General features: G+C 43.5%; 2 protein-coding genes across 5 annotated transcripts; both read left to right on the top strand.

Moving 5' to 3' along the window:
- The first annotated feature begins 19,680 nt into the window (after positions 1 to 19,680).
- Positions 19,681 to 38,854, top strand: FRG1 (FSHD region gene 1). 3 transcript variants are annotated; one of them, XM_069977700.1, is made up of 10 exons: positions 19,681 to 19,768; positions 21,587 to 21,681; positions 23,972 to 24,039; positions 25,772 to 25,894; positions 29,838 to 29,895; positions 29,976 to 30,090; positions 33,499 to 33,603; positions 34,490 to 34,581; positions 38,111 to 38,221; positions 38,693 to 38,854. In XM_069977700.1, the coding sequence occupies exons 2-10, from the start codon at positions 21,620 to 21,622 to the stop codon at positions 38,727 to 38,729; spliced, it is 771 nt and encodes a 256-aa protein (XP_069833801.1). In that variant the 5' UTR covers positions 19,681 to 19,768; positions 21,587 to 21,619; the 3' UTR covers positions 38,730 to 38,854. The 3 variants fall into 3 exon arrangements, with proteins under 3 accessions (XP_069833801.1, XP_069833802.1, XP_069833803.1); XM_069977701.1 differs by having other exon boundaries at positions 19,710 to 19,768; positions 21,590 to 21,681; XM_069977702.1 differs by having other exon boundaries at positions 19,741 to 19,761.
- Positions 38,855 to 45,767: 6,913 nt separating this feature from the next.
- ASAH1 (N-acylsphingosine amidohydrolase 1) lies at positions 45,768 to 71,825 on the top strand. Of its 2 annotated transcripts, none has more exons than XM_069977698.1 (14): positions 45,768 to 45,927; positions 47,767 to 47,813; positions 48,429 to 48,519; positions 49,200 to 49,286; positions 54,314 to 54,392; positions 54,706 to 54,780; positions 54,867 to 54,912; positions 55,826 to 55,970; positions 58,660 to 58,714; positions 59,104 to 59,185; positions 63,945 to 64,076; positions 64,151 to 64,274; positions 65,696 to 65,752; positions 71,008 to 71,825. In XM_069977698.1, the coding sequence occupies exons 1-14, from the start codon at positions 45,838 to 45,840 to the stop codon at positions 71,095 to 71,097; spliced, it is 1,200 nt and encodes a 399-aa protein (XP_069833799.1). In that variant the 5' UTR covers positions 45,768 to 45,837; the 3' UTR covers positions 71,098 to 71,825. The 2 variants fall into 2 exon arrangements, with proteins under 2 accessions (XP_069833799.1, XP_069833798.1); XM_069977697.1 differs by lacking the exon at positions 71,008 to 71,825 and adding an exon at positions 66,352 to 67,790 and having other exon boundaries at positions 45,771 to 45,927.
- Positions 71,826 to 72,089: the final 264 nt, after the last annotated feature.

Here is a 72,089-nt window from a genome sequence, read left to right as displayed (position 1 = left end):
TAACTGGTTTAAGTACTAACAAACAAGCATGAGCACAGCTAGATAGATTTCTTTCTCATACTGTGCAAACTTACAATATGTATCTATCCCAACAAATAAAACTGAAGGGTAACCATCATTTCCAAATTTCTGACATGTCACCAAACTTGTTAGGGTCCAAGTGCTGACCCTAACCCTACTTGCTTAAAGGAAGGGGCAGAGGGCCCTCAGCAGGGTGCGGCATCTGTTCCTTCCTGACCATCCCTTTCCGGATAGACAAACAGAAACAAAAAGGTGACAACCTGACCACCTCTGCCCTATTTTGGCAACTGTTGGTGGTAAGGAGGCTGACATGTCAATATGAAAGTTATAGTCACGTCAATCGTTCTATGAAGTGATAGTTACCCTCACCTTTAAGGCACAAACAGCATTAACAAACTATTAACTGTGGCGGTGTGTATCCTAAACGTCATTTTTGTCAACTCCATTTCCTCACTCTCCTCCTCACTTTGAGTTACATCCATGACAACAACCTCACTGTCTGACAACCGGGTCTCATCATCAGACACCTCTTCCAACCCCGCTTGCAAGTCCCCACTCTCATCCCCCACTGACAGCGTGAGCTATATAGTTTGGGCATCAGGACAGATCGACTGCTCCGGTTGCTCTGACTCAGGGAAGGGTCCAGAAAAGAGTTCCTGGGAGCATGGTGGTGGATCTGAATCCCTTCTTTCCCTGGAGGGGCCAGGCTGTGGGGAAGGAGGCTGAGCTTATGGAGCAAGGGTTCCACTCCCTTGGGTAGCGTGGGTGGACTGCGTGGAGGACTGGGTGGTGGATAAGTTACTGGCCACATTATCCACGTGATCACCTGTTTCAATATCGGTCTACCTTGAGACCCCGTAAGTTGGGCAAAGAAGCTAGGGAGTGGACGACTGCGGTGTGCCACTGCTACCTCCTCAACAGGTGCTGCTGTGTCACCCTGCCCTGAACCACAGCCTCCAGCAACCACATGACTTTGAAACCCACACCCTCGACCCTTACCCCTGGGGTTCACCATTTTATGGACACTGCACAGTATGGAACTTAGCTAGGCCTTGCGTATGAAATACAGAAATCAGGAAAAATACTTGTGCTCCCACAAGTTTTGGGGGGGCTGTACAGTACAATCTGGTAGTGGCTGGACCTAGATATACGCTGTGATACCCCCGTCCAATGAGCAGTGAAGTTTTATAAAGGTGTACTACAAATCCCAGCAACACAGTGTAGTACCCACTAGTTTAGGGGGGCTGTACGGTACAATCTGGTAGTGGCTGGACCTAGATACACGCTGTGATACCCCCTTACAATGAGCAGTGAATTTTTATAAAGGTGTACTACAAATCCCAGCAATCCAATGTAGTACAGCTGGACCACCAGCCCCAAAATAAAAAAAGAGTACACTGAGCACTTCTTAGGGGTCTGTATGCAACACCTAATGTCCCCTTTCTGCCAGCAGCCGATCATCAGATCATCACAGTGTGCTGGTTAAATCGAGGTATCAGCACTGCAACTCCCAGCCAGCAGTCTGTAGTAATCGTTAAAAAACTATTTAAAGCCCTGAAAAGGGCTGTTTGTTTCTATTGCTAGTATATACCCTTCCTACTGGAACGCTAAATCCTACACTGACACTCTCCCTAACAGCAGCAGCTCTGTCCCTAATCTCTCACAGCATGCGTCTGAAGCGAGTACTGCCGGCTGCGCGTTTTATATGGCAGGGTCATCTGATCTGGCCAACCAATCGCTGCTATTGACATGTATGGGTCCCACGTGATCGCAGGATGTACCAAAGAGTCTCCTGCATGTTTATTGGCTGAGAAATAGCGCCCAAATTTACAGGAAACGGATGATAAGATTTTCTTGAGTATTGCGAGATGCTCGTCCGAGTAACAAGTACCATCAAGTACCCTAATACACGATCGAGTACCAAGCTCGGACGAGCATGCTCGCTCATCACTACACAGCACGTGATGTCTGCCGCATCCAGGTGATTGGTCCACCCAATTGTTGTACACACGTTTCGGATAAAGGAAAGAGGCTTTCCGAAACGCGTCTAGCACAATTGGGTGGACAACTACTCCCATCATATACCTTTTCTGGCCAATTTTAACTGCTATCCCACTACGGCTCTGCTGGGAATTCTCTTACGTCTGAGAGCAACCAATCACCTGGACGTGGCGGACATCACGTGCTGTGGCCACGGCACGGGGTTTGGAAGATCACACGCTGAGTATTATCCAGCTTCGGCTGATCAGTCTGCTTGCTCCGCTCTCAGGAACTTTACTTGTGAATAGTAATCATCTATCCGGCCGGATAGTACAACGAACTGTGAGTAATACCATCTTTCATAGCACAACAGATGACCAGCAAGCGATCACAGTAATTCATCTTAGGACACTTATGCTGATTTTAGGATAATTTTGCAAATTGAGTTTTAAAAGTCTTTGCTATTTTATATGTATCCTATTGTTTGTTATTTTATATAAATTGTTTAAATAGTACCTACTATCATTGCAGTCTTCCATAGAGTTTTGGTCTCAACATACAAGTTTTCCATAGAGTTTTCCATAGAGTTTTGGTCTCAACATACAATTGTTTAAACATACAATGGTGATCCTGGAACCAATTAATATCATACAGTATGTTGAGGGACCACTGTACTTTCTCCAGATTTAGGCTATGTTCACACTACGTGAACACCCGGCCGTTCCATGACCCCAGCCGGGTCACGGAACGGATGGTCTCAGCCCGGATCATCCCGGCCGGGTGATCTCTCCGGCCGCAGAGCTCTGATGCGAGCGCATCAGCACACGCCCGCATCAGAGCTTCCCATAGCCCACAGTGAAGCAAGCAGCCGGAGCCGCTTGCTTCACTGTGTGAACTGACAGGTCTTTCTGCAGCCGGAGTTCACTCAATTCCGTCAGTTTTTTCCGGCGCCGCATTGGGATCCCAGCCGGAGCGTATACGATGTGTGTACGCTCCAGCTGGGATCCCATTGAAAATAAAGCTATGTTCCACCCCTCAAAACTACGGCCGTAGTTCTGCGGTGAGAACTACGGCCATAGTTTTACATAGTGTGAACATAGCCTTATGCTTTATGTCCTGAAGGAAGTGGTGTTTAAAGAGGTATTCCAGGAGAAATTCTCTTTTTCCCTCTCCGCAGAATATGAAGAAAAGTAGAAGATTGCAGGGGGTCTGACCTCTATACCCTCCGCAGATCTCATTATCGGGCCCCGTCAGCTCTGTTATGAATAGAGCCATGGGTACGGTGCGTGGATAGGGGAAAGCTGAATTTTTCCTGAAATACCCCTTTAATTTCCAATCTGACACAGTGCTCTCTGCTGCCACCTCTGTCCATGGGGATTTGCTACTGCTTTGAAGAGTTCCTGTCACAGACAGAGGTGGCAACAGAGAGCACTGTGTAAAACGGGAAAGAAAACACCACTTCTTGCAGGACATACAGCAGCTGATAAGTAAATTAATTAAAAAATTAAAAATCTAACTTTTTGAAACCACTTGATTTCAAAGAAAAAAAAAACTTTTCACCAGCGTACCGCTTCAATTAGTCTGCAGATGTTGCTGATATTTCAACATATGTTGCACAAGTCCATAGTAGGCTTCGCTTACCCATATTTTTGCTTACAAATATGAATTGTAGATAAAGAAGTCAAAGCAGACCACATCACTCATAAATCTTATGTGTAATGTACCTTTCTTGCTCATTTTATATGATAAATGTGCCCTGTTGACTTTACTAAATAACTTGAAGTCACACTTCTGAGGCTTTCCAGGCTGTGATTAATACTGTATTCGGAAATGAACACTGACTCTGCTCTCTTGATTTTTTATTTTTTTCCAAGAGACTCGTTTCTCCATAAGAATGAATGAGTCCCAATCATGTGTCACATTCTCAGACTGCTCCCTAGCAAACCAACCACTAACACATTCCCAGATTCAACATGTAAATGATGCTTTTAAAAGCAAACATATAACTTTAACTATACCACTTTTAATTGAATCAACAATTGTTAATTGTTTGTTTGCTCAATCTTAGGCCAATGGTCATTATTTTTCATACTTAAACTGGCAAGAAAAGAAACCAACATGCAAATGAATGCGCAACAAAGAACGGAACCCGATTTAGTTCCATGTGATTATTTTTATCACTGTTTTTTCCAGCGTTCATCCAGGCCTGGACTTGGAGAATCTGAATCTGCCTCCAGAGAACCCAGCACTTCAAACACAGTGAGCCAGCTCATTTTTAATCCGTGCATGTCTCCCTGCCTATAGCGTGCAGCTGGAAATACAATATAAAAGCCTCAGGAACAATAAGGTCAAAGAAATGGATCTTCATATTCTAGCACTTATTAGTGGTGAGGACTGGCTGGTATCAATACATGTCAATCTGTTAATACCATTAAGCTTTTTGCTCGTCCTCTGGGGACGATATATCTTGCAGATAAGAGAATCTCACTAATAATGTGCAGAATTTCCTGGTGTATAATATAACCTGCTACAACCATTGATCTTATATATATATGACTTTCAATGTATTGATTATCTATTTTCATCCAAAAGTGCAACTTTGCTCCCAATCTATAAAATAGGGTTAATCAAGAGGGCAGAAAGAACATTTGTAAAGCTGTTCCTAAAAAATCCCGGCAAAGGACATTTTCTGTCATACAAATTGGGTACTAGGTGATAAATGATTCCTTACCAGGGAGAATGTCTGCGCACTGCACCAGGGACTGGGCAGACGCTGTCAGTCTGCTGCCTGTCTCTGCTAATAAGAAGGAAGGTCAAATGACTTATGATATTTGTTGCATGTCTGTGGCCATGTTTTATAGATGCCACTGCTTTGCACGTATATAACGCATTTCTACAGTTAAGATCCGAATGACATTTCCGTCCGGATATTTTTGACAAGTGATGAATATAGTAAAGGGCTAGTCTGTCTATAGAGGTACATGAAATTTAATAGAAGAGTCTAAAGTCAATGCATTCTAGACAACAAGACAAAGCTCTACACACTCTATGTTTGTTTTCTAAATTGCTTTGTCAAGCTAACACCATAGCGAAGTGAGGAATATGAGTCTTTCTCCTGCTAGTCAAGAATTAAAAATGATCACACATCCCAGATAAAAAATGGACAATAAATGATCCCCCGATAACTGCAGTGTGAAGGAAAGGGAAAAGTCATTGAAAGTTTTTACTTTAGAGATAACACTTTAGATACCGATGTGCTGTTGATTTTTTTTTCTAGTATGAAATCACTCTCAGACAACATAGAGCTGGGTTTTATCATTGCTTTTGATGATTTACTACTAATATTTTCATTTTGTATTTGGATATGTAGCTAAGAAAAAACTGATGAAAAAATATAGGGCACATTGTTCATTGTTCTTTACAAATCTGTCATATACTCATTCAGCCATACTTCAGAACTGAATCCAGCCTCTTTGCTATTACAGTGCCAATGGTATTGCTGCATTGCCAGGTCTACCAGTTCCAGCCCCCACAACCCTGTGTCCCATGTTCCCTAATGCACGGTCTATTGAAATAGGCATCTGCTGGCCACATACACCTGTGACTGGTATTCCATGCCCCATGATTTTGTGACTTTCTGGATTTGCCGTGCTATCGAACTTCTCTGGCTTGGTTTCCTAACTTTGCCTCTGCCTACTGACATTATCTCTTATTACTGAATTTTCAATAAACGTCTCGCTAGACTTCATTTCTGGTTTCTGATTTTGCTTCTGACATGCCTGGCTGGTTCTCTCCTATTAGGTTAGGTCTTATGCACTTAGTGAGGTTGGGGACTTTCACCCTATTTAGGGGCTATCACCTAGGGCAGATACTCCAAGTTTGTAGAGATTGTGGTGCTTGTGGAGCCGAGGGCTACACTGTCCTGTCCCTCCCTCTAACAACATTACCTGATACTGGTAGACTAGTAGGTCTAGAGACAAGTGGCTATACACCTTCAATAACTGCTTATTGTGTCATGTTTTATATTTTCTTTCCTTTTTTGTTCTTTATAACATTTTTTTAGTTTTTCCTTTTATAAAAAGTTGTATTACTCTTCATATTTTATAAGAGAAACAGATTGCTGATCTCAGGGAGACCATCCAAAGATACCACTGCCGGCTGTCCAATGCAGTGAAAGCCTAGGTGCATTGCTCCCTGGGAAACATGAATATGCCCGTGGTGCCTCATTTAAGAGTCTCGAAACACAGGACTAGCCAGATATCCCTCCGGGAAGCACCCAGCCAAGGGGTGGCTCCTGTAGGAAAACCACCAAAACCACCACATTAAGTGGCTGTCAGGGCCCCAGGAAATAAAGACACAAGACAAGTGGGCCCTATGGCTAACAGCCCCCCACACTGTCCCTACCTACTTGCAGTGCAGGTCCTAAATGACCGTCCGCAACTGGGCGGCATTCCCTACGCAGCAGTAAGTGCGAAACACAAAATAAGACGAGACAAACAAACACAAAGAATAGTCGGCGGGCAAGGTTGGCAACAAACGGGCAGCAGAAGTACAGAGTCAGAATCCACAAGCAAAGTCGTGGTCACGAAAAAGGTACAAGGAACTATACGCAATAACAGACAGTAAACAAGGTGCACGGTGAAACAGAAATCAGAGACAATAACCAGGTAACTAGAGGACAAGGCAAGAAACATTGAGGACAAGCAAGGCACACTGAGGACTAAAGGAGAACACAAAACCAAAAGACAAAGAAGGTAATAAATAAGCAAGGGATCAGGAAACCAGGAATACAGACAATCTGAGGAAAGGTAGGATCTAGCAGACAGACAGAGCCCTGAGTGAAGGGAGAGGCACAGGTATAAAGGATCAGAAGTCCCGGACTCCAAGCTGATAGGTGGAGCAGGAGAAACACACAAGAAATCACAGAAAGCCAAAGGTGAGGAGACCTGTCCATCACAACACAGCAGATAACAATCAGTCAACAGACCACAACAAGGAAAGTGCAGGGAGAACTAAGAAAGCATGGACCGGAACACAGATAACATAAGCAGAGAACACAGTAAAACCAGGAACGGATTAATGCCAAAAGCACAGTCTTTGGCGCAGAGGTCGGATCTTCACCGCAGAGGGTGGCACTGATGCCTTTTCAGGCACGATCATGACATTGGCCCTATAAGTCAATGTAATCACAAGAAAACCAGGTATCTGTCCACATACAGCTGTTTTAGGGTGTTGCCCCTCATCAATGTGGAGTAGGATTCCTGCTAGGTGGGAGCAATGCCTAGACGAGCCATAAGAGAAACAGATCACTGATCTCAACAAGACCAGCCAAAAATAATCCTGCCGGCTGCTGGCTAAAGCGCCCAATGCAGTGAAATCCTAGGTGCATTGCCTGGAAAACAATGCACCATTTTCTTTCCTTTCTTGTTTCTTTTTCCTTTTATTAAAAAAAAGGTTATACTCTTCATATTTTATGTTATATTTATTGATATATACCTGCAACCAGTTAATGTTATGGTACAAACAATTCTATAGACAATTATAATAACTGTATTTTAACCTAGTCATTTGACATGACAGCAGTACAGAAATTAGCAATGCAGGAAAATAACGCTTTTATTTTGATTGTGCTCAGTGGTAATACATTTTCTTACAATTCTACTGTATAATATGCCTCTCATGGATACAGCAATGCCGCCATTAGCGGTAATACAGTCAATATTCCAAGATTGACTGTTTTAGGAGTCCCACATAGATTGCAGTTATAGATGCAGGACTCCTAGGGCAATTTGTAGATACAAGGGACCAGCATAAGAAAGGTAGATATATATATTACATGCATAGGCTAAGAAAAGCAAGGTGGTAAGCAAAATGGGCATTATAATGGCTTAAAACAGTGCTTGTCACCCAGTCTCTATAGCAGTGATTAGCAATGAATAGAATGTTAAGAGTCCACATTAGAGGGACTTTTACTACTTCCAGATATTCCTTAGAGGGAGAAAACCTTTCAAGTATACTTTCAATAAAATATATAGTTGCTGATAAATAATCAGAATTGCTGATGTAAATAGTTTTCCTTATTTAGGGTACAAACCCACACATCGTATATGCAGCGTATTTACTACTGCGATACGCAGCAAATACGCAGCAGATTAGATCTAAATAACTGAACACAGCATCAAATCTTCACCATCACATCTGCTGCGTATTTGCTGCATATTTGCTGCGTTTTTGCTGCGTATACGGTGTGTGGGTTTATACCCTTAAACATAAATTCCTCTGACATAAAAATGATGCTTCTCCCCGGGCGCAAATCACTGGGGTACAATAAATGTCAGATGTACACCGCACTTTAGGTTCACGAGTAGCTTAGTATAGATTTGGCGGCTTCCTCTAAATTTCATAGATTTTTTTTAATGGGAACTTTGGCAGTCGGTATAGCTATCAAGTAGTGATCTGCAATTATACATGCAAGCACAAGAGGCTCTGGCAACATTCCCAAGGAGTGTACAGAAACTTGGCTGTCAGGATGGGATAAACAGATCCTGTTCGAGTGCTTTGTTATTTGGTGGCAGCTCAATTATTGCTCTAATTGTTAGAAGCAAGCAAGCAGAGATCTATTAATATCTATTAAAATAACAGGAGTATGGGAAGAAATGGGGACTTTGAATTGTTAATCTCATAATTACTCTGGTTAAGGTTTTTTTTAGGGTGAAAACACACAATCCGGCTGTGTTGCGGTTGCGGTGCGGCTGCGTTGCTGTTGGCTATACACAGTAAATAATTCTGAAATGCTGCTGTTAACCTGCATTATTTTAATACTTGTCAGTTTTTGCTATTTGGCAATTGGGGTGTGATTGCTACAGCTGGCAAGTATTAAAAAAACAAAGGTTAACAACATTTCAAAAGTATTTACTGCATATTATAAGGTCTATGCAAACAGATCATGTCTTGTCTATCATCAGTCCATACTGGAAGCTGGAAGTGCTCCATAACATGAAGGTTGTCTCAGAGCGAATATATTGTCTAGATTTTTTTTTACTGATTACAGCCAGATATTGATACATGTTCTTAAGGGGGCAGCCATCTTGTCTGAGCTGTCTTTAACAACATTCACACGTTCCATGCACATGCCATGTATACAGATGATGTGCTACGGAACAGAACGGACTTCGGAATTCCCTGCATCATCATTCATGTAGCACATGGTCCGTGCATGAACTGTAATTGCGGAACGCGTGAATGCCCCCTTAGAGCTATGCCTTACAGCAAGCCCCGTGAACATAGGTAAGAATAGACTGGACCAAACCCTATTCATTAGAATGGGGACTTTACCTTTCACTGTACTCCTGTCTCTAATGATAAGGAAAAAACTGCTGGAAAATTATCTGTACTCAGGAAGTTCCTGCCTAGTTTTAGAATTAGTGATCAGAATGAAAATTGCAAGATTTAAGGATTATTTTAAAATATAGATAGTAAAATGGTGACAGGCAACCATGGCGTATTGGTATGTCCTGGGTCGTCTAGGGGTTAAAAAAAAACTGATTTACACAAAAGGCATTTTTTTATTACACATGGTTTAATTCTTCGCATATGAAAAAGTGAATTTTACATTTTACATTTTAACATTTTACATACTTACAGCATATACTCTAAGGGGCAGACGTATCAAGTTCTGCGCCAAGCACAAACCAGCAAAACATCCAGCGGCCCAAATCGGGAAAATTTTAAATAAGAGTGGCACAAAAAAGCCAACTATTGATACATGAGCCCCTAAATCTTAAAGTGACTGTACCACCAGGCCCAGGCTAAAGCCCTGGAGGCGGGCCGACCCACCTTTAGTGGGAGGAAACCCTAGCCCCTCCATGATAGGGTTCCATTGACTCTAATTGAGTCACGTCATGGAGGGGCTGGGGTTTCTTCCCACTAAGGGTGGGTCGGCCGCCTCCAGTACTTCAGCCTGGGCTTGTTGGTACAGTCATTTTAATCCTCAAGTTAAGTCCTGATTGGTCATCGTTGTATCACCCCTAAATTTACAGATTTCAACTTTTTGTCCTGCAAGAATAGGGATTGTATTGCACTACAGTATATATTGTGTTTAGTGCTTAACTTGGCAATTTCGATTTGGTAATAGAAGGGGATAGGAGGAGATGGTAGGGAAGTAACCATGTATTTGTATGCAGGTGGGTGGCACAAGTCTTTTTCTAATTATGGCAAAATAATGATAAAATTGACAGTGAGCGCAATATTAGGCAATCCTAGGTAAATACTAGTATGTTGTATCGTGCATTGAATATATAATAAAGAAATGAATTGGGTTGGTTACCTGATTATCCTTCTCACACTATTGCTCGTGGTTTTCACTGTATGCCGTAGAACCAGTATCTGTGTTGGTTGTACGTCCTTCTGAAATGCTTAATGCCGTATGCTTTGCAGCAGGGTGATGAATGTAACCTCCGCTAGAGGTGCCCCGGCCGGCGGCACTACTCCGCAGTTGGTTACGTAGGTGATGACAGTTCAAAAATATTTTTCCCGGGAGTCGAGTGACGTCACTACTAGTACGGGTGCGGAGTAGTGCCGCCGGCCGGGGCACCTCTAGCGGAGGTTACATTCATCACCTTGCTGCAAAGCATACGGCATTAAGCATTTCAGAAGGACGTACAACCAACACAGATACTGGTTCTACGGCATACAGTGAAAACCACGAGCAATAGTGTGAGAAGGATAATCAGGTAACCAACCCAATTCATTTCTTTATTATATATTCAATGCACGATACAACATACTAGTATATACCTAGGATTGCCTAATATTGCGCTCACTGTCAATTTTATCATTATTTTGCCACATTCAACCCTTAATGAACTGACGGGTGTTCATTTCTTTGACGAAAAGCAGCATAATTGAGTGTCGCGCTAGTGTGAGGTTACACCTCAACATTTTACTACTCTTTTTCTAATTACAAAATGACTGACTATAGTTGCAGGATTCACCTTAACAAAAATGTAATGGAAATGAATCATATCTGTCAATGCTAACATAAATTCATTATGTACATACAGTAGTACATTAGAAACATTAATATCTGCTTCAATATTTAGAAAAAAAATCTTCTCACTGCTCTTCACAAACCTTCTGGAACACATAAAAAGTAGGCAGTATTGATGGACAGGAGTACTGACAAAAATCATTGTATCATATATAAACAAATAGTTACAGGGTTGAATATGAAATCAGTGACGGAAATGTAGAGATTTATGTTGGTTTTGATTGAAATGGCTATACCAGGTAGAATCAATTAGGTATCATAGCTTCCACCTGGATTTCATTTGTCAGTCTTGTTTTCAACACAACCAGGTGTCCTTATTCTGCCTCAACAATATCATGCGTCATGCACACTGCAGGGCTATGGGTATAGAGTGTGTATGGCAGTACACTACGGCTTCATACTACAGAGACATAAGCACTCTTCATATTGTACCCAGAAGAACATCGCATTATGAAAATAAACTAGCCTAGACCAAAAAGATAAAAACTCTTTGTGTCTCTGTAAAACATGCAGAATTGAAGTACTTTATTGCTTATAAACTTCTCAGAGTATGTAGAGGAACATAACACAGGTGCAGTATCCCGAAACCCTGTTTTACATGCTACTGAAGCCATTTATAGGTAGGGTGGCAATATCTTAAGCTTTATTTATATTCTCATGGGGTTTTGTGTAGAGTGTACTAAGTTAACTGCATAAGCTGAAGGGACCTCAAAGGGTTAACTGTATAGTTTGTAGTCTGCTGAAAGTCTGCCACCTTGTTTGAGTCGGTCTTTCTGGGTTTCCTCCCATCTTCCTAGATCACCACATTCCTCTATGACAAGTTTCCTCAGACCTCTCTGTAGCATAAACACGTAGTTAGAGCAGGCCAGAGGTTTCAGTCAGTTCTAGCTAGTCTCCTGTATCCAGTATTCCTGTGTATGTGAACCAACTGTATCCGGAGCCAGAGAGGCTTCTTCCAGGGGCCTGGCCACTGGCCAGAGCCCATACTGTTCCCGATCTTGATCCTGGGCTGCTGTGTTGCTGTTGTCCATCTTGCCTAAGAAACAGAAGCATTCAGTGCTAAACCTCCTGAGGTGTGACTAAGGGAACCAGCCTGTCCACGTTGCGAGTACTGAAATCCCCAAAGGTACTAGTTCAGTCAGGGGTTGGAAAAGTTAAGTATCTTGTTGACCGGCTACCCTGCTCCACTAAGTCCTGTTTCCAGCTAATGTCAAGGACAGCTCCTATCAGCTTCCATTCCTGCATATCTCCATTCATTCTCTATAGAGGCAATGGGGATATCCGAATACAGCACTTGACTCTTTCCGACAGCTCCCTAGAGAATTAACAGAGCGTCTGTATTAAAAACAGAGGAACTAGGCAGCTGATTGAGAGATCCCTGGGGAAGGGGGGGGGGCAGTGGTCGAGCAAAGGGGATCTCTGATGTGCCAGGGGGGAGAAAAAGGGGATCTCTGATGTGCCAGGAAGGAGGAAAGGGGGATCTCTGATTGGCATAGGGAGGGTTCCTAGGGGGTTCCTATTGAGCAAGAGGGGAGGAAAGGAGGATCTGTGATATGGCAGGGAGGTTTCTGATGTGCCAGGGAGGAGGGAAGGGGGATCTCTGATGTGCCAGGGAGCAGACAAGGGGGATCTCTGATTGGTATAGGGAGGGTTCCTATGGGGTTCCTATTGAGCCAGAGGGGAGGAAAGGAGGATCTGTGATATGGCAGGGGGGTTTCTGATGTGCCAGGGAGGAGGGAAGGGGGATCTCTGATGTGCCGGGGAAGAAATTTCTGATGTGCCAGTGCCAGGGAGGAGGGAAACTATCTCACCATGTGATTAAGGACTGAGAACTGTATAGATTTATTTCTGTATTGCACTTTGAAGAACTTCCAGTAAAAGTTACAGTTTTCCTTCTGACTCCATGAGACTGATGTCTTCTGCAAATACACCATGGGAAACGGTTAACTGATTTTTCAGATGTTTGTTAAGACTGTGGGAGAGCTATCATGCCACTCAGGCCGCATGACAAGTGCCACACCATCTGCTAGCCTGCACTACAACACCTGCTGCAGACCCCTCGGTCACTACACATCTGTGTGTACTCACACGTACAAATGGTATGATGGTCTTTCCATTAGTATTGCACAAACCCCATTGGGGTACCCAGGGAGGGGGGTGCATGGCAGCAATAACAATATGCTGCTGTATTGGCAATCAGGCGAGCAGGAGGTTCACTGGATCTTTTGTGCAGCTTCTTATCGTACAGTATCCACAGTTTGGGAGGTTGTGCAGCAGAGATATATTATAGATGTGGTACTTATTTGGTATTTTATCATTTTAATTTTGACTTGTACATTTGCTCATCATTTTTATATTTCAACCGTGCAATTAAAATGTTACAGAGAGAGAGAGAGAAACGGAAATGTTTTATTTTGTGTTTTTCCTCCACATAGTAAACAGATCTGTTTAAGGAACAGCAATTGCTTGGTGTTATAGGTTTAGCCTCAGGCGGAGATTACAGGAAACAGACTTGCAGGAATGGGTGAACAATATGTTTTGTTGTACAATAGTCTTTTCTGAACATCTATGAATCAGCATTCTTATAATGCTTTTTATGGGATATGTGAAATATATGAACCATAGAACAACAATTGGATGCGATTAGCTCTCAAGTGTTTGCATTTTATCCTTTTAGACAAACAATAATTTTTCACATTGAAAGCAGCAATTTTGTTACAGCCACCAAAGTGCTTTCGTAAATCAAAATAAATATAAAGTTAACAACAATTGAAATTGTCGGCACAATAGAGGTTACTTTCCCAAAAGTAGAATATGTAAAAATGAGCCATCATCTGAGAATTATGTGCCGCAAAACTCCCAGTGACTGGCTAATTATTCTTCAGGGCTGAATGCTGGGAAAAGAGAATTTTGTTTTCATAGAAAATATTCAGGCGGCACAAGAGTCATTCCCAGGGATGTCATCCCCCAAAAAATGTGGCAGGGGAATAATGTCTGAAGGGGCACTGGGGTGCAGAGCTGTCCTCTTTGTACAATGTTTGGAGATGGGATTATGCAAAGGAGGACGTGGTTATGCAAACAAGAACTGTGTGAGGTATCACATCAATACATGGAAAATGAGTTGCTGGTTACAAACAGGATTAAGCAGGTTATGAGCAAAAACCTGTTACTATACAACAGTATGTTTTATCTCCTTTATTTACCACAGGACTGGGCAAGTACTTTGATTCTATATGACTGATATACTTACTGTTAGAAGATATTAAAGGGATTTTCCAGGTAAAATAGACTGCATAGACTGCAAAATAGACAAAGTAGCACCTGCATTACACAGTGAATGAAGTTTTTCTCTGCACGCAGTCAATTGCATGTGCGTCTTAAAGGTACACACTCAACTAAATGGTGCGCTCACCCAAGAATCTGGAACAGGTGGCCCTGCAGCAGTCAGAGCCCACCTGAGGATCCGCTGGCCCTCCCTGTGTGGTTGCACACCCTTAAGGCCGGTCCTGCCAACCTGTACCCCACCCTCTAGACAAATTTATGCCCTTTAACAGTACCCTCTTCCTGTTTCCTCATTACCGTAATTAGCATCATAAACTCTATCAACTGCAAAGGCCAGTATAACCAATATTCCCCACTTTACATTGGTATATACTGTTATTACACAGGCTCTGCAGCTTGATGAGTGTTTACAGTGCAACTCGTCTTTGCAGAATATAGTACCTCCATTAGTGTACAATACAGTAATAATGTCACTAATAATGCCCCCACTCTAATCCCATCCACAAATAATACACTTACCCACCTCTTTAATAAAGCCCCGTGCCCCTGAGTAATGCCCCACTGTGTCCCCTCCCAATACAGTAAAAGTGTCCTCATGCAGTACAAATGTTCCCTATGTGTTACAATTGGAGACAATTACTGCTGTGCCACCATTCGTGATGGCATAAGCTGAACCAGGGAGCGGAGTCTAAGGGGCTGTGGTCTTCACCAGCGCCCACCGCAAAGGGGGATGGACTTGCTGCGGCAAGCAACCCCCAGATCGCTACCCCTGTCTTGGCTAGCTAGCAGTGGTGGGCGCGGTGCAGCTGGAGACATGTAGGCAGGCAGAAACACAGCAGGACTCACGGCCAGAACTAGGGCAGCAGTCATGGGCTGGAACCACAGGCAGGAATCACGGGCGAGCTGGGACCACATACTAAGAAGCATGCAGAGGTTTTAACAAGGAATGACAGGGAAGGTGCACATTTAGGCTGGGTTCACACTATGTATATTTGAGGCTGTATTTGTGAGGCTGTATAGCAACCAAAACCAGGAGTGGATTGAAAACACAGAAAGGCTCTGTTCACATAATGTTGTAATTGAGTGGATGGCCGCCATTTAATGGCAAATATTTGCTGTTATTTTAAAACAACGGCTGTGGTATTGAAATAATGGCCGTTATTTACTGTTATATGGCGGCCATCCACTCAATTTCAACATTGTGTGAACAGATCCTTTCTGTGTTTTCAATCCACTCCTGGTTTTGGTTGCTATGAGGACCTGACATGAGGACCAAATACAGCCTCAAATATACATAGTGTGAACCCAGCCTAAAAGGGGAGATGATTAGGTATAACACTGATTAGGGATGTACTGTCCCTTTAAATTCCAGAGTAGCTGGCACGTGCGCACCCTAGGAGGCGGGGGGGGAAGGTGCACGCTGGGCAGAGGAGCGTCGAACAGGAGCATGGCCAGGTGAAGCACTCGCAGGGGCTGAAAAAATGGTGCCGCCAGGCCATTACCCTATGTGCCTTCTTAAAATAATTCTCCCATACAGTAATGAAGTTCCTGCAGCATATGAGAGTAAAAGGTGAAGCAGGAAGTGGACAGCTCAGACTCCGACTACTACTACTACTACTAGTGCCACGATTAAGATGTTCTGTACTGTGAAACATGTTGGTGTTGCGATTTATGCAACCGTTTTACGAGATGATGCAATAAAAGTGTGACATGAAAACACATTGAAGAAGGAACTTCTAGTTAAATTTTCTCCTTTGGATGTCCACCGGGAGTCAGCCCAAGCCTTGGTTAGTTTCTGTTCTCCTCTGGGAGTCAGTATATTAGACTTCTTGGATATACAGTGAGCTAACATACTCCTGTTTTTTTGCATGCAATAAAGATTACTGTACCTGCTAAAAAGTAAAATAGTACACCAGATGACAGTGCCCCATACAGTAAGGTTTCTGTTGTTGTCACCCACTGAATACTCCCCACCTCGGCGGCATAACACAGTAATAGAGCCCATGAAAAATAATAATAACACTAATAACACGGTAATAGTGCCAAAATGCTGTATTGCAAACATATAACAATGCCAACATAATACCTCTATACAAATTCTAAGTAATAAGTGATACTCCTATACAGTGCCGCTGCAAGCATAGATGTTAAAAATTGAGTTAAACCTGGTGAGGATAAATGGTTCTCTTCATGCTATAATTTAATTCTGATGACAAAATGTTATTTCTGGTGACTTTACAGGGAGTAGAGAGTGAATTTATTGTCTTCATTTGGAAAATATTGGACCTTTACTCTCATGATGGGTGGAGGTCCCGGCGGTGAGACCCCCACAGATCAGCTAGTCATTCCCCATGCTGTAATTAGGGCATTACTGTTAGAATTAGCAGTTACGGCCCCAGTTGTACTATGATTAATGGGACTGTCATTTGTATTAGTAACAGTTCAAACAAACCCCATTTCTATGTGGCCTGACTAGGATGCACAGTAGTGTGTAATATATACCACTGACTGCATCTGGGACGAGTACTGCTGTAATTATTTCCATGATGTGACAATTTCGGAGCCATCATCTGGCTATGAGACGCGGCTACAGACAGTCGCAGCATGTGGCAGCTTTTAGAAATGTCTGGTTATTTTTATAGCAAAACACATGACAAGTATGGGATCTATTATCTGAAATGCTTGCCACACCGGGATTTGTGGTGTGAAGCACCATACCTAACATTTACTTAATCGCATTAAGATGACTGCCGTCACCTCGCATTACAAACAATAGAGCAGATGTAGTAAGAGAAGTCTGAATTGTTGTAGAATATAAAGGTACGGAGGTTTCTGCATTTCAGTATAATTGTGGATTCATCCGTCCAACATCTGGAGTGCTGCTGGTCTTTTGTGTTGTGACAAAGGAGCATATTACTGTGTTTTGTCTGGATTTTTCTTCTTCCCTTACATCTGATGAAATTTTACCTGTACAGTGGGATAAATGAGGGAGAGAAGTGCTCTGAAAGGCAGCTATGATTGCCTCTGTGTGGATCTCATTTGCTCTGGTTCTCCGCTAATCCAAAGATCTGTGGGGTTCTTTTTGTTGGCTGCTCCTGCGGCCTGGGATTGCATTCATGTCTCAGCAGCCCTTGGCCTGACCTGGCTACTAACCTTTACAAGAAATATCTTCCTACAGAGGACGTCTGTAAATTCAATGGCATCTCCATCAGTGTGGATGGGGCATGCTGCTGTCACTGACCCTGGGCAGCTACAATTACTGCACTGATGGCTGTAGCACAATGCTAACTATACAAATATGCAGCCATAAGGGTTGGATGATAATGGTGTCATGGTATCAGTTTTACACAGTGTTCTCTTCATTAGCTTCCACAGAGCCGTAAATGGGTTTGGAGCAAGTGTTGCGTGCAGCGACAGGGACAGGCACATCCCAAGCACAGTGGGATCAATGAAAACTCCACACTTCTACATAATTGTTTAAATTGTAGTGCAGGCTCTTAAAGGGAACCCAGCTGCACAGTATAAATCTACTGTGCAGCTCTCTGAGGCTACCAGCCGTGTCTGCAGCCGTAGCTTTACATCGGGGAAAAAGGAGTTTTACTCTGGCCAGAAGAGGGGTGGCAACTAGTCATCTGGGCAAAGAACTGCCTGTGACTAGTCATGTCTCTCTGCCTGTCAGCACACTCATCAGGGATGACTGACGGGCAGAGAGACACTTTAGTGGCCTCTCTGCCTGGCAGTCATCCTCACAGAAGGCACTGATAGGCAGAGAGCTGCGACTAGTCATAGGCAGATCCCCACCCAGATGACTAGTTGCCACCCCTCTCCTAGCCTTGCGTGCCAGAATACAACACCTTACTGCTGCAGCCGTGGCTAGTAGCCTCAGGTAGCTGCATAGTAGATCTACACTGTGCAGCTGGGAACCATATCAGTGCTGACTGGTTCCCTTCACGGGGGTTTGCCATCTTGTAAAAATATGTTTGTGGGGTGTTTGACCTCTAGGGTCCCCTATAATCTCAGGGATGGGGTCCAAGTCTCCCATTAGAATGAAGTAGCAGATTGCACATGCACTTTGCCACTCCAATTATTCTCTATCTATGGGAACTGCAAAAGAACACAAACACAGTGTTCACTGCTCCCAGAGAGAATGAGTAGAAAGGGAGGCACATATGCTTTATTCACTGCTTTATCTTAGGCTCCGTTCACACGGAGCAAAACTGGCAGCATGGAGAGACGTGCAGAGAGGAGGCGCGCGAGCCTCCCATAGACTGTCATTATGACACGGAGGATGGAGGGATTCCGTGGCGGAGAATTCTACCGCAGAATTCCGCCAGTTCTGCTCCTTGTGAACGGAGCCTAAATGTGAGACTTGGGTCTTTGCACCCCTATGGTCAGAACCCCAGTGATCAGATAGCTGGCAAAAATCAACTAGTGTTAGAAAGTTATATAGATTTAAAAATGACCTAGTCTTCCAGTACTTATCAGCTGCTGTATGCCCTGCAGGAAGTGGTATATTTTTCCCAGTGCTGTCTGCTACCACCTCTGACAAGAACTGTCCAAAGCAGTAGAGGTTTTCTATACATACATAACATATAGCAGCTGATAAGTACTGGAAGGCTTGGGATTTTTAAATAGAAGTAATTTTCAAATCTGTTTAAATTTCTGACACCAGTTAATTTAAAAACGTCGCCAAGGAGAGGGGTCCTATTGGCATATAGAAAAAATGGTGCAGACAATGGGAAGCAGGCAGCGGTTTGGGATCACTCAGCCAGGGGCCCGCAGACACAGGGGGGTGTGGAAAGGTAAGAGTACACTGTTTGTTATGTTACCCCCATGGGCAACAACATATGTAAACTCATTGTTGAGCGGAATACCCCTTTAACCCTACATAGTAATGATCCCCATCCTTTTGCTTTACAGCTATTGTAGAACTACAACTCCCAGCATGTTCAGACTGACAAAGGCTACAGCATCTCTGGGATGAGGCTGTTTCCAGAATGCCAGTAATTCCATGGAACTGTAAGAAACTGTAATGCAGTCCACATGGGCCAATACTCCTGCAGAACAATTCAACTGCTTTGTCTCTAATAAGGTGACCAGAGTGCATGTGTCAATTTAATAAATAAAATATCTACAAATTACATGCACATATTAAATGAAACTATTGATAGTATTCACTGACCCTGTATAAATACATCACTGCTCCGGGATCAGCGCTCCAGCCTCCAGTATCTGCAACCGATCAACCAAATTGTCCTTATAATCCGCAGTTTACTAGAAGCGCCACTAGAGGGCGCTGCTTCACAGAAGTCTATTACACAGCGTCCTGTTTGGTTCCAGGGTAATATCATTGTTGTCCTTTTAGTGAGTTTCCGGGGGAAACTTTCGCCGTGCGTGTTATGAAGGAGCAGCTGCAGTTCCGGAAACCAGTGAGTGGTGAGTGTAGCCTGTGTACGGCTCTATATACCGTGTCTGCTGTGTACCATGCTGTATATACTGTGCTATATACCGTGTGTGCTGTATATACTGTGCTATATACCGTGCGTGCTGTATATACTGTGCTATGTACCGTGCTGTATATACTGTGCTATATACCGTGCGTGCTGTATATACTGTGCTATGTACCGTGCTGTATATACTGTGCTATATACCTACTGTGCTATATACCGTGCGTGCTGTATATACTGTGCTATGTACCGTGCTGTATATACTGTGCTATATACCTACTGTGCTATATACCGTGCGTGCTGTATATACTGTGCTATGTACCGTGCTGTATATACTGTGCTATATACCGTGCGTGCTGTATATACTGTGCTATGTACCGTGCGTGCTGTATATACTGTGCTATATACCGTGTGTGCTGTATATACTGTGCTATGTACCATGCTGTATACCGTGCTGTGGTGGTGTTATCATGGGCGCTATATACTTATGCTGCTGTACCTTATACTGTGTGTATATACTGTGCTGGAGAGCTGCTCCTCAGCTGCAGGAAGGGGACTCTCCATGTATCATTTTATAGAGCCTGCACAGCATTATCTTTACCTTGGTTGTAGATCCCCAGAGGACCCAGGGAATCTCCCATCATACATCATACATCCTAATGGGGACCCCTTGTATTGGGTGCAGGTGATGCCTCCTTGTAGTAAACCCTTCTGCAGCAGTCGCCTTCCTTTTACATGTAATACTCACTCTGGAGTATTTTCTACCAGATTCTATGTTCCGCATTTCAGTCCACTGTGTACTTTATCCAAAAAAAAAAAAAAACATGTGGGGTTAATTCACACACGGCAGAAAATCTGCTGCAGATATTTCTGCATCTGACCATCTGAAATTGTTAAAGTGACTGTATCACCAGGCTGAAGCACTGGAGGCGGGCCGACCCACCCTTAGTGGGAAGAAACCCCAGCCCCTACATGACGTGACTCCATTAGAATAAATGGAACCCTATCAGCCTGGTGGTACAGTCACTTTAAAGTGACTGTACCACCAGGCCCAGGCTGAAGCACTGAAGGTGGGCCGACCCACCCTTAGTGGGAGGAAACCCCTGCCCCTCTATGATAGGGTTCCATTGATTCTATCAGAGTCATGTCATGGAGGGACTGGGGTTTCCTCCGACTAATGGTGGGTCGCCCGCCTCCAGTGCTTCAGCCTGGGCCTGGTACAGTCACTTTAAGCATGGAAGCTGTTGTTCTTTCCACATCTTCAGATGCCTCAGAGAGGTCAGGGGAGTGAAGCTCAGGCCTTTAGCTGTTGCAAAACTACAATTCCCATCATGCCTGGTTGTCCAGTGGTAGTTATAGTTTTGTAACAGCTGGAGGGCCTGAGTCTGACACCTGGGTCCTAGAATGATGTCACTCCAGACCTTCTCCTGGAATCATGTGGGAGCAGAAAAACTTTCCCATGACTACTGATTCATTGGATGCAGACTGGTAAATCATACTGTAGCTTTGCTCATGTCTAGTGCAGAAGACCCTGCCGATATGACGTCCTCTCTGTCCTACTCTGTGTCACATGGTTGCCTTGGCCTCCCACCTGGCTAATACCATTGATATGTATCAATTGATGCTTTTCTGCTAAGACAACAATCATGTAAAATTATTAGCCATGTGATGATATATATCTGTGCAGATAGAAAGCTCCTGTGTTTTGGAGCTAATCTAGTGCTTGTTTATATGTGAACCTCTAACCCTTCCAATACTTGTAGTCTATATAACTAAAGTGACTTGTCATTGTTTCTGTTTCTTGCAGCAGTTGTGATATTGTTTCCTGAACATCATCATCATGGCTGAATATTCTCATGTGAAATCCACCAAGCTGGTACTGAAAGGGATGAAGAATAAAAGGTTTGTATGTGTTCTTTGTAGCATTATTAATAAAGCTATAATATATCACACATAATAGGTATTTACAACTATCTAAAGAGGAATGAGCTATCCTATAGCACCCAAGCTGATATGCAAATACTGCAGAGGCTCAGCAGATTTTGTCCCACAGGAGCTGACAGTCACAGGGTACTGGTAGAAATGGTGCAGAAAGTGCACTGTATGCAGGGCCATATTTAATATTCATACTGCACTGGGCACTTTTAGTTTCTTAGATTAGCTGCAGCAACTAAACCCATCATAAGTAAAAAGAAGAACAGTGGCTGGACTTGATGAGGACTACTGCCCCCACACCCAGATCTGACACCTGGCCTTTGCCCTAGCCCCCTCCCCTTAAAGGAGAAGTCTTGCGAAAATATTGTTTAAGTATTGTATTACCTCCCAAAAGTTATACAAATCCCCAATATACACTTATTACGGGAAATGCTTAAAAAGTGCTTTTTTTTCCCTGCACTTACTACTGCATTAAGGCTTCACTTCCTAGATAAAATGGTGATGTCACAACCCGACTCCCAGAGCTGTGCGGACTGTGGCTGCTGGAGAGGATGATGGCAGGGGGACACTGAGGGACACAGGGCACTGGAGGGACACTGAGCATCCCTCTGCCATCATCCTCTCCAGCAGCCACAGCCCGCACAGCTCTGGGAGTCGGGTCGTGACATCACCATTTTATCCAGGCAGTGAAGCCTTGATGCAGTAGTAAGTGCAGGAAAAAAAAAAACACTTTATGTGCATTTCCCATAATAAGTGTATATTGGTGATTTTTATAACTTTTGGGGGGCAATACAATACTTTAATAAAAATTTTCGCCAGACTTCTCCTTTAATAAGAAGAACAAGCATATCTGGCAAAAGCAAACCCACTTTGCAGGACAAAGGGGACCAGGAAGGAGGCTTGTGCTTCCCCTCTGGTGTGGCTTTCTTTTCTTCCAGAAATAGCAATGCTTTTATCCCCCCATACCTGTGTGACATTGCAGCTCAGTTTTATTGAATTTATTGGATAACCCCTTTATTGTGCATGCTGCCCCCCACAAGATTGGCATGCTGGGCACTGGACATACGTATCTAATGGGAAATACATTTGACTGTGTGCTTCTCTAAAAAGTAGAAATGCCCCATTGTGCAAACAGATTCTCTAACCTGTTAGAAACATATATCCAAAAACCAGGACAAAATTTCAATCAGCAATGCATAATTTTTATTCAAAAATTCTTATTAAAAATTCATATAACAACAATGATTAAAAGTAGCCAAACACACAAGTAGTAACCACCCCACAGGAGATGTAAACATATTGGTATAAAGTGCAATAAAACAAAGTGGCTTAATTTCTAACAGTCTATGTCCATAATTAATGCACTAATCCCCCAATACTGACATCCTCATAGCAGATTGCACAAAGCCTTAGGGTACGTTCACACTTACCGGCAGCAGATCCGCAGCAGATTTCATTTAAATAACTGAACACAGCATCAAATCTGCACCATCAAATCTGCTGCGGATCCTGTAGGTGTGAACGCACCCTTAGGCTGGGTTCACACACACCTCTCCTACATAGACCAAACTATATAAATAGGGCTATCTCAACAACAAAAAATTCCTACAAAACTGATAGCTCACAGCAAAATGTAATGAACAATATATACTTTATTGATGATTCATATGAAGTTCATAAAAACACATATAAAAATTACAAGATAACAATACAAACAGATTTAGGCTGGGTTCACACTACGTATATTTGAGGCTGTATGTTTGAGGCTGTATAGCAACCAAAACAAGGAGTGGATTGAAAACACAGAAAGGCTCTGTTCACATAATGTTGTAATTAAGTGGATGGCCGTCATTTAATGGCAAATATTTGCTGTTATTTTAAAACAACGGCTGTTATATTGAAATAATGGAAGTTATTTACCGTTATATGGCGGCCATCCACTCAATTTCAACATTGTGTGAACAGATCCTTTCTGTGTTTTTAATCTACTCCTGGTTTTGGTTGCAATATGAGGACCACAATACTGACCTAAATATACTGTGTGTGAACCCAGCCTCAAGGTGCTTTCTGTGCTGATTACAGCCAGATTACTGAATGTTAGCTGAACTGCAGTAACAAGGCATGGCAACTAGGCAGTGAATGGAGCTTACTGTTTTCAGTCCTGTGTACCGCACAGATTTGGCTGAGGCAGTCCTGATGAACAGTTGATCGGGTGCCAGGTGTTAGGCTCAAAGCTAAACTTATTATTTCTTTCCAGCAAGAAAAAATATAAAGGCGGTAAGAGGAAGAGAGAGGACGCTAAAGAGGATGCCTTAGATATTGTTGGTGAGTGGCCTTTACTGATATTTATTATATACCCCATATCATCTCTGTATGAGAAATACAGTGGTGCCTTGGATTACGAGCATAATTTGTTCCGGGACCGTGCTTGTAATCCGAATCCACTCTTAAACCAAAGCAAATTTTCCCATAAGAAATAATAGAAATGCAGACAATTGGTTCCACATCCCAAAAATAATGATTTATTATTCTGAATAACATGTAAAACAAATGAAACAAACATTCAGAAACAGCAGAATGTGTGATATTATAAGTTACTGTAGAGTAATGGAGAGGATGGGAAACACAAGGACGGACAGAGACTGCAGGGAGTATGAAGGAATGAGCAGGGCAGATGTGGGCACATACATGCAGCGCTCTGTCTGGGGAGAGAGGGGTTACAGCTATGGAGAGATTACCTCCACAGTCCTGTCCCCTGATGTAAGTCCCAGCCTGAAGTGGATCTGCTATGATTTGCAAGGTTAGGGAGACTTCCTGGGTCATAGTACAGTCCTGTAGACCCCACTATGCAGACCATGCCCCTCCCCCACTCAAGCTCCCACCCAGTACAGGGAGCTCTTAAACCAAAGCAATGCTCTTAAACCAAGTCACAATTTTGAAAAACTGTGAGCTCTTAAACCAAGTTACTCTTAAACCAAGGTACCACTGTATATGGTTACATTTGCCTCACCTGCTGTTGTAATGGATTAAAGGTGCATTTTGCGGGCATTTTGTTGGGGCCAAACCAGACCTGCGTGCAGTATCCAATAGTTGGCTAATGTCGCCACTACATCAGTGACAGCTATCAAACATTTTCCACAACATGCACCTATCTGCCTCTCAACTCTGAGGAAGTAGAGCACCGGCGAATGAAACAGATGGGACCTTTTCTGTTCCCTAGATAACCCCTTAAAAATAAACTTTTAGCATTTTGCCATGTACTATATCATGTTTTATAACCTTCATCTTGGGTCTTGTCTTTGCATAGATCTTAAGGAGCATCACAGGCTCCTGGTGTTGAGGACTAAGTAACCACAATCATTTGTCTTACAGTATTGCCTTGCATTAAAACAATAACCGAGCGCATACTTACCTCCCCACACAGTTTTCGGTTCCAGCTGTGCTCCTGTTCTGGCAGCTTCTGAGTACAATGCACTTCCCTGCTCTGCTTTGACTGCTGAGTAGGTAGCCGGATGTCACCGGAAGCTGCCAGAATAGGGGTGCAGCTGAGAGATGATGTAATAGTGAGGGAGGCAAGTATGCACTCTTTTATTGTTTTAATGCAAGGGAAGGCAGTAATCGTGCATATTGTATGTGGATGGATATGTAAGTAATAAGAAGTAAAATCCACGGCACTCAAAATAATGCAGAAGTGATAGTTTATTTTACAGTGATACAAAAAGGTTGTATACTCCGACCAGTATGAAATATATAAATAGTAGGGATAGTAGAGATCGTGACTATAAAGCAAGCTTTCGGCCCATCCCGGGCCTTCCTCAGGCTAGTAGATCTCCCTTGTAGTACGTGCGTCTAAGATCACGGTGGAGTGTCGGATATGTAAGTAATGTCATCATATTTTTGTCATCATTTTTTTTTTACACTTGTATGACATTTCATTTATATATGTGAGCTGTTTTCAAAGTTCCTATTGACACGTATGTTATATGTATTTACCTGCAAGACTATGCAAGTTGTTCACTGATGTTTTACATTGCAATTCTGCATTTTCTTTTTTTAGGAAACTGGTGGGTAGTCAAAGGCTTTGGTGACATTTCAGGGACAGTGGCTATCGAAATGGACAAAGGAGCTTATATCCATGCCCTGGACACTGGTCTTTTTACTATTGGAGCTCCACACAAGGGTGAGTAGAGAGAAGAATAGTTTTGCAGCATTCCGCCACAACAAACATGTAGGTCACTTTTTGCTCTGTAGAGTTCACAATGCCTAGAGGAGTAGAGGAGTGCTGATCCTCACTAGGCATGTTCTAAAATGATTGATATTGGCTAAGCAGACAGGTCCTGCTCTGACCCCTTCTCGACATGCTCAGTAACCTTAAAGGTCCCCATACACTTTATACTTATGTCTATATAAAGTGTATAGTGGTCTCCCAAGACTCTACGGACAGATGATGTTGGTGGGGAAAGGGGTCAGGTGTGATGCTGCCACCAGAGCTGTCTGGCTGTGGCTTAACCTTCCCCCTCCCCATATTGAACACAGGAACGTTTAGCTGTGCCAACCATTAATAAAGGTGTATGGCCACCTTTATAGAGGTCATTCTACATCACACATGTCAAACTCCGGCCCTCCAGCTGTTAAAAAGACTTTAGTTCTGAAACAGCTGCAGGGCCTGAGTTTAACACCCCTGTTCTATAAGGAAGTGGACGCTGAGTTATCAGCAAAAGCTATAGTGGTTACCTGTGTTATCTATATACTGGTGTTACTTCTCAAGGCCTCATTTCACGACACAATATTGAGGAAGAAGCGAGTGACAACCTGTCTGGTGAGCTCTCTCTTCCACCTTGTTCCCCACTCACTGGCTATGCTATTACAGGCACAGACAGCAAGCGGGGGCTGCAGGAGGGGCTACCCAGGCGATACTTAGTTCATCCGGATGGCCCATTGAAGTCAGCAGTGGTTTGTTGCCACGGCTCCTGTTGCACAGATTGACAAGCAGCAGACCACAGCTGTCATGTCCGACATGTTGAAAGGCTACGATCAGCCGACAATGTGCTTCTTGACTGATCGTAGTCTTTTAACGTGCGCTATTACACCAAACTTATTATCATCTGGAATGGCTGGTGATCTGAAGTACAAATGATAATCATTTTGTGTAATGGAAGCTATAAGAATGGAAACTACAGGATTTCCTGATTATTTTTAAATATAGTGGAAATGAGAAGAAATCCCAAAAATTCTTAAAATATGTTTAACATAAAAACTTGATAGAAACAATAGGACATTTACTAATGACACATCCTCTTTAAAAGTGTCACTGCCGTTATAAACAAAACTTTTGTCATAGAGACATTTCCAAATTTTCATACAGTGAGTCCAAGAAGTATTTGATCCCTTGCTGATTTTCTTTGTTTGCCCACTAATAAAGACATGATCATTCTATACTTTTAATGGTAGATGTATTCTTACATGGAGAGACAGAATATTAAAAAGAAAATCCAGAAAATAAATCTAAGGAATATATATTAATTGATTTGTATTTCATGGAGTGAAATAAGTATTTGATCCCTTAGTATTCATTAGCAGTTCTGGCTTTTACAGACCAGTTAGACACTCTCAATCAACTTGTTACCTGACCTGAAGCCACCTGTTCTCACTAATCACTTGTGTGAAAAACAACTGTCCACAGAATCAGACAGATCACACAGATTTCAAGTCTCCAACATGGGTAAAACCAAGGAGCTGTCACAGGACCTCAGAGTCAGAATTGTTGACCTTCACAAAGCTGGAATGAGCTACAAAAAGATTAGTAAGGTGTTGGATGTGAAAGTAACAACTATTGGTGCAATTATCAGAAAGTTTAAAGAGTGACATGACAATCAACAGACCACGGCCCGGTGCTCCAAAGAAGATTTCGCCTCGTGGGGTGGCAATGATGCTGAGAACAGTCAGAAATCGTCCTGCAACCACTCGGCAGGAGTTAGCAAATGACCTGAAGGCAGCTGGGACCACAGTTTGCAAGGAAACAATTGGCAACACTTTGCGCAACAATGGATTCACATCCTGCAGTGCCCGAAAGGTACCCCTGCTGAAGAGAGCACATGTGGAGGCGCGCTTCAAGTATGCCAATGATCATTTGAAAGATGAACCAAGTTATTGGGAGAAGGTTTTGTGGTCAGATGAGACCAAAATTGAACTTTTTGGCCTCAACTCCACCCGCCATGTGTGGAGGAAGAAAAATGCTGCCTATGACCCCAAGAACACTGTGCCCACCGTCAAGCATGGAGGTGGAAGCATAATGTTTTGGGGGTGTTTCTCTGCCAAGGGTACAGGGCTACTTCACCGCATCACTGGGAAGATGGATGGAGCCATGTACCGCACAATCCTGAGGGACAACCTCCTCCCCTCTGCCAGGGTTCTGAAAATGGGCCGTGGTTGGGTCTTCCAACATGATAACGACCCTAAACATACAGCAAAGGCAACAAAGGATTGGCTCAAGAAAAATCACATTAAGGTCATGGAGTGGCCCAGCCAGTCGCCAGACCTCAATCCGATCGAAAATCTATGGAGGGAGCTGAAGGTCAGAGTTGCCAAGCGACAGCCCACCAACCTTCATGATTTAGAGAGAATCTGCAAAGAAGAGTGGGCCAAAATTCCCCCTGGTGTGTTTGCTAAACTTGTGGTTAACTACAACAAACGTCTCACCGCTGTGCTTGCAAACAAAGGCTTTGCCACTAAGTATTGAGTGTGTTTGGCAAGAGGGATCAGATACTTATTTTCCTCATTGAAATACAAATTAATTAAAATATATTCTTTAAAATTATATTCTGGATTTTTTTCTTCATATTCTGTCTCTCCATGTTAGAATACATTTACCATTAAAAGTATAGAATGATCATGTCTTTATTAGTGGGCAAACAAAGAAAATCAGCAAGGGATCGAATACTTCTTGGACTCACTGTAATTAGGGGTCTGAGTGTTCAGGCCCTGACCGATTGTGAGAATGAGCCGAGAGAAGTGTGTGCATTCCTCTCCAGGTTCTGTGTCGGTGAAAAGACACGGCCTTGTAGAGAGGACCTCAGAGACATCTCCTGGCTCATTCTCACGATTGGTCAGGATCTAAACACTCAGACCCGGAACAATCAAAACTCCTGATGTGTCAAATGTTTTTTCATAATGACATTGACACTTTAAAGGGAACCAATCACTCCGAATATGCCCCTAATGGTAAGGAAATGTGCTGGTACATCACCCAGCATGCTTCCCAAACATACCCCTGTACCCTCTATGCCCTCCTTGATTACACCGTAATCTTACTTTTCCGAAGTTTCGCACTGTATGGTAATTAGCTCTAAGTAGTCACGGTGGGCTGAACTAGTCACGGTCCTGGGCATAGCTAGGCAGGGTCCTGGGCGGTTTAGAGCGCTGTAATCACGCCCAGAGGAGTTGTTTCATGACCACTCTTGAAATGTTTTGGCCTGTATGGTACTTCCCATTGTTGTTGATGGGTATTTCAGAGTTAGGAGTTAATAAGTGACATGTTTTTTTTGTCCATGAAAAGACATTGAAAACCTAGAAGGTAGACTAGCAGCATTAAATGCCTTCTATAGCCATTATAGTACTGTATAATATTAGATATCAAATATGCTGTCTAGGTTTTTTACTGTCTAGGTACCTAATAAACAGTCTATAATAATAATTAAAGAAATAATGTGAAAATACGAGATATGCAGGGAGGACCAAGGGCACTGACAAATTCAGCTTTGAGATCACAACATAGAAAGCCTATAAGAGCCTCCATATTCCTTTCATTTTGTGGCCTTTTTTGGATAGAAAATTATAGCACACAATATTTTTATATTTGTGTATACAAGCAGAAGAAGAAAGTAGGTCTTCTAATATACTTCTGTTCTCCAAATCCTTCTTTATGTGGAGTAATTTGGTAATAAACTGGTACAGTATGATAGTAGTTGGTTTCATGTCCAGGCAGCTTGCTGGCTACGTATATACTGCAGCTAAAGGCCATTGTAAAACATTGGGGCTATCAGAAAGGCCATACACTTCCTCCTTGAAATAAATTATTCAGTCATTGCTTTAGATTGAGTAAATGTTCATGTGTTTCCTTCCAGATGATGAAGGCCCCGCTCCACCAGAGCAGTTCACAGCTATTAAGCTATCAGACTCCAGGTACTAAACATTCATAACATTGGCATAACATGAGGCATACTTTATGTGTTTAGCCATAATAATACCTTATTGTTTTGAAGAATTGCACTGAAGTCTGGATATGGGAAGTACCTGGGAATAAACTCAGATGGCCTAGTCATTGGTCGGGCAGATGCAATTGGTGCAAGGGAGCAGTGGGAGCCTGTATTTCAGGAGGTAAGTTCTAATACAGCATGTATTTGCATTAAGCAATGCTATCCAAGCTTCCCCCCCCCCCCCCCCCCAGAAACAGCATCTTACCTCTCCTTAGTTGGGGTGTTTTTTTGTTTTTTTTTCTTCAGCTCAGGTGCATGGAAGTGGCTGGAGCACAATTGTAATACCACACACAACCTGGGGGCAGAGGGGGTGCTGTTTTTTCCAAGAAAGTAGCTATGTTTTTTCTAATACTGGAGAAACCCTTTAGTGAACCTCCCATCATGCCATTATTGGCCCTGTTCACACTGAGCAAGAACGTCGGAATTCCACGGCAGAGTGCTCCGCCAGAGAATCACGCTCTGCTCAGTGTTTCACTGTCAGTGAATGAGAGGGCGCACGCTCCTCCGCAGCCGCTGCTCTCCACTCAAAGAAATGACATGTCACTATTTTGAGCGGAGAGCGGCGGCTTCGGAGGAGCGCACACCCTTTCATTCACTCAAAGCAGCACACTGAGCACGGCGGGATTCCAACGTTCTTGCTCAGTGTGAACAGGGCCATTAGGTCAAAATTCAGTGCTGAATAGTTTTATATTGTAGGTTTATAGTGGGCAGTGCTCTGTTCCTTTCATACAGCCCCCCAAATTGTCTGTGTAGTCATAGTGACATTCAGGATGCCTTCACACCTACCGTATCGCAGTAGAAAATCCGCTGCGGATCCGCAGCAGATTTGTAAGTGCGGATTTGATGCTGTGTTCATTCATTTAGTTAAATCTGCTGCGGATCCGCAGCGGATTTTCTGCTGCGATACGGTAGGTGTGAAGGCACCCTTAGGCTGCTTCTCACAACCACCGGGGGGAGCCTAATGCACACTAGGATTTATACACTATGGGGGAGATCTATCATACATGGTGTAAAGTAACACTGGCTCAGTTGCCCCTAGCAACCAATCAGATTCCTCTTTTCATTCCTCACAGACTCTTTGAAAAATGAAAGGTGGAATCTGATTGGTTGCTAGGGGCAACTGAGCCAATTTCACTTTACACCATGTTTGATAAATCTCTCCCTATATTTGAATGGAGAAGAGGGTAAAGCATCAAGTTTTACACACAGGGCAGATCACAGGCTGTATTGTAAGAGAACATAGAAAATCTCACACATAGAGGGAGAATCACACAGGTTGTGTATGAGAGAGGAGAGAATAATAATATTTTTTATTTATATAGCGCCAACAGATTCCGCAGCACTTTACAATTCTGGGAGTACATACATAGACAAAAATCAGACATTACAGAGATCTACATATAGTTATCCATACATGAGGAGTGAGGGCCCTGCTCGCATGCATGAGCTTACAGACTATGAGGAGGGGGTGCAAGACAAAATGGCAGAGGGGCAAAGTCCTTCCTTTTTAGCATGGTCCGGCCATCTTTATAAATAAGGCAGTGCAGTTAAAGGTGGGTAAACCAGTCACCAACCAATGCCTGCCTGCTACAGGTATAAGTGCTTGAATGCCTGACGTATGTATTTGGGGGAGGGCAATTTAGGGAACCTGGTAAGCCTGCTTGAACAGATGTGTTTTGAGGGCACGTTTGAAGCTTTATGTATTGGAGGTGAGGCTGACAGTCTTGGGTAATGCATTCCATAGAACTGGTGCAGCTCGGGTGAAGTCCTGGAGACGGGAGTGAGAGGTGCGGATCAAGGTGGTTGTTAGTCTTAAGTCGTTAGCGGAGCGTAAGACACGGGTAGGACAGTAGACAGAGATGAGGGAGGAGATGTAGGGAGATGCAGCACTGTGGAGAGCTTTATGGGTGAGCAGGAGGACTTTATATTGAATCCTGTGTTTAAAAGGGAGCCAATGTAATGACTGGCACAGGGGGGAGGCATCTGTATAGTGGCTGGACATGGAGATGAGCCTGGCCGCTGCATTGAGAATGGACTGGAGAGAGAAGAGTTTAGAGGAAGGAATTGCAGTAGTCAAGACTGATTCAACAGTAAGGAAGGGACGGATTTTAGAGATGTTTTTTAGATTACAGGAACGTGAAAGAGATTGAAAATGAGGAGTGAAGGAGAGATCCGAGTCAAACATAACCCCAAGGCAGCGAGCTTGTTGTCTAGGGGTTATGGTTGCACCACAGACACAGATGGAGATGTCAGGTGGGGGGCGGTTAGCAGAGGGAGGGAATACAAGAAGCTCGGTCTTAAGGCCCTATTCCACGGAACGATTATCGTCCGTATTCGGCCGATATCGGCCGCTACGAACGATAATCGTCCCGTAGAATAGAGTGCAACAATCAGCCAACATCGTTCATGTCGGCTGATCGTTGCAGTCGCTTGTTTTTCAACATGTTGAAAAACAAGCAACTAATATAGCAGCGATCTGCTGCCGTCGCTCCGTTGAATAGGAGCATCGGCAGCTGACGCTGCTATATCCTATGGGCTGCCCGGACGATCAGAGATCCTCCGAGCAGCCCCCCCGCAGCTCCCCGCCGCCCCCTCCCGCACTCACCCGCTCGCTGCAGCCGCGATGAATAGCGGCGGCAGCGAGCGGGGAACGAGGAGCAAACGAGCGCTGAGAGCGCTCGTTTGCTCCTCTGACGACCCGTGGAATAGGGCTATTAGCAAGGTTTAGTTTTTAGGGAGGACATAACGTTAGAGATAGCAGACAGACAGTTGCTGGTGAATACATGTAATCTGCAGGGAAAGGGGAATTATAAACTCCTTAGGTATCAGTGTCTGTCGGTAGTGTTGAGTGAACTTCAGAAAAATGTTGAATACTCGACATTCAACTCCCTGGGTCTGGAGAACTTGGATGTTACCCTAGGGAGTCCTGGATAACATGGCTGTATCCGTGCTTTCCTGGCAGTCCTAGAGCAGAATCAAAGTCTAGGAATAAGGCCATGCTGATATATAAGAGAGAATGAATGCAGCAGCCTCTTGCACACATGTAACCCATATCCAGCATGTAGTACTGGACTGACATACCAGCATGGTCTGAAACTAGAAGCTTACAAACTAAATATGAGGGCTCTGAGAATGAATGGGAGGATGGAGACTACAGATTGTACATTTATTGGCTTAGTGTAGCCACGACCAGGTAAAACACTCTCTGTTAATGGCACATGCTGCAGATCCTGTCTGTCTGTAACATTGTTTGCCGAGCATGTTTTCAATTTATGATGGCCCAAGAAAGCATTGTATATTGGAAATATCGTAACCTGAGGCCATTGTAACTTGAAAGACCAGTGTATGTATTATTAAAAAATAAAGTAGAATATATATGTACATCAGTGAAGTCTACTATATCTAAATGCTACCCAAACAGCGCTCAGAGCCACTGTCACTTTTTCAGCAGTTTATAATACTATTATATTATGTATTATTATACTGTTAATGCAGATGGATTAAGCTTACTTTATCTGATTTCTTTCAGGGGAAAATGGCCTTGATGGCTTCCAACAGCTGTTTTATTGGCTGCAATGAAGAAGGAGACTTGGTAGCACAGAGCAAGACGGCAGGTGAAGGCGAGATGATAAAGGTATTAAGGTTCCATGTCCTTCGGCTACAGCTTCTTTCACTCCACATGTATTTTAGGTATTGGAGCAAGAAGCATAAATGTGCTTATAAGCTATATGTATAAAACATTTTAACATCAAATTTTAGGTAGTGAACACTTATTTCTGTCTTGGAGAAACTCATGACATGGTAATTCCCAGGGACTTGACAAACAAAAACTGAATATTTAGCCAGCATTATAGCATAAAATAATTTTATTTATTTTTTTCGCTCTAAAGTAGGATCAACTTCCTTGTATTTTTACTACAGTAAATAGTCTGAAATCTAATGAAAAGTTACTGAAAATGGCAACATGCTGGTCTTAATGGCACAGATTTAATTTTAGTAGCACAATCAATAAAAACTACCCATGATATATATTTAACCCCCTACAGTGATCACTTGTTTCTATGGGGAGTTTTTCTTGGAATTTCTGCCGCAGCAAAACACAAATGTATGTCGGCAGTACTAGAGGTGAACTATGGCGGGAGTACCTAAAAAATATATTTTTGGTGGCAGCACTTCTGCACTATATGGAAATAATGTGGTTCCATAGGGGAAATAATGCTGACAAAAACAGCTAGGTTACTTAGTGCTTTTTAGTCACCTGATCTGTTCTTCCCTTGGGTGCTGAAGATGAGACTCCTTCCCCCAAAAGGTAAGGGCCCCAAATAAGTTGTCAGACATTTATAGCTTATGCTTTGTTTTTGTTTTATCGGGAGCAATACCTTTGACATTGTGACCCTCAGACCAGAAAATTTTGTGCACTTCTTTTATGTGTATGGGGGAGGGGGGACTAGAGTTTTTGGTAAGTCATGTGCTAAATATTAGAGGTCCTTAGTCCTCTTTATGTTGTTCTTCTTCTGCAGATCCGATGCTGTACAGAAAGAGAATCAAAGAGAGAAGATGACTTAGCAGATGAAGACAGGGGCAATGTTAAACAGTGTGAACTCAACTATGTGTGAGTAAGCCGAGACCTGTGCAGTCCGGGCTGGGAGCGGCTGCAGGGCAGTAGTCTTTGCAGGACAAATACGCAGCACTTGCTTGTGTAAAATGCTGCAGGAAAATTCTTGTTTTCATTCCTTGTCCCTTCACGACCTCAGTTTGCTATCAGTGAATGAGAATATTGTTGTTAATATTAAGAATCTTAACCATACCAATGTGTTCAGATTAGGTAATACTCTTTTAAGACTTGATAAATGGCAAATTGCATAATCTGCTGCTGCTAATGCATTCAGCTTAAAGCTATTGTATGGATAAAACTGTATACACCTCTCAGTTTAAATAGAAGCATAACTATGTCAGCGCGGGTCTTGGGCCACTAAATAAGAGGGTTATAGTTGACTGACAGCAAACAAAGTAATCATAGAGATGGTTCCAATGCCACAACCATCAAGCAAAGAGATCTATACTCAGAATATGATCACAGAAGGATCTCAAACCATAAAACCTAACTTTTATTTGTATACTCTAAAAATATGAACAAATACACACCTTGGGGGAGATTTATGAAAGGGTGTAAATATACACCTGGTGTAAACTGCCCACAGCAACCAATCACAGCTCAGCTTTCAGCTCTGGTAGAACAAAAAAGGAGCTGTGATTGGTTGCTGTGGGCAGTTTGCACCACGTGTATATTTACACCCTTTCATAGATCTCCCCCCTTGTGTTCACAAAAAAACTCCTCCAAATAACCGGATAGAAACCAGATGCACAAAAATGTAATTCCCCTTTATTCTATACCTCTATGATTCAATTGTCACTTGTATAGATATATTTACTACAGGAGCCATATGCTCTGCACCTGATGCCAGTCGCGGCCGGAGGGCCACGTGAGTTTGGCGTACCTCACCACTGTGAGGACAAGTTCAGTGATTGTTGTGTTTTGTTGGTCTATTTATCATTGCCCCAGTAGCCAGAATCCTGCTCCACACTGAGAGGGGCAAATACCCCGAAACTGCAGTCTGTGGATGGATGCCTAGCCTTGGTAACCCTTGTCTTATGTCGTTATACTCGCCACAGAGTTAGACTTTGACTTACAGGGGCCACTCTGGTGTTTCCCTATTTGGGTCCCAAAGCTCGCAACAGAGTGAGGACCTGAGGGACTACGTATCAGGGTGGTTTGGTGCTCTCCCCACTAGGAGGCACCCCTTGGCAATGGGCTTTCTTCTCTGGAGAGAGGGATATCTGGCTATTCCTGTGTTTTGAGACTTGTAACTGAGGCTCCACGGACCCCTTTTTTGCATATATATATATATATATATATATATATATATATATATATATTATATTTCTGCTACTGGGCTATTAGATCTCTCTCATACTGCTGGTAAAAGCCTATCATCAAATCACTGTTACTTATAGTGGCAGCAGGTTTAATAATAACTGTATTTTCCTGCGTATAAGACTACTTTTTAACACAGGAAAATCTTCTCAAAATTCAGGGGTCGTCTTATACGCGGGGTGTGGTCCGGGTGCTGAAAAACTTTGAAACCGGACTGGAAAATCTCCGGTTGGCGCATACGGTGAGAGGAGCCAAAAAACGGCTGCAACCCTCCCATATGTGGTGACCGTATGAAGGGCAGAGCAAGCTGCAGGTGTCTGGGGTATAGAAAACAGAGATACGGTAGCATGGTGCTGTGCCCAGAAAAACACACCTCTTCCACCTGTCTGGCCACCCTTGTATCCTACTGGTATTACTGTACCTCCTTCTCTGCCTCTCAGATCTCGCTGCTGTCTGATGTTTTTTATTAATTTTTATTTGTTGTGCGTTGGAAGAGGGGTAATCTTATATGGCAAGTATATTCTAAACTGTATATTGTAACTGGAAAAGTTGGGGGTCGTCTTATACGCCAGAAAATACAGTATATTTTAGGATGATACTGACATAACGTATATAGAAAGTGATACATTGAACTAGAAGAACTCCTGTAGCAGACCTCCACATGTGAGAGATGCGAGCTGGGTATGGTAACCATGTTGTATATAGGTTCTGTCACTCCTGTTCAATAAGCACTTATGTCAAGTGCAGTAAGAGCCTCATCCAGAAGCTTCAAACAAATGGCAGCTTGTCCTACAAGATCACCTCCAGAGTACATTACCTTGTGAGTAATGCCACGCACTGAATTTACTGCCTAGCTAAATTGTGTAGTACATGAAGACCGTATTGCTGGGATCATTACCTGCAGGATTATAGCTGAGAGAGATGTTGCTTCTGAATCATCTCCTTGTGTATGTGACATTAAGGATGACATGGATTTGCATTATTTTCTCCCCAGGTTATACAGAAGAATAAATAGAAATAGGATTTGTCATTGTTAGGTGAATGTTGTGAGCGCACGCCTTTAGGCAAAAGCCTTAGTTTGGGCTTATGGAAACTTTAAAGAAAAGTCCAGCAATATATAAAGGGGAATTATCTGCAGGTTAGATATCTCCCTAGTGCGCTGAGGATGTAGGTATGTCTGGTACCTTCATCCTCAGTGCTGTTTCCGTGATGTTTATTCTGAAATACTCTGCCCAGTAACCTGTTGGGAGCACTGGGGGTGGGGCTACTGCCCCCCCAAGAACCGAGCCCCTCCATTCGTAATCATTAGAAGGGACAGATAATGACTATCAATATAGGGGAGAGCCAGATTGGTGCTTGGGGGGGGGGAGTAATGCTGTCCCCAACAGTAACCCCATCCCCAGTGCTTTTAACAACATACCAGGCCAACTGGTGCCAGAGAGTGGCAGAGATTTTTAATTTACTCCTATTAAAAAAAATCTGAAGTGTTGTTGCTGTATGTCCTGCAAGAAGAAGCGTATTCTTTCCAGTGTGACACAATGCTCTCTGCTGCCACCTCTGACCCTGACAAGAACTGTCCAGAGCAGTAGCAAATCCCCAAGGAAAACCTCTCCTGCTCTCCAGACTGGAAAGAATACCTCTTCCTGCAGGACATACAGCATCTGATAAGTACTGGAAGATTTGAGATTTTTTAATAGAATTAAATTACAAATCTCTGGCACCAGTTGTTAGTTTGAAAGAATTTTTTTTTTTTTTTGCTGAACTGCTCCTCTAACTAATCTCTCCCCGTGCCCCTGAAGCGCTGCCTACTCTGGGCTCCCTGGCTCGAGTGAAGTCACAACTTCCCCAGTCGATGTCAGACACAGCATTGCTGTACTTACCGCTTATTGTTTTTGGCCACGGTAGTGCCATCCTACCCCCTTAGGTGGTGGGCTCATTGGTGCCCCCACCACCCCTGATTGTGGCAGCCACAGTAGTGCCTTTGTTACCCCCACAGGAGTTAGCCATTGAAGTGCTACCCTTACCCCCTATAGGCCACAGTCATGCACTCCTACCCCATGCAGGTGGCAGCCACAGTAGTGCCCCCCTTACCCCCTACAGGTGTTGACAATGGTGGTGCCCCCTTCTTTTTTTTATTATTCAATTGTGGCCCTGTGGACTAGGCATAGTATATGATTCATTTTCTTGTGCTTTGATTATTTTGCAGAAAAAAATTTCAAAGTTTTCAGGACCACAAAATTAAAGTAAGCAAGGAAGACCATAAGGAGCTCAAAAAAGCCAGAAAGGATGGATCTTTCCACGAAGCACTTCTAGACAGGTGAATTATGGGATATGAAAAACTCTAATTTCTCTTGTGAAAATATAGACTTCACATCAAGCATCTCTGTGCCATACTATACGCTTATTGAAGTCTTGTGAAAATATATCAAGCATATATTAAGTATATATATATAAAACATGTACAGTATTTTACTTTTAGGGGATGCTCAATTGGAGCCAGGGATTCACTTCCACTGGCAGTAAGCAGAAACTACTGCTAACATGGTACCCTTACCGTATCATCATACCTCTGGGACATACAAATAATACTCTCTGCGTGAAGTTAATACAGATAATTAGTACCAAAGAAAACAACACAGCACTCTGCAAGGACCAAGAAAACATACATTTGTTTGTAAATGACAAAATAGCCATTAATATTCTATCTCTTCTATTAAGTTATTAGTATGGTGCAAATATTTGAAAATTCCAATACTCAAATGTTTTGTCTTTTCTTCTGTTCTTTTAGGAGATCAAAATTGAAAGCAGATAGATACTGCAAGTGAAGATGGATGTTCACAATGTCAGGGGATGGAGGAAACCTGTTTTAAGTCTTGTTTTTTTTTCCAGTGTTCTACAAAATATTCAAATGCTTCATTAAATTTTATATATAAAAAATAAAAAAGCTAGACATTGTATGTGGTTTCCTTGTGGGACAGGACAGAAAGCAAATTGACTGTGAATGGCTAGTAAACAAAGTTATATACAGTGTGCTAACACTAGACTACTTCCCCCTCCCCACAAACCTGCTGTAAAATACATACTGAATGTAGGCCCATTTACTCCTGCAAAATCTTGCAAATGCACATTAAGGTCTTATTCCTATGTTCCAAGCACAGTCCGTATATATACAGATGTTGTGGAACAGATTATTTAAACTCCAGACATCATGTATCATTATGATGTCGGGAGCTCCAAAACTGTTTAAATCTTCACTGTACTGTACTGACACAGCCATACTGCAGTACACTACTCCAAATATTGAAACGGTTTCTGAGCTCCTGGCATCATAGTTACTGTACAATTATAAGCTGTCACGGCAGCCTCTTAATAATCCGAACAAAGAGAATGCAAGTGGGATTTTACCTAAGATGTGTGAGAAACCTCAGTCTTCATAAATTTTCCATCTTGCTTTTTATAACCAGTTTTAAAAAAGGAAATGGTAAAGGATTATAATAAACAGGAAAATAAAGTCAACTGTTATAAGGGCAGATTGAGATCAGAACAGCTGGTAATGGGGGTGAAGTTCATGGGTGTATGGGGCCCATGAATTCCTGGTGGCTGTAATGACAGTGCCCATGCTGACCTTTGTTCACACCATAACCATCTATAATGGGCACATGAGCATCAGAACTGGGCCAGGGAGTAATAGAAGGCGTCAGCCCGGTCTGATAATTCATGTTTCCTGTTTCATCATGTGGATGGCCGGGTGCATGTGCTAACTTACTTAGTACCACGACACCAGGGTGCAATAAAGAAGAAGACTCAACATAACAAAAGAGAAGTTCCCCAAAACAGGAACTGTAATGTATAACGGCTGTTGCATCAAAATGTGACCTTTACTCAACGAAAGTAGTGATTTTCTGCTCTGAAGAACACTGGTGGAGTCTCTGGTTGATGGACTTGCTATACTAAAGCACAGCTGTCATTTCAGGAATACATAGACATTCTATAATTTGTATATGCCAGTTTTCATCAAAATTCTTCTCTCCAGGCTCCATCTCTAGTTTTCACTTGTCCCTGAATCACTGTGTGGTGTTTGGTTATACATAATGTCTGCCATACAACTAGAAGGGGGGTCCTGCTTGCCTATATCTCTGTAGTACACCCTAAGAAGCTGCAGCAGCATGGATGGATAATTGCAGATGTGTGAATAGGCACATTGAAATCACAGATAAATTTTGCGAACATGTGAATAAGGCCTCCATGACATGTCCATAATTCTTAGCGGACTGTATAATCCGGCCATCCATGATTAACAAACCTACATCCAGAATACACAGGTATTCGTTTGTAATATTGCGGATCCACAATTTATAGACTCTTCTATTGACTTTTGTCAAATCCGTGCAATTATGTCTGTATTACAATTATGAACAAAAATTTCAGCCATGTGAATGTAGCCTACGCTTGTATCAATCAGGGTGATGTCTCTTAGTCACAGTAACTTGATAGTTGTAGTTTCTCTGCTTCTTTCCCTTTTAACAAATCAACAAAGAATAGCGCTATGCATAATTACCAAATTAAACCTATTGAAATTCAAAGCAAAAAAACACCTTTGACAGGTATTGTTGTTTCACTGACAAAAGATAGGAATCTCCAATACAAACAGAGATAAACACAATTGTCGAGAATGTCCAGTGCAGACCAGTGTTGGTCGAATTACAACCAGAGTTTCACTTCACCAAAACAGATCAGCCATTGGATCCAAATCCATGCACAGACTGTTAGCCTACGGACCCATGTCGGTTCTCCACAGCTCAAAATATGGAAGTAAGGACCCGTGTTGGCCCTTTACAAGTACAGTACAGTGTAAGCCACTGTCTTTCCAAGATGTCATGCAGAGAGTCCATCCCCCGTGTTTTGGGTGGGTATATCTGCAGTCACGTCTGTCTCAGTGTTACCCAGTCACCACCCCCAATGCATTTCCAGTGACCTTATTAGGGGCTATTGGGTGGCGTGTGTATTATGTCACAGTGTATATCGCAACACAAATATTCAAACATACATTACACAGTTCAGTTTGATGTGTTCAGAATGAATATAACACAGCTCCATTTTATGTAAATGCAGGAGTACACTGTAAGTAATAGACAGGTACTGTTGACCCAGGGTACTGTAGGTCTAACTTAGATGTACATTAGCCACTGCTAAGTTACCTAAGGGTCTGGTTAGACAAAGCGATTTTTAACAATAAAACAATTGCAAACGAGATTCACCTGAAATTATTCACCATATTACACCGAACGATAGTTGTTAGTTATGATTGTTACTACGATTGTTTACTCCATCTGATCCCAGCAAAAAAAGGAACAATTCACAATTACACTGAATGATTAGTGACCAAATGCGGTATAACAGCGAACGATTAACGATGATTTTAGGGTCAGATCTAAATCAACAATCGATACATGAATGATTTTTTGATGGTTGCCTGCAATTACACAGGACTATTATCGTTTAAATTCAAATAATATAATAATTTTCTGCATGATAATCATCCGTGTAATGGGGCCCTAAGTTTCTGTTAGGTCCTGTCAGTTGTGAATGCTTATTGGTACATCAGTGTGCCAACATGTCCTTTGTCAGAGAAATTCGCTCCCCCACTCCTACAGTGGCATCCTCCTGGTCTGGCGAGGTCCTGGCATCCTCCCGGTCAGTCTGAAGAGGCCCTGGCATCCTCCTGGTCAGTCTGGCAAGACCCTGGCATCCTCCCGGTCAGTCCGGTGAGGCCCTGGCATCCTCCTGGTCAGTCTTGTGAGGCCCTGGCATCCTTCCGGTCAGTCTGGTGAGACCCTGGCATCCTCCCGGTCAGTCTGGTGAGACCCTGGCATCCTCCCGGTCAGTCTAGCGAGGCCCTGGCATCCTCCCGGTCAGTCTGGCGAGGCCCTGGCATCTTCCCGGTCAGTCTGGCGAGGCACGGCATCCTACCGGTCAGTCTGGTGAGACCCTGGCATCCTCCTGGTCAGTCTGGTGAGGCCCTGGCATCCTCCCGGTCAGTCTGGTGAGGCCCTGGCATCCTCCCGGTCAGTCTGGCGAGGCACAGCACCCTCCCGGTCAGTCTGGCGAGGCCCGGCATCCTCCCGATCAGTCCGGTGAGGCCCTGGCATCCTCCTGGTCAGTCTTGTGAGGCCCTGGCATCCTTCCGGTCAGTCTGGTGAGACCCTGGCATCCTTCCGGTCAGTCTGGTGAGACCCTGGCATCCTCCCGGTAAGTCTGGTGAGACACTGGCATCCTCCCGGTCAGTCTGGTGAGAAACTGGCATCCTTCCGGTCAGTCTGGTGAGACCCTGGCATCCTCCCGGTCAGTCTGGTGAGGCACGGCATCCTCCCAGTCACTCTGGTGAGACCCTGGCATCCTCACGGTCAGTCTGGCGAGACCCTGGCATCCACCCGGTCAGTCTGGCGAGACCCTGGCATCCTCCCGGTCAGTCTGGGGAGACCCTGGCATCCTCCTGGTCAGTCTTGTGAGGCCCTGGCATCCTTCCGGTCAGTCTGGCAAGGATGAGCATCCTCCCCGTCAGTCTGATGAGGCCCTGGCATCCTCCCGGTCAGTCTGGCGAGGCACAGCATCCTCCTGGTCAGTCTGGCAAGGCACAGCATCCTTCCGGTCAGTCTGGTGAGACCCTGGCATCCTCCTGGTCAGTCTGGCGAGGCCCTGGCATCCTCCCGGTCAGTCTGGTGAGACCCTGGCATTCTCCCGGTCAGTCTGGTGAGACCCTGGCATCCTTCTGGTCACTCTGGCAAGGAACAGCATCCTCACAGTCAGTCTGGCAAGGAACAGCATCCTTCCGGTCAGTCTGATGAGACCCTGGCATCCTCCCGGTCAGTCTGGCGAGGCCCTGGCATCCTCTGGTCAGTCCGGTGAGGCCCTGGCATCCTCCTGGTCAGTCTTGTGAGGCCCTGGCATCCTTCCGGTCAGTCTGGTGAGACCCTGGCATCCTCCCGGTCAGTCTGGTGAGACCCTGGCATCCTCCGGGTCAGTCTGGTGAGACCCTGGCATCCTCCCGGTCAGTCTGGTGAGACCCTGGCATCCTCCCGGTCAGTCTGGTGAGACCCTGGCATCCTCCCGGTCAGTCTGGTGAGACCCTGGCATCCTCCCGTTCAGTCTGGTGAGACCCTGGCATCCTCCCGGTCAGTCTGGTGAGACCCTGGCATCCTCCCGGTCAGTCTGGTGAGGCACGGTATCCTCCCGGTCAGTCTGGTGAGACCCTGGCATCCTCCCGGTCAGTCTGGTGAGGCCCTGGCATTCTCCCGATCAGTCTGGTGAGACCCTGGCATCCTCCCGGTCAGTCTGGTGAGGCCCTGGCATCCTCCCGGTCAGTCTGTCGAGGCCCTGGCATCCTCTTGGTCAGTCTGGCAAGGCACGGCATCCTACCGGTCAGTCTGATAAGGCTCTGGCATCCTCCCGGTCAGTCTGGCGAGGTCCAGCATCCTCCCGGTCAGTCTGGCGAGACCCTGGCATCCTCCCGATCAGTCTGGGGAGACCCTGGCATCCTCCTGGTCAGTCTTGTGAGGCCCTGGCATCCTTCTGGTCAGTCTGGCAAGGATCAGCATCCTCCCCGTCAGTCTGATGAGGCCCTGGCATCCTCCCGGTCAGTCTGGCGAGGCACAGCATCCTCCCGGTCACTCTGGTGAGACCCTGGCATCCTCCCGATCAGTCTGGTGAGGCCCTGGCATCCTCCCGGTCAGTCTGGTGAGGCCCTGGCATCCTCCCGGTCAGTCTGGTGAGGCCCTGGCATCCTCCCGGTCAGTCTGGCGAGGCACAGCATCCTTCCGGTCAGTCTGCTGAGACCCTGGCATCCTCCTGGTCAGTCTGGCGAGGCCCTGACATCCTCCCGGTCAGTCTGGTGAGACCCTGGCATCCTCCCGGTCAGTCTGGTGAGGCCCTGGCATCCTCCCGGTCAGTCTGGCGAGGCACAGCACCCTCCCGGTCAGTCTGGCGAGGCACAGTATCCTTCCGGTCAGTCTGGTGAGACCCTGGCATCCTCCCGGTAAGTCTGGTGAGGCCCTGGCATCCTTCCGGTCAGTCTGGTGAGACCCTGGCATCCTCCTGGTCAGTCTGGCGAGGCCCTGGCATCCTCCCGCTCAGTCTGGTGAGACTCTGGCATCCTCCCGGTCAGTCTGGTGAGACCCTGGCATCCTTCTGGTCAGTCTGTCAAGGAACAGCATCCTCCCGGTCAGTCTGACAAGGAACAGCATCCTTCCGGTCAGTCTGATGAGACCCTGGCATCCTCTCGGTCAGTCTGGCGAGGCCCTGGCATCCTCCCGGTCAGTCCGGTGAGGCCCTGGCATCCTCCTGGTCAGTCTTGTGAGGCCCTGGCATCCTTCCGGTCAGTCTGGTGAGACCCTGGCATCCTCCTGGTAAGTCTGGTGAGACCCTGGCATCCTCACGGTCAGTCTGGCGAGACCCTGGCATCCACCCGGTCAGTCTGGCGAGACCCTGGCATCCTCCCGGTCAGTCTGGTGAGACCCTGGCATCCTCCTGGTCAGTCTTGTGAGGCCCTGGCATCCTTCCGGTCAGTCTGGTGAGACCCTGGCATCCTCTTGGTAAGTCTGGTGAGACCCTGGCATCCTTCCGGTCAGTCTGGCAAGGATCAGCATCCTCCCCGTCAGTCTGATGAGGCCCTGGCATCCTCCCGGTCAGTCTGGCGAGGCACAGCATCCTCCCGGTCACTCTGGTGAGACCCTGGCATCCTCCCGGTCAGTCTGGTGAGGCCCTGGCATCCTCCCGGTCAGTCTGGTGAGGCCCTGGCATCCTCCCGGTCAGTCTGGCGAGGCACAGCACCCTCCCGGTCAGTCTGGCGAGGCACAGCATCCTTCCGGTCAGTCTGGTGAGACCCTGGCATCCTCCTGGTCAGTCTGGCGAGGCCCTGGCATCCTCCCGGTCAGTCTGGTGAGACCCTGGCATCCTCCCGGTCAGTCTGGTGAGGCCCTGGCATCCTCCCGGTCAGTCTGGTGAGGCACGGCATCCTTCCGGTCAGTCTGGTGAGGCACGGCATCCTTCCGGTCAGTCTGGCAAGGCCCTGGCATCCTCCCGGTCAGTCTGGCGAGGCCCTGGCATCCTCCCGGTCAGTCTGGTGAGGCACGGCATCCTCCCGGTCAGTCTGGTGAGATCCTGGCATCCTCCCGGTCAGGCATCACCTTGCTCTGTTGGCAGGGCTGTATTAACAGCTGCTGCTGCCCTAGGCACAAAACGTGGAGACGCCCCATCTACACGCACCTATTGGCGATACCAGACCTGACCAATACCACCATACCCCCCGCCCACCAAGACACCAGATTTACTGGCAAGTCTGAACGGGAGGAGGGAAACTAAAAAAAATAAAAACAAAAAAATGTGTTTTTTCTGTCCCCCTGCTCCCTGGTGCTGCCCCCCTGCAAGGTGCTGCCCTAGGCACCGGACCACGGGTGCCTAGTGGTAAATACGGCCCTGTCTGTTGGGTGAGGCCCCAGTAAGGAAAGTTTGCGCAGCTCTGCTCTAAGGGAAGGATGCTGCCTGGGATGTAGTTGTCTCCTCGCTCCCCTACACACTATGCAGATACTATGTGGGAAGGAAGCCTCAAGGGTTGTAGCCTGTATTCTAAGTCTACAGAACTGTTGTCCAAACTTTGATGGATTCCATTCCTATTAGTGTAATTCGGTGTTACCCAACTTGTGGCAACTACAACTCCCATCATGCCCGCACGTTATGCGTTGTGCTAAATCTGGAGAACACAGGCCTGTCCCAGCCACATGACACACACGCACGGGCTGCGGCTTTTGTTGTGACCTGAGAAGGAAGCATGTGACAGCTACTCACCCCTCCCCCTGTGGCGGTAAATGGTACGTCCCAGGAGAGGTCATGTGACAGTCGGCTCAGGACCCTGGTAGCTGGTAGGCGATAGCTGTGGAGATGCGGAGGACGATGCCGGGCGCTGTGCTGGGCTCCTGCCTGGTGCTGCTGGCTCTGGGGGCCCTCAGCCTGGCGCAGGACGTGCCGCCGGTAAGCGAGGAGCCGTGCTGTACCGGGCTATAATAACTATAGGGGGCGGGGGGCTGTCACTGGAGTCTACACAGCGAGCTGGGGTGCTGGGACTTGTGGTTCCACAGCGGCTTCTAGTTCCCGTGAATATTGGAGTCATGAGGCGTCCTGGAGACAAGACGGGGTGCGGGCTATGTAAGTGCTTGTGTAATGGGCGCTTCCGGGTACAGCGCAGTGTACATGGGGCTTGTCTATAGTGTGTGTGCCTACCTGTCTATAGTGTGTGTGAGCCTACCTGTCTATAGTGTGTGTGAGCCTACCTGTCTATGGTGTGTGTGAGCCTACCTGTCTATGGTGTGTGAGCCTACCTGTCTATGGTGTGTGAGCCTACCTGTCTATGGTGTGTGAGCCTACCTGTCTATGGTGTGTGAGCCTACCTGTCTATAGTGTGTGAGCCTACCTGTCTATGGTGTGTGAGCCTACCTGTCTATGGTGTGTGAGCCTACCTGTCTATGGTGTGTGAGCCTACCTGTCTATGGTGTGTGAGCCTACCTGTCTATGGTGTGTGAGCCTACCTGTCTATGGTGTGTGAGCCTACCTGTCTATGGTGTGTGAGTGTACCTGTCTATGGTGTGTGAACCTACCTGTCTATAGTGTGTGAGCCTACCTGTCTATGGTGTGTGAGCCTACCTGTCTATGGTGTGTGAGTGTACCTGTCTATGGTGTGTGAACCTACCTGTCTATAGTGTGTGTGTGAGCCTACCTGTCTATAGTGTGTGAGCCTACCTGTCTATAGTGTGTGTGAGCCTACCTGTCTATAGTGTGTGTGAGCCTACCTGTCTATAGTGTGTGTGAGCCTACCTGTCTATAGTGTGTGTGAGCCTACCTGTCTATAGTGTGTGTGAGCCTACCTGTCTATAGTGTGTGTGAGCCTACCTGTCTATAGTGTGTGTGAGCCTACCTGTCTATAGTGTGTGTGAGCCTACCTGTCTATAGTGTGTGTGAGCCTACCTGTCTATAGTGTGTGTGAGCCTACCTGTCTATAGTGTGTGTGAGCCTACCTGTCTATAGTGTGTGTGAGCCTACCTGTCTATAGTGTGTGTGAGCCTACCTGTCTATAGTGTGTGTGAGCCTACCTGTCTATAGTGTGTGTGAGCCTACCTGTCTATAGTGTGTGTGAGCCTACCTGTCTATAGTGTGTGTGAGCCTACCTGTCTATAGTGAGCCTACCTGCCTGCCTGTGGCGTGTGAGCCTACCTGCCTGCCTGTGGCGTGTGAGCCTACCTGCCTGCCTGTGGCGTGTGAGCCTACCTGCCTGCCTGTGGCGTGTGAGCCTACCTGCCTGCCTGTGGCGTGTGAGCCTACCTGCCTGCCTGTGGCGTGTGAGCCTACCTGCCTGCCTGTGGCGTGTGAGCCTACCTGCCTGCCTGTGGCGTGTGAGCGTACCTGCCTGCCTGTGGCGTGAGCATACGGGGCAGGTGTAGTGACAGCAGTGTCTTCTACAGTGACCCGGAGCCTGCGCCTGACCATAGAGCCCTGTAAACACACAGCATGGAGTGTATCACATAGCAGCCCTTCCCTCTGCAGCTGCCTTATATCTACCCCCGACTCTGTATACTCCCTACAGGACTCGTCTTGTCAGCTTCTTCAGGGGACAGCCCTGGATGGTGACATGAAGCTGTACAAGGTCTCCTTGTCCTGGCCCGTGGGCTCATACATTTCTATCATTTTCATTGCCATATACACTCTAGTGAGAATAGGAACAAGTAAGTTTCTCCGGAGGGCCCCTTTAACTTCAATAACAATGTAATGTGCGTCAGTCATAGCTGATAACCTGAGTGTCCGGGTGTTTTATTTCAGTATACAGAAGATTGCAGAAGTGGAACGTATCCGCCCTCTGGACCAACGTAAGTCACCGTAACACACTGCAGGGAGTTGGTTTTAAAGCGGTTCTCCAAGTCCACATATCCAGACAATAGGCCATCAGCCTCTGCGTGGTGCGGTGCCGACACCCACTCGATCAGCTGTTTGGCCAAACATACATTGTGAGGAGAGCTGGAAGCAGATGCATTGTTCATTGTGTAGCGACCGTGCCGGGTTATTCCAGCCTACAGTCACTCCTAGTAGTAGCTGAGGTGTAGTAACCCAAACACATATTATACCTAACAGATTGGAAATATGGCGTTGCTGAATGTCCTCCCATACACAGGGTGCAGTTACCCAGCACGTCTACCAGAGCCATCTCATCCCAGCTCTCCTCATCGTGTATGTCCAGCCATGGCCGCAGTGCTCAGGCTCCACGATAATGACACATCCCCATCTTCCATCTCTCCATTACTGCTCTGGGTAGGATAGGATAGAGAAGTGACTTCTATCGACAGTGGATTGTCTTTATTTCACTTTTATATGCAGCAAATTACTGTGCGTTGTCCTGGTGAATATGCAGTATATATTTAACTGTATGGCCTAAGTGATGCAGTGTATTTCTACTGTGATTATTATAACCATTGCTGTCCTTGCAGGTACCTAGGAAATGCACCAGTGTACACCTTGAATCTTGACCAACCACCCAGTGAGAGATGGAAGCAGATAATAACAGACAAGAAGCAGCCAGTGAGTGTGTCAGCTCTACCCATATAATAGCTTATGGGAGGTGTAGACTGAAAGCTATACTCCTCGGTCAGATCAGTGCAAAGTCAGCTAAGGGCGACTTTCCTAATATATTTCCCCTCTATATCACAGGTATCTGGCATAGTTAGCAGTGTTTGTGTGTATGGTAAATATTAAGTTAGAAACATAGAAGATTGTCAGCAGGAAAAGACCACCTGGTCCATCTTGTCTAGTTGTGGGTAGTTCAGGACATGGAGGCTGGAGACCACTGCACACACAGGAGAAGCTGCTTTATATCTTTCCTTAGTCTCTCAGAAGTCTCCTCAGAATCATGTAGGACATTAGGGAGAAGCTGCTGAGGCAGTGTATAATATATAACTCCCCTGGTATATGGCTGGCCATTTATGAAGGAGCAAGAGTCTGAGTCGTTCCTGATAAAATCAGGAGTTGGAGTTGGAGCTGCGGCTTACCGGCTCCACAGCCCTGAGTGCCAGGGTCCTAAGCGGGTTCTCCAGGCTTTGTAAATGGTTGAATGGCTTTTATGATTACTATTGTATTTCTTCTGCTTTATGTCTCCTCATCCCTGTCTGTCTCGCCTGCATTTTGTATAACTGTAATGTAGGATATCAGCAATGATTTATAGATGACATTACTCATGAGTTTTTCTTCCTTCCCCTCCATAGCTAACAGCAATGATTCAGCAGATTAAGGACCTGGTGAAATTTGTCTTTCATAGTGAAAAACTGATCGACTTAGTAGATACTAAACTGGTAAGTTGTGAGTTTCCAACCTCTAGGATGCATGTGCAGTGTATGTTATTATTTTAACCAGTGTTGGTCACATTTATTTTTAGTGGCTCAGAAAGGTAATATGGTCAGGCTGGGGTCACAACAATGTTGTAGCCTCCGTTTATAACAGAAGCTGCAGTGTTTTATCAGATCCAATGCATAAAGGATGTTGGAGGACCAGAAGGCGCTTCATGTGCAAGATTGTAACAACAATCAGCTGCTAGAAGCACAACTCCCATCAGAGCCTTGAACCTCCTCTGTGGGCTTCTCCCGATGCTTCCTACAAAGTTTAGTCTGGTGCATTATTGACAAATGACTTAGGGTTTACTGATCAACACAAAACCATTACTGTAGTCTGAAACTCTTATGGTGCGTTTACACAGCAAGATTTATCTGACAGATTTTTTAAGCCAAAGCCAGGAATGGACTATACACAGAGAACAGGTTCTAAAGGAAAGACTGAGATTTCTCCTCTTTTCAAATCCATTCCATTTGGCTTAAACAAAAAATATGTCAGATAAACGCACCATTAGTCTGCTCTTAATGGAGCTTCCGATACAGATGTGAACAGAGCCTTACTTGAAGCTTACCTATAGGGGAAATTCCTGCCCTTATTTATTGGTGCTGGATGGATAATAAAATTAAGAAGCTGTGGTGTCACTAATATTAGAGGAAGAGGAATAATTGTATTCTCTTGTGACGAACTGACTAACCTTTACTCTCAACTTTAAGCACAGGGGAAGGTGGTTACATGGAGCTAGTTGGGGGTGGGAGGGAATCTTTACTTGTTTATAAATCCATTAAAAATATTGGGGTCCGTACTTTAAACCAGGTCATTGTGAGTCATTCAGGGATGCAGCAGTGCCTTGCAGATGGTAGAATGTTGTGGTGTGAGTATGTGGGAACAGGCACTTTGTGGCCAAGCTCTCTAGTGTTTGTTGCACAAGATGTGGAATTTCACAACCTTGGAAATATTTTGTTCTTTCACATTATTAAACATGAACACAGAAATGTATGTGAAATCATGAACGTTTAATTATGTCTCAGTGGACAATAGCCACCAACCAAAGCTCACTGACTTGCAGAAATCAACTGTAATTTTAATGAAATTATTTCACAATTTGCCGTAGTCTGATGGGTAGGCTACAGTACTGTGCACATGATCTGGTTATGACCATACAGCAGGCAGTTAATGTTTCAGTTCCTAATATTCATTGTTAGTCCAGTTTCATATTAATGTAATGCAGAAACACACAAAAAACAAATTATAGACTCTTTTTAAAGGAGTTGTGCAGCTCCAGGAAAACATTTAAATATTGGCTTACATAGATGGCATATAGGGGATTGGGGTGTTGATGCCACTGCCACCATTGATGAGACTGCGAATTAATTTGTAGGTAAGACATTCAGTGAACAAATCGCTTTGATCACCTTGCATGACCTACATAATGTTGGAAATTATACACAAAATGAAAAGGTTAACACCAATGTCTCTTTCACAACCAGGAATCCATGCTTTTATCCCCTACAATCTAAGGCGGAATGCATGGACAAATTCCAACAGGTTGTAGAAAGAGATATCACATCTTTGGTACACAGTGTCACTGGAGGCAATCAGGCCAAAAGTAATCTCACATTTAGAGAACGTGAAGCTCTACAGGAGTTAAAATCTTACAGTGACATTGTGATCAGAATGTCTGATAAAGGCGGGATTGTAACTGTCATGAACAAATCTGATTACGTGGAACAGGTAGAAAAATTACTGAGTAATACATCAGTTTACTTACCACTCACATACAATCCAACCAAAAAATTTAGTAAGGAATTAAGTAAGATTGTTTCCCAAGGTTTGCATTTGGGTATTCTAACTAAAAGAGAATCAGAGTATCTAATAGTAGATCAGCCGATCACTCCTATTCTGTATACTCTTCCAAAAACACACAAAGGCATCAATCCACCTCCTATTCGACCAATCGTTTCCAGCACTGGTTCATTGCTGGAGCGATTGTCAGAATGGTTGGATTGTTTATTACAACCAATGGTAAAACGGGTACCAGGATACCTGCAAGACTCTAGAGATGTTTTAACCTCTCTTAGTGACGTCACATGGCAGCCAGAGTGGCACTGGCTTACATGTGACGTCACTTCGCTATACACTAGCATTCCCTGGCCGGTAGCATTACAGGCACAACAATTTCATTTAGAAAAATATGGTAATTACACAAAAGACCTAAATGAGTTCATTCTTGAAGTTACATCTTTCTTACTTAGCCATAATTTTTTTATGTTTAATCGAAAAATTTTTTTACAACGAAGCGGAGTTTCTATGGGAGCTAGACACTCCCCTTCACTAGCAAATTTGACTATGTCATTTTGGGAGGAACATTTTGTTTTTTCTAGTGCCAATCCTTTTTGTTCACACTTGCAATGGTACGGGAGATTCGATTGTCATTATCATTTGGAACGGAGATGTATCTCCCGTGCCATTGTTTGTGGAGCATTTGAGTTCTAATAATTATAATTTAAAATTCACTTATAATTTACAAAAGGAAGCAATTGAATTCTTGGACTTACAGCTACAGGGTACACCTTCTTGTAGCATACAATTCTCCACATATCGCAAACCCATATCGGGTAACTCTGTATTGCGGGCAGATAGTAATCACCCAGCACATACAATTCGTGCAATTCCTGTGGGTGAGCTAACCAGGCTCAAAAGGAATTGCACGAGCAACGAGGTTTTTCTTAAAGAAACCTCAATGTTGGAACAGAGGCTGAAAAGAAGAGTATATGCAAACCATTATCTCAATAGAGCAAAACACATAGTATCTAAAAAAAAAAGCCGTGACATGTTAGTAACACCTAAACAAACAAAATATATCTCGCTCCAAAAATAGTATGTCTAAACCAGTACTTTCCATGGTATACACACCTTAATCAAATCAAATACATAATAAAAAATCATATTCACATTTTGATGGAGGATGCCAAACTGGCAGAAATACTAGCGCAGGGTTGCGCCATTGTTCCCAAAAGAGCTAAAACATTGGGAGATTTGTTGTCACCTAGTCTTATTGTGACTGAGAAAAGGACTCCCACTTGGTTACAAAAACATGTTTTTTACAAGTGTGGAGGTTATCCTTGTAGAACGTGCACATATGTCAAATCATGTACTACATTTTATAATAATTCCAATGATAAACAATTTTTCATCAAACAAAGGATGGATTGCAATTCCACCAATATCATTTATGTCATTGAGTGTTCATTGTGCAACATTAAATATGTGGGATGTACCACACGCAAAATGAAAATTCGCACGTTAGAACACCTCAATGACATAACTGGTAATCCATTACGTAACAAATCAGGTGCCTCTGCACATTTGTTACACTGCCATGGTGGTAGATGCGATGGTTTCACTGTCTATGGCATTGAAAAAATTACCCCGAAAATCAGAGGAGGGGATACTGAAAAATTTCTTAGAAATCGGGAGGCATACTGGCAGTTTAAGTTGGGCACCAGAAGGAATGAATGTACTAAAGGAATTTATGTATCACTATTAACAAATTATGGTATATTCCTTATTAGTAGACATATAAATATTATTATTTTTCCTTCTAACATTCTTTGTCTACGCACCATTTTACAAACACACGTTTGTTGACACACATGTGTAATAATAAATATGAACATATTGAAACAGCCATTCATATAAAGTTTCTGCTCGAACGCAGTTAAGACACTATTCACATAGTTCAGTTATTACCGCACAGAAGTGTGTTTGACATCTGAAATGTATCCATTTAATTATTATGGCAAAAGTATATTCATTTATGCTTATGCTCATGTTCCTGTTTGTGTTTTAATGTGGTGCATTAACTCCTTTGCTTCTATTCCTTATTTAAGTAAGCAACCGCATGTTTTGTCCATTTGCTCACAGCATTTGTAATCAGTTCTTTTAATTGTATTCCTCTATTCACTTGTATGTACACCTGTATGGTGACTATTTAAGGAAGGTAATGAGGGGGAGGCACTAGGTGAACAAGAGTGCGCATGCGCTCGAAACGCGTCTAATCTGTGGGGTCACTGCCTTTTGGTGTTCTGCTGTCTATTATAACATTATGGAATAAATGAGAAACTTCTTTGCTAAGTGCTGGATTGTTGGACTTCTTCCTTAGCATTGGGGTGTTGATACATTAGCATAGCAAGGTGCTATGTGAGCTGAATGGAAAGAAATGGGAGTAGCTCAGCAAGCACTGACTTGCTGATAATGATAATCAAGCTCATAGACTAAAGATGGGGGGATTATGTTCAGGAGGCTGCACTGTGTACATAGAACTCAAGTGGGTGGCAGAGATGAGAGGAAAACCTTGATTTACTTTTTGGACATAGTGTGCTCACCGATTGCAGGTACACAGCACAGGCTCTCCCCTTCATAGCACTGCTCCCAATTCTTGCATTCCACCTCTCTCTCTTTTTGCTAGAGATGGCATTCTTCTAAACAGGTAGTGGTCGGCACTTGGTGGCCATGACCTTTTGAGATTTTTTTTTTTTTCTGGGTTAAGGAGTTATTTTTGGGAAATTAATTTATTTACAAAGATTTTAGATAGGGCTAAAAGAAAGTGATAGCACCATAAATATGACCCTATGGTGCCTACCCTTTTTGTATGCCTGATGAGTGTGACATGGCTGCTTTTTGAATTATGACCTTATCGCTACAAATCCTGGCCCACCCAAGTCTTTAGTGACTTGAACTAAAAGCATCAACTCTAAGTTTGGGTCATGACAGCCATGGTCAGTCCAGGACATCTAAACGTAACATGGTGTGCACTGTTCTAATAACAAAAGAGCAGTTGCATTGTACTGATACAGTCTTCTGTCTATAACTGTAATTTATGGTGAGATCATACTATATATGCTGATAGTCATGCATTCTCTTTGGAAGCATGTTAGTATACGGTAAACCTAATGCTTCAATATGTTTTTTTAACATGTTTGTTCTGCAGCCAGCTCTTGTTGGAAATCTCCCTCCGCCTTTTGATGAAGAAATTAAAGGAATTGCAGATGCATCTGGACTGCCATTAGGTATCTGTGTGTTTTTACATTTTATATCAGTCTCTGCCTTTATCCTGTTATATCCTGTACTAGTATTATATACTATATACTAGTATTTTTGTATAGGTATTTTAGGAGGCAGCCATCTTGTCTCATCACTCCAAGAGGTTTGATAAAAGGGTCAAAGTTCAAGCTGCTTTGTCCTGGATGGGAGATTCATCAGAAACCACCACCCCTCCATTACTTTTGCCGGAGACCAGGAGGAACAAAATGTAGTCTTATAGTAACGTGCATTGTAGACGTTAGATGACTGCTTCTTTGTTTGTTTTTTGTTTCCTAACAGGAGAGGTCATGTTGTTTAACATTTTCTATGAAGTTTTCACTGTGTGCACATCAGTTGTGGCAGAAGATCCGTCTGGTAATCTTTGCTTCTTGCATCTTTTACAGCTTAGGCCAGTGCTTTCTCACTTGCTCCTTTTTAATATAAGTCTATTTATTATACAGGAAAGTTACTCCATGCCAGAAACCTGGATTTTGGATTATTCCTTGGGTGAGTGCACCAATTTCCTGGCAGGTGACTAGTGATGGCTTTTAGTTTCTTCCCGTGGCACTGACACATTCCACATCACCATACACCTTACATCTAATGCTATCTTCAGCTGAAAGAGAAGTATTGTGGCACTCTCCAGTGTCTTCCCTTACGAATTATTGATGGCTATAATGTAGTAGTGCTTATCAGGCTATATATACAAGTGTAGTAGGCTCTCTAGAAGCGGGTGATGTGTTGTAAAAAGTCTGAAACATATACCACATATATAAATATGCACCTATGTAGATTATACATCAATATTTCTTACTAAAATATGTATAAAATGTTTGGTCCGAATCTCAATAATCAAACATAATTGTAAAGAGTCCACTCATAAGTAGGACTTGTGACAGATAACAATCTAGATAAATAAAAAATACATATACAGTAAAGAATAATAAAATACTAAGACAATTATGTTTGATTATTGAGATTCGGACCAAACATTTTATACATATTTTAGTAATAAATATTGATGTATAATCTACATAGGTGCATATTTATATATGTGGTATATGTTTCAGACTTTTTACAACACATCACCCGCTTCTAGAGAGCCTACTACACTTGTATATATATCCATTCATTTATCCATATCCCGTTAGCGCTGGGACAGTAGTGCACTCGAAGAAGGTGGATTCCATTCATATTAGTTAGGTGCAGCAGACCTCCACGATTTTATCCTTATCAGGCTATATAGAGATCATCCAGCCACACAGTCCGCTTGGATCTATACATAGGGAGCGGGTTAGACTTGGTATGTAGAGCTCTATGCTACTCCCAGGTTTTGTGATTTGTCTATTCTTCATGGTGTTCTGTCTGTTCTCTACATATTGATTGTAGTGTTTTGTTTCTCTTATTTCTGGTTACTTAGATGGGACGTAAAGAATAATTCATGGATGGTTACTGAGCTGCTCAGACCTTTAGTTGTCAATGTAAATTTCCAGCGAAACAATAAAACAGTTTTCTTGTCTACGAGCTTTGCCGGATATGTTGGAATGTTAACTGGAATGAAGCCGGTAAGTCAGTTTTATACAAATATCAATAATGTGTCCTATGCTCCCATGTATCTTAAAGTGTTTTTTGCAGAAATCAATAGTCCAGGCGATTTTAAGAAACTTTGTAATTGGGTTTATTATCCGAAAAATGCATTTTTATCATGAAAAATCAGTTTGAAGCTCTTCCCCCTGTCTTCATTGTTCTCCTATGGAGAGAGCTTAAGAAAAGACCAAAACAGGACAACAAAGAGTTAATCTACAAATCCCTCACGGGATATCTCCTGTGACAGTCACCAGTGACCTGTCTGAGCTCAGATTACAGCTGTCACCCAGCTCCATGCCTGTAATCCTCTGTTATCTGCTTTCTGCTGCCGGCTAACTCCCTCCTTCCTCCTCCCCCCTCCCCTCTCCCTAGAACAGACAGGGTACGTCTCCTGCAACAAGTCACAATTTTCAGATTTTTCAGAGTGGATGAAAAAGAGGAAGGAGGGGGGGACCTGGGAAAAGGCTTTTTACATGCAGATAATGGCAGATTTGGCTAATAAACCCAATTACAAAGTTTCTTAAAATCGCCTGGACTATTGATTTCTGCAAAAAAAAAAAATACGACAGTGACTCTTTAAGCTGGCATTACACATTAGCATAGTACAAGTGCAAAGTGTGTAGAAATAAGCGGCAGACACGACAAAATGCAGTTCAAACGATTCTTGTGATTTTATTCCATGAAGATGATATTTAGGTACAAAGGAACATTACAGCATGCTAGTGGGGCAGGGCAGCTGTTTCTTGGGTAAACCAAAACTAGCCTGATATAAAATATTAAAGCCTACAGATACCTAATGGCAGTCTAGATGCATCTGCAATTCCTCTAATTTCTTCATTAAAAGGCGGTGGGAGATTTACAAGAGCTGATTTACCCACGAAACAGCTGCCCTACCCACCAGCATGCTGTAAGGTCCTTCTGTACCTGTATATCGTCTTCATGGAGTAAAAGCACAAGCATTGTTTGAACTGCATTTTGGCGAGTTGCTGCTTATTTCTACACACTCTGATCACATACAGTTACAAGCACTCTAAAGTTTTTTAAGCTGAACACCACCACAACTAGCTGTATTTATGTATCTAAACCTGAATAACTCTGTATAGGCACATAGGGGAAGGGGGATAACAGTGCAGACTCCATTAAATACGCATTAGTGTATAGTGTTGGCTAAACCCATTGATCTTGCTGCAACTAACTGACTGACAATCAAATGAATAAAAGTGCCTCCCAACTCTCCCCCAGTGGCAGTTGTGTTTTACTCTCTGGGAGATAAGCCACCTTCAAAAGTGTCCCGCAGTGGCTCACTCCCACTCTCTTGCAAACACATGTACATTTGTTGAGAGATGCGTCTGTTTGGGGGTTTGGATTGAAAGAAAGAGCTGCTAGCTACATGAGGATTTAGCCAACATTCATCCTATGTATATGACATACCTGAAGTCAGCGGCCGATGATTTTAGGTCCAGACTTAAAGACATGATCAGCTGATGTTTGTAGTCATCTGCTGATAATTGTCTTTATTACACGTAGGAATATCACTCCAGGTAATAGGACCCAAACTCAGCTAGAAGGGCTTATTTAACTAGTTGTTAGATTGTTGTATACAAGTGTTAGTTTAAGGCCTTATTCACACCTTTGCAAAAAGTGTCTACATTTGTGGATCCGCAAATTTTTGGCTAAGATAGATCACCATGCTTTTAATAGGGGTAGTCACATGCCCGCATTGTTGTAGTGTGGACCGCAGTTGCAGCACATTTCTCCAGAGAAATCTATTAGAGCCTCCACTATCCACAAACCGTCCGCAAACAGCAAAAAATGCTGAACACAACACAACTAGTCCAAAACACTACACAATGTCTGGGTTTCAGCAAAAAAAACAAGGATGCTACGGATGTGAACTGTGGATGGTTTTTAGCAGATTGCAGATGTCAAAATGCGGCCCAAATTTCAGTCAGAAAAAATATACTGACGTGTGAATGAGGCTTTAAAGTCTCTTTCTGTATAAAGGACTAGCAATAACATAAATCTGGAAAAATAATGACCAAGAAGGATATGAAAGGGGTATTCCTATGGTAAAATATTCTGGAAAGGATATGACATAACATTGGAATTAATGGGGGTCTGAACCCTGCTTTTCTCCTGCATGGCAGCCCTTTTGGCTTCCCACTGTGCAGGGTACTGTAACACATCCCTGTTCATTAAAATGAGACAACCTTTCAGTACTTTACATAGTTACTAGTGGCATAGTGTCTGAGCCCTCCACAGGTATCACATCACAGTTATGTTTTTGCTTTTTTTGGAAGAGGCATTGTAGGAACATCTAATAGAATTGCTGCTTTAAAGGAGTTATCCAGGCTTAGAAAAACATGTCTGTTTTGTTCCAGATACGGCACCACTCTTGTCCTCCAGGCTAGGTGAGGTTTTGCAGCTCTTTTCCATTGACGTAAATGGAGCAACAGTGTAATACCACACACAACCTGAGGACAGGGGAGGCACTGTCTTTGCAAAAAAGTAGCTGTGATTTTTTTGAATCCTGGATAGCTACTTTAAGCAAACCATGACTGCTTACAACTCCAGATCTGCAGCACAGATAAGCATTATACCGGTGTTTGTCTGGCTAGTACTGTGGCACCTCTTTCTGCCTAACCACTGTCGCTGTCATCTCTGCAGGGAATCTTGACCCTCACCATGAACGAGCGATTTAGCCTTGATGGAGGCTATATTGGTGAGTGTTTGTTTTGCACATACCAACACAACATTAAATACGTGCATCTTGATTTTGCACTGTGCTTTTCCTTGTGTACTTTTAACATCTGATTTCCCCCGGGCCATGCGGTCCCTCTCTGGTCATATCCTCCTTCTACTTATGTTACAGCTCTCCCCTTCTCTTATCTTAATGCCTGCAGCTCTTGTGACTAGGACATCTATACACTCATTTAAGCACACACTTATGTGCAGCTATTGTTCTTTCTTTACGTGTTAAGTGCCACTTTAATTCTGTATATTGTATTGACTCCACTCTGAGTACATCTATAAGAATGTATTCCGTACACATCCTTATTGTAATTGTATCAATAACAGTTGACAGCTTAGTTTCCTTATGTGCATATACAGGCGTCATTGAATGGATCCTTGGAATAAGACAAGGGGCTTGGATGAGCTTTCTCACTAGAAGTGTGCTGGAGAATGCAACAAGGTAAGTGTGATACTTGCCATACGTACACTCAAAACACAAACCTCATAGGCAATGTGGTATGCAGAATAGGTTTTATTCTATTTAATTTAATTGATCTAGTTGTGTTTTTGTTTGTCATCTGTTGGGTAGCTGCTGCTGTGTGGTGTGTGTGTGGCAGAGCTCCCCTTCATGTAGACGTTTAATTCCAATGTAACTGGATCTAGTTTCAACATATATATTCTGTAATACTATTTGATAAGTTGATTTTTTTTAAGAATTAGTTCCAGTGTTATATATTGCTCCCTCCCCCCAATGTTAATTTCTGGACTTCATTACTCAGTATACGTGTACAGATTTGTTTATTATATGTACAGTTCTGAGAAGATCTGACTTGCTAACTAGTTAGACAACCCAAAAGAAAGTCCTGCCTAAACAACATACAGTGCAACAAAACCATATAGAAAACCTAAAAAAATTGCACAATTATTTAGACGTATAACACAGTCCTTTATTTACATGTACAAAAAAATTGATAAAAACTAGGGAATTTCATGGGAAAAGACACAGATAACACAAGGCCAGAGGGGGAGAAAGATCTCAGTGTGGTAAATCAATATAAAATTAGAAATTATAAGTGCTGCAATATTATGTATACCAATTGCAACACTACCATCTAGTGGTCACTGAAATTATAGCAGATGACAAGTATTTAAAGGACAAGTGCCATGAAAAACCTTTTCCCAGTAATTGAAGCACATTACAATGTTATATAACTCTGTAATATGCTTCAATCACCTATCCGCCTCCCTTCCCGGTCTTTTCCCCCCTCCACCCCCCACCAGGAAGTGTCCTGACTCACACAGACCTGATTACTGTGGTCACCGTCACCAAGCTCTTCTCTCAGCTCCTTCTCCTGTTACACTAGCCTCCCCCCTCCCCTGCCTTGTCAGGTGACAGGCTTGCTCAGCTCCCATTGGCTGAACAACTGCAAGCCATCACTTGTCACATCTCACTTGCTTATCTTCAGACTGACTCCGGCACATAGGCAGCTCCCCCCTCCCCTCATACCCTCTCTCCTGCTGCCCTGGACTCAGTGAAGGAGTCATGTCACTAGAGAAGATAAGCTGAGCAAGCAGAGTCACCTGACACGGAGGGGGAGGGGGAGGCTGGTGTGACAGGACCTAGAGCAGCCCTCCTGCTGATGACTCATCCTCACAAGAAGGAGCTGCCTGGTGATGGTGACGACAGTAATCAGGTCTGTGTGAGTCAGGACACTTCCTGGTGGGGGGTGGAGGGGGGAAAAGACAGGGAAGGGAGGCAGAGAGGTGATTGAAGCATATTACTGAGTTATATAACTTTGTAATGTGCTTCAATTACTGGGAAAAAGTTTTTGATGGCACTTGTCCTTTAACCTGCAATGCAGTGACAGCATGGATGTAGTGTAATATGATATAGTATAATGGAGGAGAGACTGTGTAACCCCTCAGCGGCCAGCCAGGTAATGAATAGAGCACCACATGTAAGGCCCTACAGATTCCAATTCCTATGCGACCACACAAGTGAAAAACAAACCAACACTGAGATCTTACCCCCGTCCAGCCCACCAGCCCGACGCACGTTTCGCTCACTTCATCAGGAAGTTATTTATCATATAAACACTAGACAGATTTTTATGGAGGATGTAAACAATTCCTGGCTTTAAGAAAAAAAAAAAAAAGATGGGTACTAATAGTTTTTCCCCGTTACTCTGCAGGATGTAATGACATACTCTACTTTGCTATTCCATCTTTTTTCTACCCAGAATGTTGACATCACAGCTAGACAATCAAATGAATTTGCCCATTCGGTGTGGCATGATTTGAGTTTTGTGTAATGTCTCCTGCCACACATGAGAGCCTATTGGTGTAGTAGCACCATACATTCCAACAATGCGCACCCTTTGTTTTCAGTGAAAATATGCCCAGCAGTTCACATTATGAATTGCGGCAAATAGTTTTTTGAGCACACATTTTAACGTGTATCACTATCTGTCACCATGGGCTCCTTCTGAATCAGAGGCGAGATTCACTGCTAATCCGCAAGTTCCGATCTCCTTGAGTATGGAGACTGTAATTTGCACGCATTACCATCTTATTGCATCCCCGTATCCATGGAGACCCAAGCTTTCAGATTAGCAGTGGATCTCGCTGCTGATCCAGAAGGGGCCCATCATGACAGGCACACCTTTAACCCTTAGAGGGCCGGGCCAATTTAAATTTTTGCGTTTTCGTTTTTCCCTCCTTGTGCTTAAAAGGCCATAGCACTTGCATTTTTCACCTAGAAACCTACATGAGCCCTTATTTTTTGCGTCACTAATTGTACTTTGCAATGACAGGCTGAATTTTTTCATAAAGTACACTGCGAAACCAGAAAAAAACCTGCATTTCTTTTATTTGGGGGGACTGTGTTTTTACACCGTTCGCCCTGGGGTAAAACTGACTTGTTATATATGTTCCTCAAGTCGTTACGATTAAAGCGATATGTAACATGTATAACTTTCATTGCATCTGATGGCCTGTAAAAAATTCAAACCATTGTTAACAAATATATGTTCCTTAAAATCGCTCTATTCCCAGGATTATAGCTCTTTTATCCTTTGGTCTATGGGGCTGTGTGAGGTCTAATTTTTTTGCGCCATGATGTTTACTTTCTATTGGTACCTTGATTGCGCATATGCGACTTTTTGATCGCTTTTTATTACAATTTTTCTGGATTTGATGAGACCAAAAATGCGCAATTTTGCACTTTTGTTTTTTTTTTGCGCTTACGTTTACCGTGCGAGATCAGGAATGTGATTAATAGTTTGGGCGATTACGCACGCGGCAATACCAAGCATGTTTGTTTATTTTTATTTATAACATGGGAAAAGGGGGGTGATTCAAACTTTTATTAGGGGAGGGGGCTTTTTATTAAAAACAACACTTTTATTTTTACTTTTACACTTATACTAGAAGCCCACCCCCTGGGGGACTTCTAGTATAAGTGCACTGATCTCTCATGCAAATCTATGCTGCATTGATAGATGAGATAGGCACATTGATTGCTTCCGGCTGCTGCAGCCGGAAGCAATCGAGGGCCAAGCCGGGATCACTGCCATTACGGCGCTGACCCCGGACGGGGTAAGATGTGTGGATCGCTCTCCCGGAGGAGCGATCCTCCCCACTAGACACCAGGGAATGGCTCAACTTTGACAGCTGCATCCAATTACTGTATTAGCGGGCACAGCGATCGGACCGTGCCCACTAATAGCCGCGGTCCCTGGCTACGAGCGGTTCAGAGCGCGGGGCCCCGCTCTGAACACATGGAGGCGGCCCTGAACGTACGAGTACGTCCAGGGTCGCCTATGGGTTAAGTAAACCAGAATAAGTGACCTGCCTCTTATTCCACAGGACATATCATATTTCTAAGAGTTACAGGGACAGCGGTGAATTAATATTTTCATTAGTAATGTTTGTAAACCATTACTAATAAAACGACCCCTGACTTTCAAGAAGATTACCCCGGAAAATGTTAACCCCTGCCTTACAGCAGCAGGGTTTACCAGACAGGGGTTAGCTGCAGTTAAAGAAAAAAACAAACAAACAGTTAACTTATCTGTGACCCGCTCCCAGCAGCCGCGCGTCTCCCATCCCGTTCATGCTGCCGAAGGTTCCCGAAGCGCTCCCGGACAGCTGAGCGCCTCATGTGAGAAGCTCAGAAAGGCTCCGCTGCTGGGAGAGCTTTGGGAGGATGATCGAGGCTTCAGGGACTTCCGGAGCCTCTGTCATTTTTCTCTGTATAAGACGACCCCCCGACTTCTGAGAAGATTTTTCAGGGTTAAAAAGTTGTGTTATACGCCGGAAAATACGGTACTTTAGAGAGAAAATCCAGCGTGAGATCAAGTCTTCAGTAACTGACGGCTGAACAATCATTTGGACAGCATTTATATCTCCCGCAGTAACCGACTGCATTATTTCGTTCAAATTTTTGTATATTTTGTGCCTTTAAAGAGATATGTAAACGAGAAAATGCAATTGTTTTCTGCAAGACATCTGAGTTCTAATGTGTCTTGCAGAAGCCTATAATTTAAAAAATGCAATCGATTACTTGAAAGTGAACCTCTGCTTTGCCAAGAAAGGGGCATCTGGTTAAATGCTCTAGTATCCCATAGATTTCAATAGGGTTCATTAATGAAGTCAAGCACTTGAGCATTAATAAAAAGCTCAACTCCAGTAACAAGCACTCAAGCATATTAGTGCTCACTCAACTCCATCTAACCATCTAACAAAGGGTTCATAGATAGATAGGATACATTCACACTTTGTATTTGTATGTCATGGCTTGCAATGTTTTGCCACAACATACAGTTATGTCAAGGCTAGATCATGGTCACAGCGGCTCGTATACTCGCACATCCACCTGAGGCCAGGGAAGGGCAGGTCTGATTGACAGCTACACTACTGCTATGATGACCAGGAATGGAAATAGCTCCCAGAGCTGTCCTTTCTGAATACCTAATACAGCTGCTGGATTGCAGGGAGGCAAAATAAACAGTTTTTATTACGGCGTTAAACATTGCATCCTTATTATCCAGGCTAAACATTGCGCACATCTCTAGTGTAAGCTGTTACTGAGTGTGATGGCTGTGCTTGTTGTGGTATAATGTACTGATGTGTGTTATATTGGCACAGTACTATTGACTTTGGCCCCTCATTGTGACAAGTATTTTAATTCCTTTTATGTCTATTAATTTACCACACAGTTATGAGGAAGCGAAGACCCTTCTGTCAAAAACGGTATTGCTTGCTCCTGCTTACTTCATACTGGGCGGCAACAAATCTGGGGAAGCCTGTGTGATCACACGCTCTAGACAATCCTGCCTTGATATTTGGGAGTAAGTATATGGTGTCAGTGAAGAGTCCCATGTTTATATTATTGTAGAAATACTGACTGTGTGTGTCTCTTTAGGCTTGATATTCAGAAAGGCCAGTGGTACGTCCTCGAAACAAACTATGACCATTGGAAGCCTCCACTGCCTATTGATAACAGAAGAGGATTAGCCTTGAAGTGCATGGATAAAACTACCCAAAAGGTAATATTGTGTTAGTGATATACAGTTTTATTGGCTATGGACATTTATATGTATGTGTACACTTCCTAAATTCTAAATTTTGTTTCCTTTAGCGTCTGTGTAACTCCTTAACTTGGCTGCTTCTGACATAGATCTGACAGCACACTGCTTGTGGATGTGACAGGGCTCTGTACTCCTTATTTCTCTGGAGAGAAGAAAAGTCTTTAGGGGGAGTGAATCATACACATTGTACTCTGTCAAAAGGAAGGAAAGCATACAGGGGAGGGATGAATCTCATAGGATGTGTGTGCATGTATAAAGAGAAGGGAGCACCCTGGCCATACAAACCTCACATCCATCATGTGTTACTGAGAGGGGACACAATCACATGATAAAAAGTCCTAATCTAGGAAAAGGTTGCAAACGGCATATCGGTAGTCTTAGAATTAATAAAGCAATAGGAATATTGTGGCCTGAAACTGAAATTTTTAACAATGGCAATACCTAGATGTTCAGAGGAGTTGTATACACAAACTGGATTATTTTTTATCACTATTTGCAACATTTATTCTCTTCTGTTTTAAATATTAGAACAAGATGGTTAATTTCCCACAAGACACATTTTCTGCAGACATTTTCTGTTGTAAAATCTAAAAGTTTTTGCAGTGCATTTGTGTAGACTTGGCCCAAATGTTACCTTCCCTAGTAATGGGAAATCAGTGGGGGAAAATCTGCAACAAATCTTTCCTAAATTGACCTGCTTCAGCTCAGTTTCAATCCAGAAATTTTTCACAGCCTGCAGTAGAGGTTTCATATCTCACATCTACTTTGCTGTTACTGTAATCCATTATGCAATTCAGTGCTTAGCACTTCATTTTTAAAGGTGTCCATAATATTTATTGGATTCTTTGTTAGTTTGTTCTTACTTAGTACTTAGTACTGTGGTGCAGAACATTTTCTTCATAGATCTTTATTAAAAATTTTGCTTATCTTTGCCTCTCCACTGTACTGTATGTGTAAGCTGTTCTCCAGGGTTTCTCTTCTTGCTGTTTAATTTCTGAGTTCTTCTGTAACCACTGTATCTCTAAAGACCGTATTAGATAGGCTGACAAGCGTGGTAAGCATTGCTAGCAATGTCTGTGCAGCCCTTGTTTTAATCAGCTGCCAGCTGCGCGTCACCTATTACACAGAGAGATGTGCAGTCGGCAGCTGATGATTTTTAGACAAGTTAAAAGAAAGCAATAAGCAGACAAGCGAGCGTTTGCTCACTCGTTGCTGTCTCTATTACACAGGGAAATATCCATCTGATTAGGCAGATAGTCGCTCCGTGTATTATAGCCTTAACATTGAGAGAAGAGAAAATCCACCTGTCTGATATATCTTCTCCTGTAGTATAAGAAATCTTTTGTTATTTATTATTTACGTGTTATTATCTTTTTCAGAATATTTCATTTGCTACCATCTATGATATGCTCTCAACAAAGCCTGTCCTTAACAAGGTAAATTGTTTATTTCTAATCTTATTCCTATCTATCACCTTATCCTTCTGCCCTTCTGGTTTCTCTATGTGCTTCTTCATATAACTTCAATAAGTGATGTTACAAAATGTCTGTAATGGTAGTATCAAACATCCACTCACCCCCGCTTATTTGTATATACTGCTTGTGTTAATCTGTATTGGGATTGGTTTCCTGCAGTCCCCCCCCCCCCTGGGGTATTCTGTAGTGTGTAATACTTCAAGTTACCTAAAAGCCTCTCCGTAACCACCACTTCCATACATAAAGCTATAGAAAATTTTAAATGAAGGACAAATGTTTTCCCCAACCTGTGACCCTCCAGCTGTTGCAGAACTCCCATCATAAGACGGGTTGCGGGATACTACTAATATAGTACATTGCCTCTCAGACTGCACTGACTTTTTAGATTCATTCCACTCTTAGCAGAAAGCATAAGGTTGTAGTAGTCTTCCTGCACATTTAGGATAAAAGAAAGTACCTGGGAATGTTCCTAAACCACAATGGGTGTCCTATCTGTGTACCGAGAAGACAGCTTGGGGGTGAGGGTAATTTTAAGTCATTTTTTTGTGTATTCTTTGCAGCTTACTACATATACAACAATGATGTCTGTATCTGAGAGCAAGTTTGAAACCTACCTCCGGGACTGCCCACATCCCTGTATACCCTGGTGAGGAGAACTCGTAACAAGGAACCAAGCAATCTAAGCCCTTGTACTATATACAGGGGTAAAGAAGAATTACTGTTCCCTCCTAAACATGCCAAAGTAACACATGATTCTAAACTGCTGCTATTAAAATTCTGTTCTCAGCCAAACGCCCTTAGAGGGTTGGGGGGGGGGGGGTTATAGTTCTTCTCCTGTCAGTTATTTAATCTGTAACCCACCCCCTGACTTTTATCCTAAATTTATTGATAAATTAACACTTCCTAAATTTGTCATATCTCTCTTTAAATATTGTTGTCTATCTTGCTTATTTACAATTCCATTGGCAAAATTATACAATGGGCAGATACATTAATGAGGAAAAACTGAAGTCCTAAACTGTCAGGGGACTTTTAGCTTCTCATGAATGCGTTGTGGTGGGGGTATGACTTGTTATTCTGCAGGATAAAGTATATTTATAAGTGTCTGACAACAGCCCTAGTATACAGCAAATACCTGCTTATAATAGTATACAGTATAGAGACACTGGTCAGATATCACTCAGGTTAATGACCTTTTTCATTAAGCACTTTCTACCAAATCTGTGTTACTGTTGACTTGGAATAAATGGATTTCACAGACTTAAGATGTGAAGAAGTAGGTAAGATCAATGCAGAAGACACTCCCAAACTAACCTATAGTTACAGGAAATTGTTAATCTGTTTTTTTGGGACATACTAGAGGTTTTCTTAGGTTTAGGGAATAAATCTGCTCATCTTTTTGTGGCTTTTCCAGGCTTTTATAGCGAGAGCTGCCCATACACCTGAAACTGTGATGTACTATAACAATTGGTTTACATTGAACCTTCTAATACGGGGGGTCAAACTCGGGCCCTCCAGCTGTTGCAAAGCTACAATTCCCATTATTTTGGACAACCAAAGCTTTAGCTGTCCACGCATAATGGGAATTGTAGTTGTGCAACAGCTGGAAAGCTGCAGTTTGACACTTGTGCCCTAATATGTCTTTTTGACATACCCAATGTATATTATGACTGTGGCTGCACCTTAAAGGGGTCCAAGAGTTTTTTAACCCTGCCTCATGTTGCAGCCTCAGAATCAGAACCGTGGACTCTCACTATTGAAAGCTGCTAAACAGCAGAGAAGATTAGTCACTGGATGTCTTTTCTCTATAGCGGCAGACACAATGTCTTTTCAGGGGATCTTTTATATACATTAACTGAAGTAAAATCTGTTTCTTCTCTATTAACCGCTTACCATATTAATTTCTACAGCCATCCCAGTTACCATGATAACATGGGTTCTGTTTGCACTGAAGTGTTTCTTTGATGTAAAAATGTTAAGAAATATATTCCTACCAGAACTCTTTGTACTGTGTCTTATTGAAAGCTGGGCTGACCATACACAACATGATGTATATTGGGGCCTCCCACAGTATGCGCAATACTTAAAAGAATTAAAAAAAAAAAACGTATTCCAGATCTAAAAAATGTTAACTTTTGATAAGGCTAGGTTCACACTGCGTTTTCAGCATCCGTTTAACGCATCCGTTTTTTTGAAAAAACGCATGAAAAACGGATTGCAAAAAACGGATTCATTTGTGTGCATCCGTTTTTCCATTGACTTCCATTATAAAAAAAAACGGATCCGTTTTTTTTGGCGGACCAAAACGGACCAAAAAACGTTGCTGACCCTATTTTTCTGGACGTTAAAAAAAACGGATCCGTTAAACGGATGCTGAAAACGCAGTGTGAACCTAGCCTAAACAATCAAAAATAAAATTAAAAAGTCCACACCAGTACTGTGCTATTTGTAAGAGCAAAACAACAACTGACATACTGAAACATTTAACACAGCCCTTGAACCGCAGCATGTGCACAATGTGTAAGAGCACCTTAGTCAACAGTATGTAGTACCCCCATGCAAAACTGACTCACTATGTGCACACTGAGGAATTAAAGAGGAAGGTTTTCTGCTTTTCAAATTTCTTGCCTATTCAGCTCTGGCAGTATAGGAGCAGAATTTGAACAGAATTCAAGCCCTATTGACTTCTATAGGATTCCTCTAGTGGAATCCACACAATGGGACATTGCTCTGTTTATATTTCACTGGAGGAATTTCAAGCAGAAATTAAGATTGGATTTCGCTTCAAATTCCTTACCTATTCCTCAGTGTGCACATACCCTAAGGACCCGTGCACACAGAGCAAGAGCAGCGGAATGCCGCTAGCCTCCATGTCATAATGGCGCTCTATGGGAGTCTTGCGCGCTGCATCTTTCTGTGCTGAAGAATGAACATGTTCATACTTCAGTGTGAAAAGAGGAGCCGCTGGCGGCATTCCACAGTGGACAATTCCGCCGCTCTTGCCCTGTGTGCATGGGACCTTAGGGTATGGAAAACACGCCTCCACCTGTGCCATAGACTTCATTCTATTCACAAGCAAATTCTGCCGTCCACACGAAAAATGAACGGATTTATTCTTTGGGCAGAAGGCAGAATATGCCTGACCATAGAATGCAGTCTATGGCACAGGCGGAGAGTGGAGCGGCAGTGGATGGGGAAGAGTGGCGGAATCCGCCACAAGTCCTCTGCGTGTTTACCTCAGTGTGCACATACCCTAAGACTTCTTACCCTCACACGCCTTCTTTTTCTCCTTATTTCATCATTCACTCTGAGACACTGCTCAAAGTCAGTTTTGAGAAACAAGACTGAGATCATTGAGAGATCCAGTTAATGCTGATCATAAATGTCTATTGAGCTGAAGGTAAGACAGCTGCTGAAAGCATATATTATATCCTACCCTGCTGTGTTTTCATAGTGAATGAGAGACCTCAACAAGGGTGTGAAAAAATGGTTATCTAATGGTCAGGCATAGTGCTGCTACTTATGTGCACACATGATAACATATCCTTAACAGTTACTCACCATTTAGTTCTACATTTTCAGTGACCTGTATTCATAGGAAGTGACAAGATCAGCAATACTTTAAAGGGGTTGTTTTACAATTACACATTCTCCTCTATGCACAGAAATTGAACGGGCGATGGTGGTATACCCCTTAAAAGGGTTATCCAGGCTTAAAAAAAAAGATGGCTGCTTCCTTCCAAAAATAGCATAAGTCTTGTTCCTATTTGGGATGTGGTTTTGTAACTCGCTTCCACTGAAGTGAATAAGCCCAATTGCAACATCCCACCCAAACTGGAGACATAAGTGGTGCTGTTTCTGGATAAAAAGCAGCCATGTTTTTCTAGTCCTAAATAAAAGTCTCCTTAAAAAAAAAAAAAAAAAATTAGCACCCATATTGATCAACTATAATATGCAAAAGAAGAGCCTGTGGAGCCTCATTTAAGTATAAAAACACAGGACTAGCCAGATATCCCTTTGGGAAGGACCCAGCCAAGGGGCAGCTCCTGTAGGGAAACCACCAAATCCACCATATTAAGTGGCCCAATAAGTGAATGTAATGACAAGGGAAAAACCAAGGCCAGGTATCCAACCACAGACAGCTTTTTCGGGGTGTTGCCCCTCATCAGTATTCTGGCTAGGTGGGAGCAATGCCTAGTAGAGCCATAAGAGAAACAGATCGCTGATCTCCGGGAGATCAGCCAAACGATAACACTGCTGGCTGCCGATCAAGGCGCTTAATATGAACCATAACATAGTGCTTATTTCACTATGCCCTAATTCACATGGAGATACTTCAGGCATTGGCTAAACACACAATTTTAAAGAACTACAGTTTTGACGAGTATCTTAAGAAAGACTGCATGTCTTCTATCATCAAGCACAAAGCCAGGCATCAGATGGAGCAAACCACCACAGGACTCTGGAGCAGTGGAAACATGTTCTGTGGCATGATGGCTCACGCTTCTCTCTCTGCCATCATCTTTAAGTGCACGATGGGAGTTGTAGTTTTGCAGCAGCTGGAGAGCTACAGGTACATTGCTATACAGTAAGCTGCCCCTCACACAGCACAGACATTATTATGTGCTTTCCCGTCCAGCAGCAGAAAGCATAAGGCTGCACTAAAAATCCAGCAGCTTAAGAGGGCATTCATACTGTCCGTGAAACATGGAACCTACAGATGGGTAAGTGGTGTAGTGGAATGTATAACCGCCCAGCATCATGTATCAATATGATGCGAGGAATGTGTTGGAATCTTCACAGCACTATGTCATGACTGCGCCGCCAAGATTCAAACACTTTCCCTGCTCCTGGCATCATCATGATACATGATGCTGGGCAATGATACATTCCACTTCAATGCTTACCCATCCATAGGTTTGATGTTTCATGGAAGGTGTGAATGCTCCCTTAGCATATAACTGGGAATGAGTGAGCAGATGTGCAAATTTACAGAAGTAACGAATTAAAGTGCTTTGTTAGCTTGGCAGTCGGCTTATCAGCCACCCAGAGCGACACAGAGTTTAAAGGTAGCAGGCCGATGAGCCACTGTCAAGCTAACAAAGCGATTTGCCTCATTAATACTGTAAATTTGCTCATCTCTAGTGAGTATGCTATGTGTACTAAGACGGCAGCCTGGGGCAAGAGTAATATCGTTCTGTGTATATTCCCTGCAGGAAACTACATATACAACGATGATGTCTGTGTCCGAGAACAAGTTTGAAACCTACCTCCGGGACTGCCCACAGCCCTGCATGCCTTGGTGAGGAGGACCAGGAACCAGGCAGTCCAAGCCCTTGTACTATACACAGGGGTAAAGAAGGATTAACTGCAAAACATACCATAGTGATTCCAAAGGGCTGCTATTGTAATTCTGTTCTTAGTCAAATGTACCTGGGGGGGGGGGCAATGATTCCGTTCTTGTCACAGTTATTTAATCTGTATCAGTCAAGTATCACACTGCTTTATTCCAGCACATTACTGGTATTCCTCAGCATCCTGCACTTATAGGTTACTGTTCTTTGCATAGTAAAATGTGTTGCATTGAAGTCAATGGAAACAACGGCTATTGTTCACTCAATGTATTAAACAACGAGCGTTGTTCGATACGAGCGTTAAAATAATTGACATTATTTTCAGCTGTTGTGCATTGATTTCAATGCAATTTTCAATGAAACAACGGCTGTTGTTTTTAAGTGCCAAACATTGGTCGTTGTCCATACGTTGTGTAAAGATAGCCATATACTGTGGTGTACTGGAGTGTTTCCCATACATTTCAGTGGTCTGAACATAGTCATCTAGTGATTTTCTGCTCTCACATACAAATTTGCTGGAACACAATAGTGTGGTCTGCTGCTCTACCATGTGACAGTAAATTACTGCATGCTAGACAGAAGCCGCCCAAAGGTCGTGACTAGTCACATGGTAATCTGGATTCTGCACTAAAATAAATATTTACCCTAAAAGTTTACAATAAAATCTTCCACTGACAAAATAGCCAATGGTAATGTGCTCATTAGTGTGCTACAACCTACTGCACACTGTCAGCACCTCTAGTTGGGTTCAGGTGCTGACAGATTCCCTTTAAAAAAACACAGAGCTGTGTTGTGCTTGGTGTTGCATCTCAGTCAAATTTAAAGGGGCTGTCCAGTGAAAATCTTTTTTTCAAATCAACTGATGGCGGAAAGTTATATAGATTCGTAATTTACTTCTATTTAAAAATCTCAAGTCTTCCTATACTTGTCAGCTGCTGTATGTC

Source organism: Dendropsophus ebraccatus, chromosome 7, assembly GCF_027789765.1.
Source record: "Dendropsophus ebraccatus isolate aDenEbr1 chromosome 7, aDenEbr1.pat, whole genome shotgun sequence".
Taxonomy (NCBI): Eukaryota; Metazoa; Chordata; class Amphibia; order Anura; family Hylidae; genus Dendropsophus; species Dendropsophus ebraccatus.
Note: the sequence above shows the minus strand (reverse complement) of the source record. Positions and strands in the feature narration are given on the sequence as shown.

Excerpts from the sequence above, each read along its gene's own strand:
- FRG1 (XM_069977700.1), top strand. The coding sequence starts at position 21,620 with ATGGCTGAATATTCTCATGTGAAATCCACCAAGCTGGTACTGAAAGGG. Across the intron at positions 24,040-25,771 it reads GGATGCCTTAGATATTGTTG|GAAACTGGTGGGTAGTCAAA; the intron begins GTGAGTGGCCTT and ends TTCTTTTTTTAG. Across the intron at positions 38,222-38,692 it reads CACGAAGCACTTCTAGACAG|GAGATCAAAATTGAAAGCAG; the intron begins GTGAATTATGGG and ends CTGTTCTTTTAG.
- ASAH1 (XM_069977698.1), top strand. The coding sequence starts at position 45,838 with ATGCGGAGGACGATGCCGGGCGCTGTGCTGGGCTCCTGCCTGGTGCTG. Across the intron at positions 47,814-48,428 it reads TATCCGCCCTCTGGACCAAC|GTACCTAGGAAATGCACCAG; the intron begins GTAAGTCACCGT and ends CTGTCCTTGCAG. Across the intron at positions 49,287-54,313 it reads ACTTAGTAGATACTAAACTG|CCAGCTCTTGTTGGAAATCT; the intron begins GTAAGTTGTGAG and ends TTTGTTCTGCAG.